Source organism: Humulus lupulus, chromosome 6, assembly GCF_963169125.1.
Source record: "Humulus lupulus chromosome 6, drHumLupu1.1, whole genome shotgun sequence".
In the NCBI taxonomy this organism is placed as follows: Eukaryota; Viridiplantae; Streptophyta; class Magnoliopsida; order Rosales; family Cannabaceae; genus Humulus; species Humulus lupulus.
In genome coordinates this window covers 19504515-19574117 of record NC_084798.1, presented here as the reverse complement: position 1 = coordinate 19574117, position 69603 = coordinate 19504515, and the positions used below count along the sequence as shown (strand labels likewise).

The following is a 69603-nucleotide window of genomic DNA, read 5'->3' as shown; positions in this document are numbered from 1 at the left end:
AATCTAAGATGCCACAAAAATAAAGAATCATACTCAATAATGTAGGCGGAATTAGCATTTTTATTGATAACATTGAAAGTTACATCATTGGTGCACAATTTAACCATTCCCTCACAAGAGTACCCTTTTCCCAAGAATACATTTGATTTGGTAAGTATAAGTTTATCGATCTCAAAAACGGCTTTAATGCCGGGCTTGCCAAGCAAATCACCACTTACCAAGTTTCTACTCATTTCAGGAACATAAAGTACATTCACTAACGTAACTTTCTTCCCAGAGGTGAAGTAGACTTCAATAGTACCTTTGCCAAGTACCTTGGATTTGCCCTCATTGCCCATTTGTATCTCATGGTTGCCCTTTGACTCTTCAAAGGTCTTGAACAATGATTAGTCATAGGTGACATGGACGGTAGTGTTGGAAAAAACTTATACATGATCTTTATTTATTTTCATGTATATCTAATATTAAACAAATTAATACGAGATAGCCTAAAACATGTTTCTAAAATTGAATTCAAAGAGAAACAAAAAAATAATACTTACAGTATATGCAGCGGAATTAAAGAGTCCTTCCTTCAGTTTCTCTAACTCTTGTATCCTCTCTGTCGCAGAGTATTATCAAGAAACTGAACCGATCTTCTATTTTCTTCTCGATCTTCCAATGTATCCTTAGAACCACCTAGACTAGTGTGGGAAATTCTCAACACATGAGATAGATATAGAGAGAAGAAGAGAAAATAACAAAGTGGCTTAGAAAAGGACTTGTGTTTAGAGAGAATATAAAACTATCAGAAAATCTGACTTGTGACTTATCTGCCGTCTCTAAAATCTTCTCTCTAAGCACTCCTTTTATAGACTCAATTAGGCCATTTAATTTAATTAAAAAATCAATAAAATAACAGCCATTTTGAAGCCCTAGTTCGAAATTATCATGGGCTATAGGCCCGTAAAATTTCTCATTTGATTATAAGCCCATTGGACTTAAAATCAAGGCTTGCATTATTTTCTATTGATTTAATTAATTAAATAATTATTTAAATCCTTTATCAAATTAATTATTTATAATTTGAACCTTGATTTAAATTTATTTATTAATTTAGATACCAATTTATCTTAATTAATAAATTTGCCATAATTTCTCTTTTCTTCTCAAAATTACACAACTCTGTGAAACTATCCAAAATTGACCTGGTCAACTTTGATAATTCTAATTGATGATTAAATCAATTAATTGAGGCTATCTAGATGATTTTATCCAAGGTACAATGGGGACCATGGGCCTATGAAATCAAGCTCCAATAAGTTATCATAAATTTAACAAATAAATTTACTAACTTATTAATTCCTCGTGACTCCACTATAGACTTGGAATTGCACTCTTGAATTCATAGAACGCTCTATAACAAATATAGATATGCTATTAATTATCCATTGTTACAACCATAATTGTCACTCAATCCTCTATAGACGGTCTACAATGAGATAGGACTAAAATACCGTTTTACCCCTCATTGTATTTTATCCTTAAAACACTTAGTTCCTTGTAAATGATATTTCAGTAAACTAATTTAATTACTGAAATGAGATCTCTATCATTTAACACCTTGAACCAAACTAAAAGGAAACCATCGTTTCACTTCTTCATCAGAAGCTATAGATGTTCATATCTATGATTAACACTCCCACTCAATTATACTACCGAGTTCCCAAGATGTAAGTATGGGCTAGTCCGTAGGGTAAGCTGGTAATGAACAAGTCAAAGAACTCAAATAATACAATCAGTTAGAATACTAACCACTCAGAATTGAGATTGAATTGACCTATGGTCAACTATATGATATGACTAGAATAGATAATAACGACATGTTTACTTATCTTATCAACTGTCAATATTGGTCATGTCCGATGTAACAAATACATCCGATCTTATCTACTTTTCTAATGTTCTGGAAAGAACATAACACTGTAATGTGTAAGTAGATCATATCGTAGATTGGCAAGTTAGTGTAAATCCGATGCACTGACTAATCTTAGGACTAACTTATTTTTGAACATATAATCATATTTATATTCCACTGTGATTACGTCACTATAAATAAGATTAGCTATATGCTCGGGATTTAATAGAAGTTTATATTAAACAAATAATCATGAAAATAAAACATGTGAGCAAAGTGATTGACCAAGTCAAAAAATGATTTCTATTCTTTTATTGATAATAAAATGAGATTACAAAGAATTTGGGTTTTAATTAGGGCATAAAACCCCAACAGGTAGCACATGTATCATACCACCACCCTTTCACCTTGCCTTGGACCGCATTCACCTCACTAAGGGTAACAACTATGTTTTCCTCTTGAGTTGTAGAGTCCAAGAACTTTACTTAGCTAATTATTTAGTAGTATTATAGTATGTATAGTGTTATCTTTGTAACTGTGGATTTTTGGTTCAGACCGGGAATTATTTGGACACTCATAGTAGTACTTATAGATTTTCTAAGTTTAACCTATAGTTTAGGAATATTAAGTATAACCTAAAGTTTGATTATATGACTGATATTAAGGATAATATTTGTTATACTATAAGGTTTAGATGAGGACCAATAGGATTTTAAGCACATGTTATGAATGGGTGATTAAGGATTAAGTATTTTGAGGATTTAATTTAATAAGGAGTAAAGTTTGAATGCAATAGGGTCAGTCAGCAGCTTTGAATACATTGAGGGCTTAGTCAAGGCTATTTACTCCATTCAAACTTAGCTAAAAATGTGTAATTTCGTGTTTAAGTATTCAGCGTGTGTCGATATATCGCAGCTATAGGGGGCGATATATCGCAGCACGTAGATACTGAAAACACGAAACGATGCACGGTCGCCTCGGGCATACTGGCCCAGGTGATATATCGCCTATAGGGGGCGATATATCGCCTCCTTCAGCATAATTCAAATGTTTTTGAATTCTTTTTCCTTTCAGCCATTCAACTTCTTCATAAGTCCAGCATCTTTTGAACGAGTCTTCAGCCTCTGCTGAACGATTATTCAAATTATTTTCACCTAAAAAGCTATTATTTTTATTCAAGTAAAATCAAGATCCTTTCATTCCTAAACTCTATAAATAGGACCTAGTACCCAGCCATTATTCACCTTTTGCTCTAAGTTCAGAGGCTGCAAGTGCTAAGTGAGTGTGAGAGTATAAACACCTGGGTTTTGGGGAAATCATAAGCTTAAACATCATAAGCTTATCAAACACTTTGGGAAGTAAGGTTCTATAGTATTTCAGTTGTGGTGTAGATTGGTCTTACAAGTCTTTGAGGTAAACCAAAACTCTAGTTCATTTGTTTTATGTTATTTTCTTTCTCATAGCCTTCTACTCAGTCTTCTAACCTCATTCTTATCTTGGTTAGGGAATCTAAGTTCTTGAGCACATAAGTTTTGGTAAGCATGTTTTTCAATGGTTTAGTCTTCCCATTCCTTTTCATCTCTTTTTCTTCATTAGACTCACTCTTTCTCATAATGGTTATTAGGAGTGTTCCAAAGTCCCAACGCTGTCCACATATCCCGGTAACTTTGGTAAGAAAAATAGGATAGAATCTATATGTTTTATGCTTATGTTATCTTATGTGCTATGTTATGAAATATGTTATAAATATGTTATGAATATGTATGTTTGTAGGCTTGGGCATATGACCCATAAGGCTAACAAGACCCCAAATAGATTATGGGCATATGACCTACTTAGCTAGTAGGACCCCATTAATCTCTTGGGCATATGACTTGTTTAGTCTATGGGACCCCAAGTAATAATGGCCATTATAATAAGTGTATGTAATAAGTGTTATGATATGTCTTTATGTTTATTATGAAATTTTATGTTTATGACTATGTGTTAGATTTTCCTTGCTGGGCATTAGGCTCATTCCTTTTTGTTTTATGTGCAGGAAAATAGCTTTAGAGGGGGTAAGATTCGTGGACGCTTAGAGAATGTATATCGATGGTGAATGGAGGCAAGGAGTCGAGAGTTTGATTTCTCGAGGATGTAGTCTTGTTTTATTTTTTTTATAGTTTTACATGTATTTTCCGCACTTTCTATGTAACTCTTTTTTTACATTAAGTATGTTTTGTTTTCAAGACAATGGGTACCCATATCCTACTTATTTTATGAAAGTAACTTTTGTTTCTACAAGTTTCTAATAAATTTATGGTATTTTCGCAAATGTAAGTCTTATTAAGGTTTGTATGTATAGTTTCATTAATGGTCCTAAAGTCTAGAGCAGTGGGTCATTACATGAGTTGCGTTCACCTTAGGTCCTTGTTGGTCTTTTCTATGCCTACACTCTCTAGCATAGTGCCCTTTTTTCCCACACACAAGGCAAGGGCCTTTCTCGCCCTTAAACTTGTTTGGGTTGGTTTTTGGACCCAAAGGTTTCTCATTACCCTTTTTCCCTTTATTTTTGGGATGTTTTGGTTGTGACACCGCATTTTCTTTGGAAGTCTCTCCATTAGACCCCTCCACAAGTTTATCTCTACATATCGATTCCTCTTCGATTCGAATATGCTTTTGGATCTCCTCCAAAGAATAATCCTCATTTTAATGAAGGATTCTTTTCCTATAGCTCTTCCAAGTTGGTGGTAATTTAGCCACTATAGCACCAACTTGAAAGGCCTCAGGAAGCTCAATCTTTAACACTTTCAATTTGTTAACAATTATTTGCAATTCATGAATTTGAGGAAGAATAGGTTTATCACCAAAAAAATTGTATTCGAAGTATTAAGATATCAAAAACTTTTTGGTACCTTCCTCTTTCGCCTTAAAATTTTTCTCAAGTGCATCCCATATCTCCTTGCCCGATTTGGTCTCGGTGTAGAGGTCATAGAGCCTATCGGATAGGGCATTGAGGATATGACCCCTACAAAGGAGATTATCCTCCTCCATCTTCCTTCTTTTCTACACCTCATCTGGAGTGTCTTTGTCGGATGGCTTGGCTAGAGGTTCCAAGGATGACTCAAGGATGTAGGCTATCTTGAGTGTTGTCAAAAGGAATTTCACCTTGTCTTGCCACCTAGTGAAATTGGATCCATCAAACCTATCCAACCTCACTAGGTCTAGGTTCATGATCCTGATGGTCTCACCTTCCATTGAAACAAACAAGGGATAAGCTTTTGAATGTTATGAAAAATAGTTTTGCCTCAATGGAAACCTTTGTCCAAAAGCTTATTTCTCCCTAACTCAAGCACTAAGGGATCTCTCACAAATTTTTGGAAATGCTTTATGGAATAATCAAGCCTCAAGGTGTTTCTAGCCAAGTGCTCTAATGGATAGAAATGTTGTGTCTTACAAGTGAGCTATAGGCTCCTATTTATAGAGTTTAGAGACACCCTTTGAATTTCAAATTCCACCAATCCCCATGGCTGTTACCAATGTTTAATTGGATTAATATGGAATTAAAAATGAGATTTGGGAGTTATTTGGGTTTTTTGAGCCGTTCAACAAAGATTGAAAAAATGGTCAGTTTTAGCCTGTGGCCGCGGCCACTAACTTCTGTCCCACAGGCCGCGACCACTAACATTCAGTGGCCGCAGCCACCGACCATTTTCAGCACTAAAAAATGTGTTGTTTTTCCAAACGGTTCCAAACCCTCCCAAATGATTTTGTAACTCCCAAAACACATTATTGGGGTTAAAATCATATCTCTAACAGCCATATCACATATGGCTTTATGAAATTCATCTCAATATTGTGTAACAACAGATTTACACAATAAAGGGTAATATTTGGAAGTTACAAATTTGTAACACCAAATATGTTACATTATTTGGATATATCTCATATATCTAAATAGTGTAACTCTCTATTATATGTTACAATATGTGGCACTCTTTGTCACATTTATTTAATCTAAAACATTATATTATAATATAATATAATATTACATTATTTTATAAAATAATATAACATTTATAGCACTGTAAGTGATTTGTGAATGTGGTGTGGTAAGATTGTTCCCGTGGGGAAAGCTCTTGATATGCTCATCATGTTTAATGGGTCAAGTTATTGACTGCAGATTCAATTAGCAGGTCTATAGCCAAGGCAGATAATGAGGCCTGGTGATGGTGGTTACATGGAGGCTGGGAGTTACTGCCAGGGTTTCAGTTCTTCATCTGCTCCTATGAATTTTCAGCAGATGTTCACAGATTTGCAATCATGATTGCAGAGGCATGAGGAAGAGATCAGGTGTTTGAAGCAACAACAGAATCTGTTGGGGAGCACCTCTTCCTTTGTTGTATCAGGAGTGGCACCAGCTTTGGCTAGGCCTAGGGTCGAGAATAGATGGGAATTTCTCTGTGGAAGATTACAGGAGTATTACCCTCCAGTCTTCGAGGGAGATCTAGATGCATTCAAAGCTGAGCAATGGATGGGCATGATCATTTCCATTCTTGATAGTATGGGACTAGTGGGTCACGACAGGGTGATCTGTGCTACATGTGTATTGCGGGACGATGCCCGGACGTGGTGGGAAGTAGTATCCCAGACACGAGACACAGCTGTGATGGACTGGAAAGAATTTAGGCGGCTGTTCAATGAGAAGTATTATTGTGATGTAGCCAAGACTGCTAAGATGAATGAGTTTCTGAATCTCGTTCAAGGAAAGGCATCAGTAGCCGAGTATGTTAACATATTTGATGGATTGGCCAAGTTTGCTTTTGACATGGTACCCATAGATGTAGCTCAGAAGGAAAGGTTTATTCAAGGGTTGAATCCCAGAATAGTTCAGGGCATTAGAGTTGCCCTAGTGCATGAAGTCTCTACCTATGCTCAGGTATTAGGGAAGGCTCTTGTTGTTGAGAGCGCAGGACATCAGATTGGGCAGAAAAGTGTCAAGGAGCACAGAGCTCAGATCGTGGTACCTCCACTTATTGGAGCAAGTAAGAAGGAAAGCCGGAAGACATATCCAGTATGCACTCGGTGTAAAGGGCATCATCTAGGAGAATGCCGAGCAAGGGCATGTTTCTCATGTAAAATGTTTGGACATCGTAAGAAGGATTTCCCAATGCGAAGGAAGGATGAGCAAAAGGGGATGGAAAGGTCGACCCCAGCTTGAGTGTTCATTTTGATGCAGTCAGAATTTGAGACTGAGACTAGTTCCTTAGGGGTGGCAGGTCAGTTTTCTAGTTCTGATTTTTGAGTTATGTTGATTGGTTTTGGTGCCATGCTGTTTCCTTGTTTGTTGCATATAGAGGGGCATAAAGATGATATGCAGATCACATGGTTAAGTTGTGATGGGGAAGTGATGCTGTATCGGTGATTTAAGAGATGAATTGGATTATGATAAAAAGGGCACATCAGTGATTTTGATAAAGCTGGTTATGACTGGCTTTTGTATGATCTGGGATATGGATTGGTTAAGTAAGTGTGGGGCAATTTTAAAAGACAAGGAAAGAATAGTAACTCTTGAACTTGAGAGCGGAAAGCCTAGTGGTAGTTGGCAATGTGCACGGAACTTTTAGCTAGTGTGGTGGATACCACTTAAATTGTGTCAGTAGGATCAGGATAGACTGGATTAGTCTGTGAGTTTCTGGATGTGCTTTCAGGAGATTAGTCGGGGTAGTGGTTGCATAGAAAGGACATAATGGTGATTGGATTGGTGCCAGGAATGAAAGCAGGTTTTAGGGCACTATTTTGAATGGCTCGGTGGAGTTGTAAGAATTAAAGGTTCAGCTAGTAAGTAAGATGGTATTCTCTAAAGTAGATCTTTGATCTGGTTATTACCAGCTAGAAATCAGGGAAGAGAATATGCAAAAGATTGTTTGTAGTAGATAAGGGCACTGGGAGTGCTGAGTATGTTTTGAGAATTTGTTTAATGCTAAGTGTTTATGGATCAGATGGACAGGGCATTCAAAGGTTTAATTGAATAGAATTTGTGATCGTCTTGGATGATGGTATTGTGGTGTTTTCTCTGCGGAGATTTTCCAAGGTCTAGGATTGCCTCGGTAGGTAAGAGTTTCCTTGGATGGGCAGGATATTATAGGTGCCTTGGGAAATAGTACTGAGACTTCTTGCAGATCAGAACCTGTTAGTAGGTGGTTATGACACCTCAGTAGCAAGAGAAGTGAATGCCTATGAAACATGTTGGTTAAAGGATCTGACCAGAACTAGAGTAGAGTTCTAGTGGGCCAGGTGGTCAGTTTTATGTTTGAGATTACTATCTCAGAGAGTATAAAAAATGAAAGACAGTTAAGTGAACCACAGATAGAAAAGATTGAGTGGAAAGACTTAGCTAGATTAGCTAAGGATCAAACAGCTTCATGCATGAGTTTATTATGGTATAAAGATCGGATTTGGGATCCGATGGACACTGGGATTACTTGGGAGATTCTGGATGAATCTTGTGCTACTTTTGTTTTCTCTTCATTCAGGCATCATGACAGTGTTCCAGAGTTTGAAAGTTTAATATTGATGGCCTGAGATGGAGAGGGACATAATGGAATAAGTGGTAAGTTTTTTTAACATGTTAGCAGGTTAAGTCAGAGTATCAGAATCAGCAGGGCCATTGTAGCCTTTGAGTATTTTATAATGGAAATAAGAAAGCATCGCGTTGGGTTTCGCGGTGGGATTGCCCAGGTTAGTGGGTCAGCGTGAGTTAGCATTGGGTCATTATGGACCAGTGTTTCAAGTGAGTTCATCTTTATCAGCAAGGGTGAATAATGCAGCTGATTAGTAATCAGATTTCTATGTGAAAAAGGTAGTGCTTCTTCATGGAATTCAAGGTCTATCTTATTAGATGGAGACTTTATTGAAACTTTCAGGTTTTGGAAGGGTTAAGAAAGGCGATAAGTATATCGATGAGATTTAGTACAATTTATTATTCTCAGACTGATGGTAAATCAGAGAGGGAAAGAAAGAGAGTTATCCAGTGTTGGAAAGGTACCTTATGAAATAAGGTATGATAGAGAATGTTTATCACCAATTCATTGGAATGAAAAGGATGAGATGTTATATTTGGATCCTGAGGTAGTTTAGGGGACTATTGAGATTATTAGAGGTTGAAGCTTGGATGCTCACTTCTCAAAGTAAATGGAAAGGTTTTACTGAATTGAAAAGCAAAAACATAGAGTTCCAGGTAGAAGGTTGCATCTTCCTTAAAAGTATCACTATGGAAAGGGATGAAGAGTTAAGGGCAAGTTGAGTCCTAGATTGTTATGATAGTTTAAGTCCTGGATAGGACTGGTTAGGTTGACTTTGGATCGACCTTATCTTTGGCACTATCAGCTGTACATAGTGTATTATGTATTTCCATGTTGAGGACATGGGTTAAAAGAAACTCATGAGTTGAGTTATGAAAATCTGGGGATTTGAGGCTAAGTTATCCTCTAAGGAATAGCCAATCCAGATATGAAACAGAAAGAATAAGGTTCTGAGGAGCAAAGTTGTACCTTGGGTTAAGGTATGTTGCAGAAACAGTGAGGTCGAGGAAACGACTTGGGAAACTGGAATTAGTTGAGCGGAATTTATATTTCGGACAGTTCAGGTAAATTTCGAGGACGAAATTTCTGTAAGGAGGGGGTAGTTGTAATTCCCCAAAATCCCTGATGCGATTTAATGGATGGATTAGTAGGCCGGGAGGGCCATAACTGTTTAACTATGCCATTAAATGATTATATGCATGTTTTTGTGAATTATATTATAATATGATATTAATGCATGCATGTGGGTTCACATTTGATTATTGGGGTGTTTTGGTAATTTGGCCCTTTGAGGACATATTTGTGTATTTCGGTGCATACTGTGAGTTATGGATGAGATCCCATTATTATGGAGATATATTCGAGCTATTCGGCATGAGACGGTCTTATATTGTGAATTAGCGGTTTTGTCATAACGGGGTCATTTATTGGAATATTAAGTAGTGGGAATATTTATTTGATGATAAATTGGGAGTTATTGAGATCAGGAGGAAATTCTAGGAGTTTTGACTATAATGTCCCCAGGGGTGTTTTTGGGACCCCGAGCACTAGGTTTTATTTGAGGTTACTTAAGGTTGAAGTAGCTTGTCAGATAGAACCGTACGTTAGAAAACGCTTTCTCTCTTTCCCGTTAGTTCATTTTACCGTTCGAGGTAAATTCAAAGAAATCTTGAGCTCTAGGAGTCGGAATCAAGCGAGGATCGAGGCATAGCGATCCTAGGAAAGATTAGAAGCTTCTTGACCGAAGGATTTAACGAGAAACAACCCAATCAAAGGTAATCTAAGTTTTAAATTTTGAGTTTTTAGAGTTTCTAAGCTTAGAATTGGGTTTTGTGAATCGTTGAGTTTTTGGTTCGTTTGAGCCTCGGGATTTGATGATTTTGGATCATTGGGAAGTTTGGGAACTTTGATTTTTGGATTTGGAAGTGTTTAGGTATGCTTTTGGAATTGTATACTACTCCAAAGAAAAATGGAAGCTATTATACTGATGTGATAGACTTAATCGTTGAGGAAATCATAAACATATTTGCCATGAAACATTCACCAAATTTCCTCCACGATTTTGAAACCAAACATTTTCTTTATCTTGAAAATGTTACTAACGCTTCTATTTTTGAGACGCAGGATAAAAGAAAATTCATCTTTGATACAAGATAGTACGCAAATATGCAGTTGGTAGACTTATCTGAGAGTGATGCTTTTGTCTACCAAAGACTAACCAGGTTTTATCTTTCTTTTTAGCGTGTTTTATTTTAATTTGTGTCTTTATTTTATGATGCGAATTTTACTTTTTGGGGTTTTGTCGTTTGTTATCATATTCCCTTTTTCTCGCACAATGAGCTTAACGTTAGACATTGAGGAAAATGTCTCATTTAAAGTTGGGGGTAGTATGCATATTCATGCATTGAAATATATTTTCATTACCATTTTGAAATTTTGAGTTAAATTTTTGTAAAATTTATGACAACAAAATCTTGGTGAGATAGTTTTTGCTATTTTTACTATTAGGAAGTAATTTTTTAGACTAATTTCATGCACAACCAAACATTGAAAAAAAATACACACATTCAATTGAGAAAAATCCTAAAGTTTAAAGCTTTTAATTTTTGTGAGATGTGAGAATGAGAAAACAACTTTGAAAACTTCTATTGATCATTTGAGTTGGTAAAATTAATTTTTGGGATTTAAAGCATGACATTTACTAGAGGGATAATTTTTGTTTTAAAGAGCATTTGTTGTATTTTATTTTATTCCTATGTTGTCTCTTGTAAAAAAAAATGATAAAAAAAAAAGAAGAAAAGAAAAAAAAATTATAAAAAAAAGGAAATAAAAAAAATATATAAAAAAATAATAAAATGAAAAAAAAAAAGACAACAAGAGCAACATTTTTCATCTTCATCTTTTGTAGTATTGTTGAAAAAAAAAATCAACATTTCTACATTTGTTTTCAATTTATGTCATAAAAAACAGAATAAGAAAAAGAAAAAAGTTTGTGTATTTTATTTTTGTTCTTTATTTTGGCTCTTAATATCATTTTGTAAAATTCCAAAGGTTCTTATGTCATTTAGATTCCAATCAATTGTTAGCCTATCTTTTGATCAATATTCATTAATATTGTTTGTCCTAAAATGATAAATTCTATTTTTGAGTGTTAATTGATTAATTTCCAACTCCAAGAGTGTCAACCATCTTCCATAAAAATATTTTCAATACCCTTGTGAGGATTTGGAGTTGAGAGTTTATTCTTTGGTGATTTTTCAATATTGTTTGTGTTAATTTTGGAAAGAACGATATGATTTGGTGCACACACACAAAACTCTTGAATTACAACTTTGATAGTTTTAAATAGCATTTTCTAAATTCTCACTAAACATTTTGTTAAATGATTTTGCATAATTTAGTTCACTAATTCATCTTGGTAATAATTTTTATCCGCTAGAATTGCTAGGGACTAGCAATAAGCTAGTTGGGGGTTGTGATTAGTTGCAAAAAATGCATATTTATTGATTTTAATGGCCAAAATAAATTAAGTTTAATTAATATTTTCATTGAATTAATATCATTCATTTTATAAATGAAAATATTTTATTATAATTTAATTTATTGTTATTTTGTATGAATTAAAGTTGCATTTTGGCAAAAAGAAAAGAAAGAAGAAATAAATAAATAAAATTTAAGAAATGAGGAAAAGTTGGCATTTTTGCAACATAAACTCCAAAAATTTAGCCCAAAAGACCCCAAGCCCAGTCCACCTTTTCTTACCTTCCACCTGCAGCACCAAGTGGCGTCCTCTCCCACGCGACACGCGTCCAGCAACACAACTCCAAGACCCAACCAGCCTCTCACGCCCAAAGCATCCAAGCCATCTACCTTCTCCTCCTGCATTGACCCAATCAACTCTGAAGGCCCATCACCAGCAAGCCCATCAGCAACCCAACGAAGACCCTTTCTCCATCCAGCTCGTTGACCCAGTCAACCAACCACTCTCCTTCAGCTCCAACCGCCTACGTGCCCCCACCCCCCCCCCCCCCCCCCCCCCCGCCCCTCCATTGGCTGGGCTTGGTCAATGGACCAGCTGCCACCAGCCACCCTTGGTCCAACTTTTTGTGCACTTTGGGCTTTGCAAGATTGTCATTTTGAGCTTTAAAGCTCATCTTTTTTTGGTGCTTTAGAAAAATGGCATATTGACTATACACCAAAATAACTAGGTTAATATTTATAATAAGTTTTGATTTTTCAAAATCATATTTTATTATTAATATTTCATATTTATTTTGTAAATCCCATTTTATTGTTTAATTTCTTTTTAGTCATTTTCTCCCTCTATAAATAGGGACTCTCATTTCACATTTTGTATGTAATTTTTAGGTAGCAAAACTCTACCAAATTTTAGTCTCATTTCTCATATTTTCTCTCTATAATTTCATGAGAATGTCTAGCATAATAGGCTAACCTTCTTAAGAAGGTTAGGATGATCCTATGTGCACTATGACTTTATTTGGTATTTTTAATTCACCATGTGCTTAAAGTTTATATATTTTAGTGATTTATTTTCTTTCATATCTATTTCTCCATCTTGTTATCTATATTTATGTTTACTAATAGTATATAGATTTTGTCAAGCACTTTCTATGTATTATCAAATTAGCGAAAATAATATAGATAATATATTTATCATTTTCTCCATCTCATTCATATATATTTACTTTTGCTAAAATCTATATAGAATTAGTCATTCTCTTTCTATGTATTTTATAAATGGTAAAAGTAATATTTGTGTTAGGTTTTATGTCCAATCTTTTATTGCATTATTGCCAATGGTATAATGTCATTTTTAGATTTCTCATAAGATTTATCTCATCTTTCCATGGTAAAGAATAATAATCACTTGAATACATTTTTGTGAAATATATTTGTGCTTCAATGTTAAATCTTCCAAATGAATATTTGGGATGTGAACTATCCATTTGTGTAATTTTTGTGAATCAAAGATCCAAATAAATAAGTATGCATATTGGTGATTCTTGATCCTTCCTACTTGTTACCTATTGTTACATCACATTTTAATCTATCTTTATTTCTAATATTTAAATCTCAAAAACAACAAAAAAAGACCACTATTTCTACTTTCCTCACATTATTTATCTCTAGCATTTATTTATTGATTAACTTATTGTCTTGCCTCCTTGTGGAATCGACCGCCCGATCTGTACTACGACTACCGCTAAGTGGAAGTCACGTTTGGGCGTTAAACACCCAAACTTTCCTCAAAACCAGAGGATAACGCCTTTTAGGCCTTCCTTATAGAACTCTCATCTGTCTGTATCCTCATATTAAACCAACACTGGTAATTGCACTTTCAAAGTATCCAAACAGCTCCTTCCCCAGCAAAGTCTGCTAACCTTCCATCTAGTCTCAGCTATTAAACCCCACAGCTTACTCACATACTAGCGAACACCTGCTGCGACTTTCAGAGGCAGATGGAGGATTCCAACCCCGACTATCATCTGCAGTCCCCTATAATACAATGCCAAGTCCACTTAACCATTCTAGACGTGAACAATTTGAATTCATCCGCCACTGTTGACTAAACTCCTCAGCCCTGAATTTCACACTCCGAACCAATCCAAAACTAGGTCCAAATAACCACAATAATCAAGCACACATAAAGCATAATAAACACTAATCTACAATGCTATGCATTTAGCTACCAAATTTTATTACAACCAAGTATACTCACACACTATCATGCTTCTTACAAGCCAATAAACAGGTACAACCTATAAATTCAATCCAGGCAGTTAACCACATACAATCAGTATGCAAATCATTATCAAAATAATCATCCACATGCAATAGCAATGCTAATCAGCACGCCTCAATCTTATCACACAATAGTCAAGGGCCAAGCCCTATCTGTTTCTCATGCTCCCTATAGTCATACAACATAATACATTCATATTTCAATCAAGAACTTAAGCACATAATCTCATATATTCAATTACAGAACCCTGAGTCGAGCTTGTCTTTAGCGGCGAGTGTACATGTCCAGCCTATCTTTAGGAACCCTTAAACCTAGGACGCTCTGATACAAAATTGTAACACCCTGGATAACCAAGACCGTTACACTGTGTGTTTAAAATAGTGCGAGACTTGTTAACCAAGTCATTTAAATAAAAATGTGAATCTAAAGACATACACAGGTTAGGTTTAGAAAATTTTGGTTATAAACGAATGATTTTCATTAAAATAAATGTTTGGTACATGGGATCCTAAATCAGGTTTTAAATAACGTAATTACAGAATTTCCAAGTCACTAAATAAACAAGCCACTCTAATGGAAAAATACATGTTTTAGGTTTTCGTCCCTGAACAATCCCTTGACCGTGGCAGCCGAGCAGCTGACAATGTACACCTCGCCCCCAGAGCTCTCCAACTCATGGTCAACGCATCTTACCCTTGCCTTTACCTGTACCACGTAGCACCCGTGAGCCAAGACCCAGCAAGAAAAATATAACAGCATAGCACAATCAATATCGATAACCAAATAGATCACAGAGCATAAATAAATGATTTACAAGACATTAATCAATTATCTAGCAAGCCATACCATTCACTTAATCAAGAACACCAGTTGACAAACCAACGATCCAACATCCAGATATTCAGCATATCAAATACATCAAGCTAACAATAGTACACATGTCATGCGATAACCAGGGTCGACGCCCTTAGGCCGCACCCTCTGTAATAATCCACTGCCTTTGGCTCACTGAGGCCAAGCCCGGTGTTATATCCACTGACTCAGGCTAGCTTAATCGAGCTCAGTGAATAATAAGTTGTCCTCAGCTACCAGTGGTTAAGTCGCGCCCTGTGCGCAAGTATTGATTCCGGCACTCTTAGGCCGTTTATCACATGTCCCTATGGAATAGTACCACCTCGTGACATTCATACAATTATAGGGAGCTCTTAGTCCCAACATATTCACATGGTCTATCACAATCACATAACAATGCATACAATATAGGGAACACTTAGTCCAATCCTATCCACATAAACGGGTGCAGTTTTCTTACTTGTGTCCCGAGCTTCTTGAGCACCAAAATCCCGAGCACAGTCCTCTAACTCGAGCCTCGCCGAAAACCTTGAGTAGAAATTCATCCCTGAGCCTCTTTCAAATTCAACTCCAAGCCCAAATCCTCTAATCCCCAGCTGAACCTTGCCAAGTCTTAGAACCTAGCTCAGTCTCCCAAATCCTAGCCTTGAATCCTGGCCTAAAATCCTTCAAAACCAACAACCATAGAGAGGGAGAGGGAGAGCATCGAATGGGAGAGAGAGAGAGAGAGAATTTGGTTCCTCTGCTTGTCTAAGTGTTCTAATATTTCCCCAGCCCTCAACTAAGTATATCCAAATGCCAAAAATAACTTAGTTGCCCCTTAAGTTAACCAAAGTCCTCATATGACACCAAGGGTAATCTGGTCTTTTAACACATCCTACTAAGTCCTCGAGTATACCTAAAAATCCCCGTTAATCCCGACATACCAAATTATTAATAAGCTACTAAACACATTATAATATTCCCAAAATACCCCTAAGCCCCTCCCGAGCCGGGTATTTGACCCCCTTGTGAATTTCAAGCAAACAGCTCCCTAGGACTGTCTCGGGTCGAATGCTGCAAATATAAATATATCAACATAATAATGTGGTCTCAACAGTTTATCACATTTATGCCCTAACGACCAAAATTATAATTATGCCCTTACAGACTAAACAGGGCCCGCATGCTTATCTAATACTCATAAACATGCATTCCACGTATCCATATAATCATAGGATCATGCATATCACATAATCATGCATTTTGACCATTAATTCACATAACTTCCAATTATGCCCTCCCGGCACACTAATCAAAGCCCTTAAGCCTTATTAGTAATTTTGGGTCATTACAGTTAGCGAGTTTAGCACTGTTTAAAATGCACACCGTAATAGTCTGTGGGTAGTAAGGTGTTACAAAAGTGATATGGGTGGTGAATATTTTTTAAATGAATTTAACTTGTTTTGTGAAGAACATGGAATAATTTATGAATGTGCAACCCCTTATACTCCACAACAAAATAGTATAGCAAAAATAAAAAAATAGAACTTTATTGAGATGATTAACACTATGCTGTTACATTCTAAATTGAATTTTAGCTTGTGGGGTGAAAGCCTTGCTATCCACTTGTCATATTTTGGATCATATTCCCATGAAGAAAAATAATATCTCTCCATATGAGTTATTTAAAGGAAAGAAACCAAACATTGGTTATCTTAAAGTGTGGGGGTGTCTTGTTTATTACAAGAGCACCAATCCTAAAAGAACCAAGTTGGGTCCAAGGCCTGAAATATGTGCATTTGTGGGTTATGCCCAAAATAACAAAGGTTATAGATTGTTAGACTTGAAGTCTAATGTAATAATTGAATCAAGAGAGGTTGAGTTCTTCGAGAACATGTCATGCGATGACGACAAGTTAGAACCAACTCAAATGAGAGAGCCTTAAGAGGAGACTCCTAAAATAGTTGGTAAGCAATCTCAATTGTCTAGAAGGAGCCAAAGGCTTAAAGACTTGGGATAAAGAGAGAAGTGTTCTCAAATAGAGACACTATACTTTGTTGAAGGTGATAATGAGGAAGTTACTTGGAAATATTCAATAGTATTTCAAATAGAAGATGATCCCAACACTTTCAAAGAAGAAATATCCTCAAGAGACTCCGCTTTTTGGAAGGAGGCAATTAATGATGAAATGGATTCAATTATGTCTAACCACACTTAAGAATTGGTTGACCTTCCAAAGGGATCAAAACCAATTGGGTGCAAATGGGTATTTAGAAAAAAATATCATACTGATGGCACCATACAAACCTTCAAGGCTAGGTTAGTAGCCAAAGGATTCAAACAAAGGGATGGAATAAATTACTTTGACACATATGCACCGGTAGCAATAACTACTTCTATAAGATTTTTGTTTGCCTTATCATCTATATATAACATTTATTTTCACCAAATAGATGTCAAAATGACATTCCTAAATGAGGATCTCGAGGAGGAGCTCTATATGGAACAACCATATGGTTTTATTCTTCAAGGAAATGAACATAAAGTTTGTAGACTTGTCAAATCATTATATGGTTTAAAACAAGCTCTGATTAGTGCCCAAAATACACATTTATTGATTTTAATAGTCAAAATAAATTAAGTTTTAATTAATGTTTTCATGGAATTAATTTGATTTAATTTATAAATGAAAATATTTAATTTTAATTTAATTTGTTTGTTTTGTAGGATTTAATTAGCATTTTTGGCACTTGGAAACAAAGAAAAAAAAAGAAAAAAATGTGGCATTTTTTAAAGAAGAAAGCCCAACCAATGGCCCAGGCCCGCTGCCTTCTCCTCCTTTCCAACCCGCCAAGTGTCATCCTCGCAGCCCGCCACGCGTCCTCCCCAACCCAGCAGCGACTCGCGCCCCTGCCCGCTCATGATCCGCACTTGTCCGCCTGGAGCCCCAGCCTCGACCCGCCTGCTACCTTTCCCTTGCCTTCAGCCCAGCCGTCCACGTGTCCCTCTCCTATAGGCTACGAATGGGTAAAAGCCTCAGCTGCCACCAGCCACTTTCCAGCCTACTTTGTGTGCTCTTTGGGCCTTGGACCCTTCCATTTTGAGCTTTAAAACTCACATTTTGTGTTGATTTATAAAAAGGGGCATGCTGACCATTCACTAAAATAGCTAGGTTAATATTAATAATAAGATTTGATTTTTCAAAATCATATTTTATTATTAATGTTTCAAATTTATTTTGTAAACCTCATTTGTAGTTTAATTTCTTTTTAGTCATTTCCTTTTTCTTCTATAAATAGGGACTTTTATTTCACATTTGGAATGTAATTTTTAGAGTAAAGAAACTATAGGAAAATTTCTACTCACTTTCTTCTTTGAATTTTGTGAGAATGATGAGCATAATGGCCTAATCTTCCTAGGAAGGTTATTGATGATTTCATATGCTAGTGATGTAATTTTGCTACTTTGATTTACTATGTTCTTAATATAATGCATTTGAGTTGTTTATGTTCTTTCAACCTCATCTTTATTTTGTTATCTTTATTTACTTGTGCTAATAATATATAGGATTAGTCATGCTCTTTCTATGTGTTTTTCATTAGTAAAAGTAATATTGATAAATAATTTTATGTCTAATATTCTATTGCGTTATTGTCTTTGGGTATTTTGTCATTTTTAGATTTTTCATAAGATTAACATTGTGCTCCTAAAGTAAAGAACTTTACAACTCAAATTGACTTTTGTTATAAAATAATATGGACTTTAATGTTAGATTTTCCAAGTAAATGTTGGGATGTGAACTATTTACTTGTGTAGTTTTGTAAATCAAACAACTAAGTAACTAAATAAGCATATGGTTGATTCTTGAAACCTTTCTACTTTTCAACTCTTGATTACATCTTATTTTTATTTCACTTGAATTGTCTTATTTTATTATTTCATCAAAAAGACAACAACAAAATCGCAAATCTATTTTCATTTCCATTTCTATTTATTTATGTGGGGGTTTGATGTTGAGTCAAACCCACTATCTTAAGAAAGTACTCAACAAATTTAGTCATCTCAAAATCAAAGAGACACATACACCATTTGATTCAAGCATGAAGTTGGAAAAGAATGAAGGATGTGCGGTGGCTCAATTGGGATATGCAAGTGCAATAGGAAGCCTAAGGTACACCGTTCATTGCATAAGAGTGGATATTGCATATGCGATTAGTAAACTTAGTAGGTTTACTAACAATCTAAGTATCAAGTATTGGAAAGCTATTGAGAGAGTTATTATTATCTTAAGGGTACCAAAGAGTATAGTCTTCACTATACAAATTTTCCAAAGATACTTGAAGGATATTCCGATGCTAATTGGATATCGGGAGTTGGAGATAATCTCTCCACCACCGGTTGGATGTTTACTCTTGGAGGAGGTGCAATCTTATGGGCTCCAAGAAGTAGTTGTAAGAAATACATATAACATGGTCTTTATTTATTTTCATATAATTTACATATTATCAAACAAACATGTAAATTTCTAGAACATGCTCCTATGAAATTGATACAAAACAGAGTAAAGTAAAGAAACTTATATTACGCAGCAAAACTGGAACAACTCCTTCCTTCAATCTCTCTAACCATTGATTCCTTTCTGTAGCAGAGTATTATCAAGAGATTGAACTATATCACCAACACAGCCTTCTTCACCAAGCCTTTGATCAACCTAGAACTTGTGTGTGTTGGTTCTCAACACATGAGATAGAGATCTAGAAGAGAAGAAGAAGAGAGTGAGTGGCCAAAAAAGGATTAGACTGTCTGGGTTTTCACTTACCCAATGAATCAACTGAGACTAACTTTTGAAAACACTAGATATCATGTTCCTTATATAGGCAACTTAATTGGCTTTATTTAAATTTAAATTTGAATTAATTAAAAATAATAAACAAAAAATAAAAGTCTTGGACTCCCACAAATAGACTTGGGCCAAATCTTTTTGTTTTGAAATTAAATCTCAATTGGGCATAAATTCAAACATTTTTCTTTAGTTATCTTTTAATTAATTAATTAATTAAATCTTTATTCAAATTAACTAATTATTAATTGAAACTTGTTTTAATATTTTTTTTATTTATATTGACACAAATTTATCAATATTAATAAATTTACCCAAAGATTCTCTTTTATTATCTAAATCTCATATCTCTGTAAAATTTTCCAAAATTGACCTAGTCAACTTTAAAAATCATAATTGATAATTAAATCAATTAATTGAGACATTCTAGATGATTTACTCAAATGTGATGCGGGGACCATGGATCCTTGAAATCAAGCTCCAATAAGTTACCGTGAATTTATTTATGAATAACTTTACTACATTATTAATTCATTGTGGCTCCACTATAGACTCAGAATTTATTAATTCATAGAACGTATTTTCCAAACCACAAATATGTTATTTATTGTTATAACCATTACAATCAGTCAATCCTCTATCAATGACTTACTAACGAGCTAGGTGCAAATTTCCATTTTTACCCATCATCAGTATTTTATCCTTAACTCCCACTAAGTTCCTTATAAATGATATTTCCGTGAACTTAATCATAGAAATGAGATCTCACTCATTTAACCTTTTGAACAATTAAGTAAATCATCTTTTCACTTCTCATACAAAAGTTATAGATTCCATATCTATGAATAATACTCCCACTCAATTACACTACTAAATCTCCAAGATATAAGTATCGGCTAGACCGTTGAGTAAGCTGGTAACGAACAAGTCAAAATATTTAAATAATATAATCAGCAGAATATTATCACTCAGAATTAAGAACGACTTGATTTATGGTCAACGTTGTGATATTGATTAGATTCAATAACAACGATACTTGTTCATCTATCAATAATCAATATCGGTCTTAGTCCGATGTATCCATATACATCCGATCTTATCTACTTGGTTAATGCATTGGACAAGACATCACAACCAGAATCTGTAAGTCAACCATATCGTAGATTGCCTAATCAGTGAAAATCCAATGAATTGATCTAATCTTAAGACTCGTTCTTTTGAACATTTAATTACAACTATAATTCACTGTGACTTAGTCACTATAATTGTAACTATCAATATGTTCGGGAATTTATAGCTATAGCAGTAACCGGCAAAAAGACTGAGTGACTTAGGAATCTCATGATGAATATTCCCTTAACCGCGGATATGATATCAATAATTTCAATACATTGCGATAGCCAATCCGCACTTGCTAGAACATATAATAGTGTGTATAATAATATGTTATTTTTATTAAATTATTATTGTACTTAATAATATGTTATTTTTATTATTGTACTTAATAATATGCTATTATTATTTTGATGATTGAAGATGTAATAAAATAATTTCATTTAGTTATTTCTTTTTTGACATCCATTTAGTTCAAGTTATACTTTAAAATATGTGTTTACATAACAATCAATACTAAGAAAAGAAAGAAAAAAAGTGATTTTTTTTTGTTAGCCTCGAATCCAAGTGTCTTAGCTTAGAAAAATATCATGTAATATTGCAAGTTAAACAGAAAAATAAATTAAGTTATCTTATTATTTCTACCATAATTATAACATGTATATCCATAAATATGAAATTGAAAATATAAAACAAATAGATTTAAGCCAAATCAAGTCTTGTGTATTATGCAATCTTCTTAAAATAATTACACATCTTTACCTGTTAGAGATAAATATATTGCCTCAATGGAAAATAGTAAGACTCTTACAACTCTGTTGACGCCGTTTTTCGTCAACTTAAAATGTAGAGCACGTAAACAGCAAAAACTATGGCAAGAATAACATAGTAAAACAATGAGAGTTTTTTACGTGGTTTAGCAGTTAACTCTGCCTAGTCCACGAGTCTTTGTTATTAAGACTTAGGAAATTTCTGGAAATTCTTCAGGGATGAATTCTCCAGAGATTTTCTCAAGATCACAAAATTTCGGGCCCTTTACAAAGGTACATGACCTCTCTATTTATAGAGGAGATCTTAGAATACAATCCCAAACATTTCGGGAAGTTATTTTGTTCATTAATAAATTTAATTACTTTAAAGTTTGTAACTCCTATATACAAGGAAATATCCCCTGAAGACCAGGGGGCGTATAACCGACTATTTAATATCCCTTTATTGTAGGGAAGTTACAACAATAAATATCTCTTGAATACATGGACTGCGTCTCCTCAGGTGACTCACTAAGACATTCGAGCTCAGCAATCAACATTATGTCAGTCTAGGTCTCTGAGTAAATTACGAGTTGTATTACATTCCTCAAGACCAGCTCGGAGTGGGTAAATACCACCGAGGCCGCCTCATTCCGGGCTCACACCCATGCCAAGCTCGGACCACTTGATCTGAGGCTACCCGACAATGGACATACTCCGATGTTCTATCTTTCGAGCTTATAAGGACTTCGAGGCTACCTATCTTCGAGGTTGCCACCTGCTTTGAAGATTTGGCGTCTAGATTATGAACATGTATTTTAGCTATCGTGAGCTCGCACCTGACGAATCCAGCTTTCGAGGTCACAACCTCAAGCCTCGAAATCTGGGTGTAACAAACTCTAAGCAAAAGAATATACAATAGACAAAGTGATTGATTAAATAAGTTATAAATCTATTGCAAAAAATACATGTAAATATAGAAAGATGTAGAAGAAGAGAGTAATAGAAAATACAACTCTGTAACAAAATGATACAAATAAACTAAATGATGAAGAACAAGAGATAAAAATAGAAATACAACTCTATAGCATAAAGAAACAAATACATATGTAAATAGAAAAATGGAGATGAAGATAAAAAGTAATAGAAGAAAAGAAGAACAAGAACAAAAACAAACATTCTCACTCACACAACCAAAGTGAAGAGTATTGGGGATCACCAACTTGAACAAGGTTTACAACCTTTGTCCAAAAGCTGATTTCCCCTTATCTTAAGCATTAAGAGATTCTCTCAAACGGAAATAACTCTCTGCATCTAGGTGATTTTCTAGCCAAGTGCTCTAGTGTATAGAAAATAGTGTGTCTAACAAGTGAACAATATGCTCTTATCTATAGAGTTTTGAGATACCCTTTGAATTTCAAATTCCACCAACCTCATGGCTGTTACCAATGTTTAATTGGTTGTTTATGGAATTAAAATGAAGATTTGAGAGTTACTTGGTTGTTGGAAACGTTCAAAATTGGATAAAACCAAAGTTGGAAAAACATGTCAGCACTCCAGACCGCGGACTGGGATATGCCTAGCCACGGCCTGGGACAATCACTGAGTGCTTTTCAGTCACCCAATTTTCCAAACTTTTCCAACACGTTCCAAATTCATTCCCACTTGATTTTGTAACTTCCATACACATTATGAGAGTTAAAATCACATCTCCAACAACCATATCTCTTATGACTTTGACAAATTCAAATCAAAATGTGTGACATCAAATCTACATATTATTGGGTAATATTTGGGAGTTACAAATTTGTAACGTTTACGTAACCCCAAATATGTTACATATTTAGATATGCACTTTATCCAAAAAAAAAATGTAACTCTCATATATATTATGTCACAATATGTGACTAGGGCTGGCAATTCGTGTAAACGTCTCAGATTCGTGTCGACACGATTATGACACGACAACACGATTAAGTAAACACGAACACGACATGATTATTAAACGTGTCAAAAATACGAACACAAACACGACACGATTATTAAATGGGTCAACACGACACGAACACGATAACACGATTATGACACGATTAATCATAACTATATGAAAAAAATCAAAAAACCTATGTAAATTATTCGTGTTATCGTGTCTGACACGATTATGACACGACACGATTAAGGTAAACACGAACACGACACGATTATTAAACGTGTCAAAAACTCAAACACGAACACGACACGATTATTAAACGTTTCATGTTCATGTTTACCTTAATTATGTCGTGACTCAAATTACCGCCCCTATACGTGACATACTTTATCACATTATTTAATCTAAATATTATATTATAAATAATATAATATTCTCCCAGTAGATTAAATAGTTGACTATTATAACACTTATTTAATCAAATATCTAAATTTTACTTCGCCGTACTACAACTATGTTAAGTTGGTGTTTCTTAAAAAACTTATGTAGATATTCTAATCATATAATTATACAAAGGAGATACATAATGCTGATTGATGATGGCAATATATTCACGCGCTTTTGTAATGAACAAGCGTGGAGATATAATGAAGTAATTAGTGTTGCTAAAGTTAGAAACTTCTTTTGTACTCCTAGTTTATGTTTGTAATTATGTGACTTGATAATTATAAAATATCTTTAATCAATTCCGACTTTAAAATAAATAAATTAAAAATAATGGAAGAGCTAGCTGAGAAATGGCATGAACCCCTACTTAGGTACCTTTACATTTATATATAAAAATAAGAAACAAGTGAAAGTTTCTCTCTTTCGCCATTATGTAGTCAAAATGTATCATTTGCTTTTAATTCAACCTTGAAATAAAAAAGAAAAAGTTGAAAGATAATTAATTATATATAAATATTTAATATTTGTATCCATTGAGCGTTATAATTATGGTGTAGAATGCAAGTCATAAAATCTAAGGTTTCTGTTATCTACACACTTATTATATATATATATCTCTTTTATATAATAAGTGTGTAGATAACAAAAATTCTTAGTTTTAACAGTTTTTTATTTGTTTAATGTTAACTTTAACGGAATATTCTTATATTTAACAGAATATTCTTATATTTAACGGTAGTTTATAAACACTTAAAGTTAAATAAAATAAAATGAATAATTAAAAAAATTAAAATAAGATATTTTTTAGATATTTTACAATAATAAATAACTAAACAAATTAAAATATGATATTTTTTAGATATTTTACGATAATTATTTAAGAATAATAAATAATTAAACAAATTAAAATATGATATTTTTGAGATATTTTACAATGATAATTATTTAAAAATAATATAATCATACATTTTATAACTTAAATAAAATTTAATTAAACTTAAACTCACTTATTAGAATAATATCATATTATACATATTATATAATCTACAATCAATTAGTAACAAATTGCTATTTTTTTTTTTAAAAAAAAACTAACAAAAAATTTTAATTTAAAATCAACATATAATATTTAATATTACACTAAACATATAATAGATAATCTCTTGATATCACTCTCAAATTCAAAAATTAGAAAAAACATAAACTTAAATAAAAATAAATAAATTATTTAATATTATAAATAAAACTAAGCAAACGTGCATATTGTACGTTGGTTGTATCTAGTATATATATATATATAAAAGAAGTTAAGTCATATTATATATGTGTGTTTGAATAGGATCCTGAGTTTTTTCGGTCATATGTCTCATCAATATATTAAGTGTGTAAATAATAGAAATTATTGATTTTAACGGTTTTTTATTTTTTTATGTTAACTTTAATTGAATATTCTTATATTTAACGGTAGTTTGTAAACACTTAAACTTAAATAAAACAAATAATTAAAATAAGATATTTTTGAGATATTTTACAATGATAATTATTTTAAAATAATAAATAATTAAACAAATAAAAATATGATATTTTTGAGATATTTTACAATGATAATTATTTGAAAATAATAAAATCATATGTTTTTAACTTAAATAAAATTTAATTAAATTTAAACTCACTTATTAGAATAATATTATATTAAACATATAATATAATCTATTGTGAATTAGCAACAAATTGTTTTTTAAAAAAACTAGCAAGAAACTTCAATATAAAATTTACTTATAATATTTAATATTACATTAAACATATAATATATAATCTCTTGTTGTCACTTCCAAATTCAAAAATTAGAACAAACATAAACTTAAACAAAAATAAATAAATTATTTAATTAAAATAAGAAATTTATTTGAAATTTATGTGACATTAATATAAATTTAATAAGAATAATTAATAAATTTTATAAATAAAACTAAACAAACGTGTAATAAATATTGTTTGTATCTACTGTATAAATATAGGACAATTCTCCTATAGGGGCTTCACTTTAAGCCCTACCGATAGGGCTCTCACTGTTTCTCGACCCCTGAACAATTTTCAGCGTGGTTTTATTTATGACCAGTATACTGTAGCTATTTAGAGCATCCTGCAAATTTTCAGAAAATTCCGAATAGTTTACAGTATCGAAAACTAGGTTCAAACATGTTGCTTTTCACCCGCATAAAAAAAATTAGTCACGCGTGCAATTACATGTTTGAACCTAGTTTTCGATACTGTAAACTATTTGGAATTTTCTGAAAATTTGGAGGATGTCCTAAATAGCTACAATATACACAGTCATAAAAAAAAAATCGCACCGAAAACTGTTCACGGGTCGAGAACACTGAGAGCCCCACCGGTAGGGCTTAAAGTGAAGCCCCTATAGGAGAATTCCCCTATAAATATATGGGTGTTATTTTCTTCTTTAATTTCTTTTTAATGTTATTTTATGAATCAGTGGGTGTTCTAAATTCAATTATGAACTAATTTTATTTTCCAGGGTTTTAGTGTAGTCTCTTGATACTTTATTATTAGTTAATGCAATTTCTATGATTTCTTCTTCTTCATTGTGATTTATTCAATTTGTGCTTAATGAATGTGAGTAATTTGACGTCATTATTTGTCATTATTTGCATTGCCTATGAATTTGATTCAAAATCTAAGAGGAGAGAGTTAAATATGCTATAGTTGAATAGACATAGATTTGGATATAGGACGAGAGTACCTATATGATTTGTGTAGCTTTTAGGATTTCTATTCTTAATGCTTGCCTTATGTTAGAATTTATCACAGAGATGTAGAAGATTCACATATGGGTTGAGACATTTATATATCCTAATAAGAATATAGATTGTATTAGTAAATCCGCTATCACAATAAGAGAAATAATAGTGAAATTGTATTGATGAAGTAATAAAGTAGATAGATGATGAAATTAAATACCCTAGGTTTTCATCAATTGATTTAATTTTGCTTTTATTTGTTTATGTTATTTATTAATTGTTAGTTTTGTCAATTCTTGTTTCTGTTCTTGATATTCTTGACTCTAAGTTTAATTAGCCAAATAGAATTAGGAAATTAATTATTGGTAGTTAATAAATAATCTCTGTGGGACGATACTGTACTTATCTCTATTATTACTTGTCTATGATTGTGTATACTTGCACATTGAAAATTATCGCAACATTTATGATCATGAACTAATTTTCTTTTCTAGGGCTTTAATGGAGTCTCTTGAACTTCATTATTAATTTGATACAGTATCTATGATTTCTTCTTCTATATTGTGATCTATTTAGTTTATGTTTAATGCTTGTGAGTGTTTGATCACCATTTGCATGATTCATATGTTTTTAATTCAAAATCTAAGGAGTGATAATTGATCATGCTATAATTGTTTAGACGCAAATTTTGATATTGTACGAGAGTACCTGTATGGTTTGTGTTGCTTTAGGATTTTGTTCTGAGTGCCTACTGTATGTTGAAACTTATCACAGAGATTTAGAAAGTTTTCATATAAGTTGAGATTTATATATCTCAGTAAGAATATAAATTGCTTTTGTAAACCTCCTATCACAAGAAGAAGAAGAAAAAGAAGAATGAAAATTGTATTGATAATGTAATGACCCAACTATTTCTAAGACCTTGGACCATTAGAACTACTAGACATAGCTACTATTTTGGGAAAGATAAATAAGAAATAATATAACTTTATGAAATCTCAAAATATTGTATCAAATACATAATAATAGAAAATATGGCATGGGTATCCATTGTTTAAAAGAAAAGCATAAACTTTAATTCAATTGTTAAAAAAAAAAACTAAATGCGGAAAATACATAGAAACATAATTTAAAAAAAAAAACTAAAAACAACGTCATCCTCGATCGACATGCAGTCCACTTAGTCCGTTCATCCTCAACACACAAGCCAAGCTACCAAGAATCTTTCCGCCTCCGTATCTAGTTTCCTGCATCACACTAAATTAAAATAAAGGAATGAGCCTAATGTCCAGCAAGGAAAATCTACTAAAAACATACATCGCAAACATAAGCATAAGACTATATCATATACTATAAAAACATAAGACTGTCTAAAACATATACCATATAAGCATACACTATAAAACATATATCATATAGGACTACAATATTAATGGCCATTAGCTCATTAACATGGCATGCGATAAACCATCTAGGTCCCCTGTCTAATATTTGAGGTAGGTTAAATCACATGGTAGTATATGATAACCCATCTAGGTCCCCTGTCTAATATCTAAGGTAGGGTAGACCATAACTTTAAACCATGAAAATGATAAACACTAGGGCTTGTTATCTAAGCAACTATGAACCCTAGGTAACATAAAAAAAACATAACATAACATATTATAATATATTATACATAAACATAACATATAAGTATAACATATCATACAAACATACAAGATCTATCCTATTTTCCTTATCAACACCGGGATATTTGAGAACAAAGATGGGATTTGGAACACTCCTAAAACCAACAATACAAATGGTGAGTATTTCTAAAGAATGAATGTGAAACTAAACCATCAAGAAGAAACTTACCAAGAAAGAACTTAAGTTTCAAGAACCTAATCAAGAACCAATAACGAAAGTTAGGATCTGAATAAAATAAACTAAGAAAACTAAAGAGTTTTAAATAATTGGACTTAAAGAATAGGAATACCTTAGTTGACCTTATGGATTGGTCTAACTTCAATACTGAAATACACTAATCCTCACTTCCCAAGTATTTTATAAAGCTTAAGAATGGCAAAGCTTTTTCCCAACCCAAGTGTTTATCACTCTTATGGTCTCACTAGCACCTTGGAGTCTCTGATCATAGCTTGAAGAATGAGAGGAAGGGCTGGGTACTAGGTCCTATTTATAGAGTTCTAGGAATAAATATCTTCTTTTTGGCTTTGAATAAAAATAATGAATTTAATTGTAAATATTTGAATATTCTTCAGTCAAAGGCTTAGGACTCAGTCAAATCGTTCAGAGATAGGTCTAAGGAGTCAAAGTTTGTTTTAAAAATTAAAAAAAAAATAGAATCCTAAATTCTAACTTCCTAAATCTCGTGACTCTAAACTTACCTGTAGTAAAATCAAAATAACTGAAGTTGTAGGACTCCGATTTAGAATATCTTTATATAGTTAGAAAGCTAATTCAATTATCTACAACTTTCTAGAAATACTATTTTTTGAAATTCATAATATAACTAGGTCAAAAATAGGTCGGAAGTTACAGTACCCTAAAGTTACGGAAAATCTATTTAATTATCTATATAACAACCTAATCCACAATTATCTTAACTAACCATAAAATAACAAACTCTAATTCCCTAATAATCATGCTTATGACAAGTATCATATTCTTATTGGCTTCATCTAAACCTTAGGTTATAATAAATAATACACCTAGGACCAGCAATATTAATCAAACCTTATGTTATAATTAATATTCTTAAACTATAGGTTAAACTTATAAAATTCATAACTATTGCTATGAGTTTCCAACTAAGTCCCAACATGAACTAAAATCCACGGAATCTAACATACTACAAACTAATACTAACTACTACTACTACTACTACTACTACTATCTAGCTAGTTAAGTAAATATTCTGGAACTCTACAGATAACATAATAAAGTAGATAGACGATGAAATTAATTACCATAGATTACATCCATTGAATTAATTTGTATTATTTATTTTCTTGTTTTGTTTAAATGTTATTTTAATATGTTTTATTTTCATTATTTTGTTTCTTTAAATTCAAGTTTTCATTAGCCAAATAGAAATAGAAATTAATTTTTGGTAATTAATAAACAATCATCGTGGGAACGATACTCTATTTATCATTTTATTACTTGTTTACGATTATGTGCACTTGCGTAGTACATAATTTCCACAATAGGGCTCTTCAATGAAAGCTAATTACATTGTTTGTTTTTTTTTTTCAAATTACATGCTAAATACATAATTTACATGAAGGAAAGTTGGAGAAATGTGTTAAGTAGGCAGAATACACTAGGTTTCCCTTGTCTAGCTTGTAAGTTGAGTTACTCACATCCCGAAGTAGCCATGTCTGGGGCTAATCGAGGGTTTGTGGTTGTACGGAGTACGACCATATGTCTTGGAAAGTGGCAGACGATGTCACGCGACACACTCTCACTTCCCAAGTGTGATTCCCAAGTGTTATTCCGTTATTGGTTGTATGGAGGGACAACCACTCTTCCCATGCAACCACCACATTGTCAGTGATAGGTAAGCACATGTGCTTTTGGGTTAAGTCGTGGTTCCCATACCATTTTTTGTCTTCTTCTACAAGTCACATTGGGCTCCGAGTAGTTACCATCCTTATATAATTTGGAGTTTAGTCACTTGGGTAATTATCTTGAACGTAAGCCCTCATGACTCGAGAAGCTATCCAGATTCCCTTATGACTAGATCCCGAGTAGCATCACCCACATGCTCGGGGAGATGGACAATTTTATGATGGGCTACTCATTAAGGATCAAACTATTCATCTAAAATGCGACACATATACCCAAATGTTTCCATGCCTCTGAGAACACCCTCACATGAGAGATTTTGGAAAAATATGAGTAACAAATAAAAATAAAGAAATGAGAAATATATTAGTTAAAAACGTTTAAAGAAGGGAAATTTGATGTTTTACGCATCATAGTATACCTTAAGTAAAAATTATGCCAAAATCATTAAATATTACAAAAATATGCCACTTTGTGAAAATTTATATCTCACACACACACACTCTTTCTCTACCACAATGGCACTACCACCACCACCGCCATTAACACCTTCCTATCCATTGACATAGCCACCTCCCACTACCATTGAAGCACCAAACCTTTTTTTTTAATGATTCAAAATCAAATAAAAACTCAAACCCCCAATAATATTAAATTAAAACACTAATTTAAAGGTTTTGAACACATCTATACATGATTTATTTGTTTTGCTTGCATTTTTTTTTCCATATGTAAAACTCTAAAAATTTGTAGAATTTTGAATAAAACAATACTCCTACGATACTTTAGCAATGATTTTTGTAATGCTCCAACGATACTTAATGATATTTAGCGATGGCGTCATTAAAATTAATTTTTGATGCTTTAACAATAATGTAATGAAAATTTTTGACCAAAAATGATGGTAAATCGAACTTATTATTATTGGAAGTGCTCTTGTAACATTTGTTTATTTATTTGTTTTTAGCAATAGAAATAAGGATGAGGTCAATAAGATATATTTATTCAAAAGTAAAAAGTGATTTTTCATGACATTCAAACTTCCCTAGGGTTGGCCGAAATCGCACCAACTACCAACTAATCTTGTTTTCACTCGATATGGTTTGTTAATTTTATGGTACAAATTTATTTATCCAATTACAAGTGCCAAGTTTTACAAGTGAACAATTTTTTATTACTTTTGTTTTATCTAATTTATTTATAAAACATGATACATAAAAACAATAAACTAATTCAGTATCTTACATAAATTAAATCTTTATATGACCCTTGAAAATAAATCTTGTATATTTGTTGACAACTAATTAATACCAATATTTATAAGACAAATAATAAAAAATAAGAATTTCAACAAAATAACATCATTCACTACTCATTAATTTTGAAAAAGAAAAAAAAATCTTTATACATAATTTTTTATTGCCACTCCGTTGAGGGGAAAAAAATTCTTAGCTTAAAATTACGGCCTGCGTAAAAATTTTAGTATAAATTTTAAGTATCTTAACATGTTTTTTTCTTCATAAAATATTATTAGATTATAATAGGACAAAAAGCTTTTCCCCAGCCCACTAGACTTTTGCTCCCATGATTTGTTTGCTTGTCAAAAATACCTTATGAGTTATATCATCTGTGGATTTTTGCTACTTCCGTTTAAAATATCAACGTATGCAGAAGTGATAGTTAAAAAAATATTTATTTATTAATTAATTGATTTTTAAATTTAAAAAATTAATAAAAACTGATTTTTAAATTTATTAAATTATATAAAATCCAATAAATAAAAAATCAATAAACATAAATAGGTTTTAATCCAAATATAATTTTAAAAAAATTAAAATTAATTCTAAACTAAATTATATTTTGAACTAAACTAAATTAAAATTTTTAATTTTTTGCTTGATTATTTTCTAAATGTGTTTGATTTTCTATGTTTGAAATATAAATTTGATTGAGTTTTTAATTTAATTTAGTTTAGAAATGTTGATTTTAGTTTTTTTCAAAATTATATTTGGATTAAAAAAATTGTTTATTAATTTTTTTATTGGATTTTATATAATTTCATAAATCTAAAAAATAATTTTTTATTTTTAAAATAATTTTTTATTTTTTTTAATTTAAAATCAATTAATTAATAAAAAATTATTTTTAAATATTTTTTTAATTGCCGCATCAACAAACCGTTCTATTTTGGACAAAATGAGTAAAAGTCTACAAGTGTTATATTTCACGAGTATTTTGGCCAAACAAAAATTCGGAAAGTAAAAGTCTATAAGTGCTATAATTCGAAAGAAAAAATAACATTTTGTCCATTATAAATTACTTTGTAATCTATCTTATGTATTTTTCTATAATGTTAATGTGTAAGTAGCTAATTCAATTACTAGATTGTAATATTTTTCTTCATAAAATATCATGAGATTATTAAAAAAAATGAAAGCAGCTAATTAACACAGTAATTTTATTTTCTTTTTATTATTTTTTTATGTTATTTTTCTTCAAATATTTACACCTACAAAAATATGGCTAAAATAAATATTGTCCGTATTTTTTTTCTACCCTCATCAAATATTGTCACTTAATATAAATCTGATCTGTCATACCCTACCACCAAGTAATAAACTATTTTCCCACTTAAAAAAAAAATATTAACCATCCCTACAATGCCAAATACAAGTAATTTTTTTACACAGTAATATAACAAAATTATGCATTTTTTGTTGAGTTAGATTTATTAATATCCATTGGAAAAAGTATATATATATATTAATTTTTCTATAGGGCTTCACTTTAAGCTTTATTGGTGGGGTTCTCAATGTTTCTCGACCCATGATCAATTTTTAGCCCGATTTTTTTTATGACCGTGTATATTGTAGCTATTTAGAGCATTGACGCGAATTTCAAAAACATTCTGAACAGTTTACAGTACCAAAAATTATGTTCAAATATGTTGCTGCACGCGTGACTAATTTATTTTATACGCGTGGAAAACAATATGTTTACATCTAGTTTTCGGTACTATAAACTATTCAGAATTTTCTAAAAATTTGCAGGATACCCTAAGTAGCTATAATATACACGGTCATAAGAAAAATCGCGCAAAAAACTATTCACGGATTGAGAAGCACTGAAAGTTCTACCGATAGAACTTAAATACATATATTCCTTTTAAGGTAAGTGTCTAAATTTGATTTTCTCTTTTTATCCAAAAAAAAAATTAAATAAATAATAATTTTCTCTGTCAAACTCTTTCCTTTTTTATTATTTATTTTCCTCTCTTTTAAAAAGGAACACAAAGCATGTAAATCTGAGTAATTTGAAATCTTCTTCACGTACCTTCTTGGGGCCAGACCAGACCCCTCTCTCCTCATTCTCTCTCTCTCTCTCTCTCTATAAATATAGCTATACATATATATATCGCCGTCTTGGTTGTGTTGTAAGAATCGTACAACTGTGAGAAGTTTTCGATTTTGGCTCCTCTGGCTCGTCAATGGAGGCAATCAGAAAGCAAGCCACTAGACTTCGCGAACAGGTCGCCAGGCAACAACAGGTGCTCTCTCTATTTTCAAACCCTAATTCATTTCCCTCCAGATCCCATTTTCTCATTAACGAGTATTGAAATTTCAAATATTTTCATCAGATGATGTTTGATCCGACTAGAGGCATCTGTTTTTTTTTTTTTTACCCAAATGTGATTTCTTTTTTGAAAAGTAATAATGTGGGTGCAAGGATTTGAAGACGATTTTAAGTGGGTTGTGGGTTTTGAATGGTGCAAGGAGACTCGACTGGTAATGGTGGTTTGTGTAGGTTTTTGAATTTTGTAAGGCTGATTCAATATGTTGGCATTCGATATATACCATTTTAGGGAGGTGGGATCACCTGTGTGAATGTATGTATGCAATATCTTATTGAATTGAATGGAAAGAAGAGATTTTTGGATAATGAAGCTATGTTTGTGTATTGGATTTTGTCTCAATTTGTTTGTACAATTGGAGTCACATAATTTTGCTCTGTTTTCTGATCAAATTAAATGCTGCTACAGGCCGTCCTTAAGCAGTTTGGTGCTGGAGGATATGGGGGCTCTGATAATTTAATTACAGATGAGGCAGAACTTAATCAACATCAGAAGCTTGAGAAGCTCTACATATCTACACGTGCTGGCAAGGTTTCTAAGTTTTTCTGTCTTTTTCTCTGTCTCACTTCTATATTGTTTAGTTTCATTTACCAATTAATAGTTTGTCATTTGAGTAACAGCATTATCAACGGGATATTGTTCGTGGCGTGGAAGGATATATTGTTACCGGGTCCAAACAAGTTGAAATTGGTGAGATGGTGTGGTGACTCATTGCTCTTTTTTATTTCAGTTTTGCCTCAGATAGGATATAACCTTTCTATTCTGTTTTTTATACTCTTGTTTAACAGGAACAAAGTTGTCTGAAGACAGCAGGAAATATGGTGGTGAAAACACTTGTACCAGCGGTGCCACATTATCGAGAGCTGCTTTAAACTATGGACGAGCTCGTGCTCAAATGGAAAAGGAACGGGGAAATTTGATTAAAGCTCTTGGCACACAGGTGATAGTTTTTCTTAACCTATACTATATATATGTTACCCAGGGTTAACTGATCTAGTGGAAGGAGGTAGCTCTATGCTTAAATTACTATCTTTTGTTTATGTTTAATGTTGAATCTTTTGTTTAGTTGGGGGAATGGTGTAAGGAGTCACATGTTGTTTTGTTCAATGCTATTGGGCCTGTCAATATTGTGCATAATCTGGTCTTATATGCTTCATATTAGGTGGCTGAGCCATTACGAGCGATGGTAATGGGAGCTCCATTGGAGGATGCTCGGCATCTTGCTCAACGGTATGATAGACTGCGTCAAGAAGCTGAAGCTCAGGTATTTTAGGACAAAGCTATCCTTTTGGTTTAGTATAATATTCAGTATTTTTCTTTCCGTAACCTAATTTTGTTTTAATTCTGAACTTATTGGTCTCAGTTCTTACGGAAGTGTTTTCAGTGTAATTTTCTTCTGCTGCAATTTTAGTGTTTAATGTTTGAAATTTTGATGTCACAAAAGTCTATATATTAAGCATCAACTTTAACCCTGTAATCTACATTATCGGACCATTTTGGATTTATTAATTTGTAACAGAGCAAGTTAAGTAGTCAATTTGAAATCATTAGGTCATTTATCTCTTACCATCTTGTAATTAACCATTTTCTTAAACCTAGACAGGCTATTGAAGTTTCGAAACGCCAAACCAGAGCAAGGGAAACACCAGGTAATCCTGAGAGTATTATGAAATTGGAAGCAGCAGAAGCAAAGCTGGAAGACCTTAAGTCAAACATGGCAATATTGGGCAAGGAAGCTGCTTCAGCAATGGCTGCTGTAGAATTTCAACAGCAGAGATTGACACTCCAGCGACTCATTACCATGGTAATAGAATTTTCCTACCAAGCTTACCTTTTGTTAAAATACTTACTTTTCTATAACATGTTTGTTTGGTGATTATATCCTAAGCTTTTTCTGTGTAAATTTGTCATGGTTTAAGGTTGAAGCAGAGCGTTCTTACCATCAAAGGATCCTTCAAATACTTGATCAGCTTGAAGGCGAGGTATGTAATTTTATTCTCTTACCATTTGGTCGTTGCTTCTATGGATAATGAGCTTAAAATGTAGTCCCAATGGTTTTTTAGTATCATTTTATGGATTTGTGCAATGTTTTATTGCTTTTCAACAGATGCTATCTGAACGACAACGGATTGAAGCAGCTCCTACCCCTGCTGTGGATAACACCATGCCCCCACCTCCACCTTATGAAGAAGTTAATGGCATATATGCATCAGATACACCTAATGGACAAACAAACAGCATGGATTACTTTTTAGGCGAGGTCAGGAATTATTATTATAAATTTGACAATGCTTGCTCTGTTCAAAAAGCTGTTTAATATGTTATGAATTTGTTGTCTCCAGGTTCTGCATTCATATCAAGCTGAATCTGATGTGGAGCTTAATTTGTCAATCGGTGACTACGTTGTTGTTCGAAAGGTTTGCTGCTTGATAGATTTTTGAACATTGCTTTAAATGCTTTTCTGCATTTTAGATCTCTAAGCATCAACAATACAACTTTAATCATCTGCAACGATTCAGTCTGTCTTGCCCAACTTGATTCTGGATGGTGAATCACTATTTGTTCTACATAAATTGAAATGTTTAGAAGAGTGATTCATACATATGGCTTGTGCACTTGACAGGTGACAAACAATGGTTGGGCTGAAGGAGAATGCAAAGGGAGGGCGGGTTGGTTCCCGTTTGGATATGTCGAGAGAAGGGACCGTGTTCTTGCAAGCAAGGTGGCCGAAGTTTTTTAAGTTTTCTACAAGTAGGCTTGGCTTCTGTCAAAAAGATTTTTGTATGTGTCTGTTATTGTTTCTCTCCATGGACTCAAAGGTGGAGTATGTTCTAACATATTACATATAGAAGAAAGCTCATCCCACCTTTTCATGTGATATAGATTCTGAATTTGTGTTTCTATTTATTGATATATGATTGTCGATTGTTTATATCCAGGTTTCTTCGTTTCATTTCAAGGTTGTAATTTCATTTTTTGGGGGGTTATAGATTTTCTTTTCAATGATTCTGCTTGCTTTTTTTTTTCTTTCTAAATAACAATAGTTGTGACTACTTAGACTGGAATTTTTAGTTTCTCTTATGATTTAATAATTTTTATTTCAATATCATTTTTGTTTTTGTTTTCTTTGACGGTTATTTAGTTCAATTGCTTATAAGGAATTGTACCCTTTATGGTTATGTTGTGATTAAAAATAAGCTATCTCATGATAAATCTTGTTAGAGGTAATTTTGTGCAATGATAAATCATAGTGTAAATGTAGTAAATACTAAATTTAAAAAAAAAATCATCTAATATAATTGTCCAATTTGGCCCAAAATATTGTTTGCAGCTAATTTTTATATTTAATAAATATAGTGTGTTTACTTGAACATGATTTATTAATAAATGAATTAACAATTCATGTAATCAAATGTAAAATTTTGGTATTATTATCTTAAAAAATATATATTAACATAAGTGCAACTATTAATAAATATTTGATATTATTTCTATAAACATCCTAATACTTTTTACATTTTTAAGTAAAGTTAAGTGACTTGTTACTAATGATTGTAATTTGAGTAGCTCCTTGTCTTGTTCTAAATTTTTGTTTTTACAGTAATTTTATTTAATTAGGTTTCAACAAATTCAAATCACATTCAGTACACAACAATTTTAATAGAGATTATCTCAAAATCGATATTGTCAATATTTAACAGATTTGTAGGAAATGGATGAGATAGTTACCATGTTTTATATTTTAACAGATTATCTGGAAAGAAAAAATCAGTTACCATGTTTTGCCGAATTGAGCATAAATCTCAGTGGGTACAGTCTGACTACGTTGGGGATCAATAATACGTGAGGCAAATTTATATTTTTTGAATTGTATGGGAATTTTTGTATTTCTCATGTTTTATACCTGAGTCTCGACGAGAATTGCATATGGTGAAAACAAACTCTAATTTACATTTGCACCCTATTTTATCTTATTCCACAATATTGTCCATATTTTCTACCTTGAACACGTGGCATTGTCAAGTGGGGCCAGGGGCCCGGAGGCCCAGACCTGTCTTAGATTCAACGACTAGCGAATAATTATATAGTAAGGAGCCCGGACCTAAGACATAGGCCCGAACCAACTTCGTGGACTCGCCAAATCTCGGCCCTCCGGAGTTTAGATCATTGTGGTAGACGGTCAATTCCAAGGGACGGATCTCACCATATGGGATACGGATGAAGCAGTCCAGGTTCATCCACTCGATCCTACTCGCTACTAGGATCTTTCCTTCGATCTGTCATCGTTAGCTGATGTCCATCTTGGTAAAAGAACTTGGACCTTGGTAAATGACCTTGAGCCTGAGTAAACGAACCTAAACCTCGATAAATGAACCCGGACTATACGTCCAGGTAGAACAAGACAAGTACTTCATGCAGCTGATGTGTCCCCAAGAAAGCCGGCAGTTGTTCTCCCTAACTAACCTGCAGAAAGGGATATGCACAGAACGTACGATGTTCCTAGGGAATGGTACTGCCACTACTTTGACAGATCATGTCCCCAGAATTCCCCTGGTAGCCCACGCAGATCAGTCAGTATCAACTTACAAAGGGCAGCTATAAGGCTCTACTACACTTAAGTCGGCCCAATGGGCCTAGATTAACAACCTCTAATCATTTTACACTCTTGTATTATAGCTTCGTTAGAGAACACTTATTATTATATCCTTATTGGGCCTGAATTAGTCCAGCCCAAGCTACATGAGCACCTATAAATAGGGTCATTTGTGCATTGTAGCAAGGATCCGATTTTCTCATGCACGCATAAACGCTGCTAAACTTGCAGAAAACCTCCATTGTTAAACTCTCTAAAGCTCAATACTATTGACTCGTGGACTAAGGCTCATTAACGACCAAACCACGTAAAAACTATGATCTTGTTCATTTCTTTGCCTTTCTTTCTAGCTCTTATTTCTTGATATATTTGTAGTTTCTGAAAAACTCAGTAAAGATTTTGGTGCTTTCATTGAGAGCAAGAAGAAAGCTTGAACTAGTCTTTGTCATCTACGAATATGGTGAATACTAGACACACTGTGTTTGATCCCGCTCAACAGCTGCAGCAACAGGCCAATGGAGAACCATTGCAAAACCAGCAGCTTCCTCAAGACCAGCCAAAGGATGTACCTTATCACGGGCCCCTGCCTGACGACTCCCAGAACTTCGGAGAAGGGGGTGAGTACGACGAAGAATACTACGAGGAAGACGGAGAGGGGTAGGAAGACCATGAGGCCAAGAATCCCATCAATCCCGGCGAAAATGATGTGGAACCTAAACAAGAGGACCTGGAAGTGGTTCCTCTGAGATAACAGGTCCTCGATCAAGAAGCAAGAATTGAGGAACAACAAGAGACCGCCCGCTAGATGCAAAAGTCCCTCCTGGCTCTTCAAGCATTTATTGTTGCTCAAGGATTTATAGTTAATCCCCCAACTGTTCCTCCCTTAAGAACTTAGTCGCCTGTCCCACCTACAGGGATTGGTGCTCCCAACAACGCTACAACCCCTGCTCCTCCTCCGGGATGATCCACTCATCCCGGAGCCGGTCACTTAAATCCAGCTCAAGAAAAAGGAAAATCCAAAGCGGCCAATCCCATAGAAAAATCAAACCCCCAAAAGAAGACTCTTCCCACTCCAAAAACTGGGGTTAACCTAGGGCAATTCCCTAGGAAAGAATGGGTGAATCCTGTCCCAGGACAGAATCACCTGAACAATCCGCAGGGGAAACGCCCGCAGGGCACTAAGCCCCGGCGTGTTCCAAGACATGACGACCAGGGAAGAAGTTTTTATCCCAGTGCATTCGTGAACAAGGATCATGGAGGGCGTAAAAGCGGAGAGGAGCCGAAAGTTGTTAGTTCGGGAGATGACACATCCCGCGTCAATTTTCGAAACGACCTCAATGCTCGAAAGGAGCAGGCCCATAAAGAAAAGATTCGCCCTTGAGGATGCAACTTGAGGAATAACCTCAATGACAGGAGGAATGAGAGAGTTCCCATTGATGATGGAATGGCCAGGCAGTTCATGGAGCAACTGGCCGATCTCAAAAAGATCACCGACCGCCTGGTCTGAAAGCAAGAAGGCGGAGGTTCTAATTCAAAAGAGGAAGAAAAGGAACCGTGTGCAAAACACATCCTCCACATCGTGTTGCCCAAGGGGTTCAAGATGTCGGATCTACCTACCTATACTGGAAACACTGACCCTAAAGACCATCTACCCCGCTACAATTGCTTGATAACTTAGCCCATGTTTGTGGCAACAACAAATGCCTATTCTTTTCGATCTTTTTGGTTGGACCCTTCGAAGAGTGGTGGAAAAGGCTCAAGATAGGATCGATCCAATCTTGGTCTGGATTGCAGTCAGCTTTCCGTAAACAATTCGTAGCCGCCCAAAAACTGGACATGGAGATCAGTGCGCTGGCCAACATTAAGCAAAATCCCATTGAAACCATTAGAGCTTACATCCAATGCTTCACAGAGGAAGCTTCAAAGAATAAGGTGGATGACAGACAACGCTTAGTAGCCCTCCAGTCCGGAATCAGAGCTGGATCCCCTCTCTGGGATGACATGCAGCGTAATAAGGCGGCCACGCAAAAGACATGGCAGAAGCATTCACCATGATCCAAAAGTACGAGATGAAGCTAAATCCCAAGAAGTGCACTTTTGGCGTGGCATCCGGGAAGTTTCTAGGCTTCATTGTAAGCTCGAGAGGGATAGGAGCCAACCCGGATAAGATTAGAGCTTTGATCGACATGCCATCACCACAGAAACACAAAGATGTTCAAAGTCTGACGGGAAGAATAACGGCTTTGAGCCGCTTTGTGTCAAAGTCCACGGACAAGTGCATTCCATTTTTAAACACATTTCGCGAAAACTAGAAGTTCGAATGGATAGTCGAGTGTAAAGAGGCTTTCCAAAAACTGAAAGAGCATTTGGCTCAAGCACCAATCTTGTCAAAGTCGGTGGATGAGGAACCGTTGTACCTATATTTGGTCGTGTCAGAACATACCATAAACGCCGCCTTAGTGCGAGAAGAAGGAAAGGTCAAACTCCCGATCTATTACGTAAGCAAAAGGTTGCTGGGCGCGGAGTCTAAATACCCTTTGATCGAGAAACTGACATTTTGCTTACTAACTGCTTCCAAGAAGTTAATACCTTACTTTCAGGCTCATGCCATCAAGGTACCAACGAACCATCCCCTACGACAAGTATTACAAAAACCAGAATCATCGAGAAGGCTGTTGAAGTGGGTCATGGAGCTGAGCCTATTTGATATTACCTATGTCCCCAAAATCTCCATCAAGGGACATGCCCTGGCCGACTTCATCGTAGAATGTACCGGGATTGCTAAGGACGAAAATCCAATCGACCCTGTAGTGCCTTTTTGGAAGATCTTTGTTGACAGAGCCTCCAATGAGAATGGGACCAGGGCCAGGATCATCCTAATATCCCCCCAAGGTCACCAATTGTGAAGCACCAGTTTGAAGTGTCAAACAATGAAGCTGAGCATGAGGTCATGCTAGCCAGATTACACTTAGCTCGGGAAGTGGGGGAAAAAAACATCTAAGTCCCCAACGATTCCCAGTTGAAGGTAAGACAGATTTTGGGGGAATGTGAAACGAAGGGGGAGAAGATGGTCGCCTATGTGGCGCGAACCCGTGAGTTACTCCAATTGTTCAAAATATATGGCATCCGCTAGATCCTCAAGGAATAGAATGTGTTCGTAGACACATTGGCAAAGTTGGCCACGGATGTTGAAGTAGAACTCTCTGGGGTAGTCCCAATCGACCATCTTCCCGCACCCAGTATTCAAGCTCATGCAATCATAAATTCCATCGATTACACAATGTTCTGGATGGGTCCTCTCATCCAATATCAAACCACTGGAGAATTTCCCACAGACAGGGCCGCCGCCATGAAGCTTCAGTACCAGGCTCCCAGATACGTCATGATGGATAGCAAGCTCTGTCCCAGGGGGTTATCCACGCCATATCTTCGATGTATATCAGGGACCGAGATGAGCGTGATTATGCACGAAGTGCACGAAGGCTTTTGTAGAGATCACTGAGTCTGACTCAGCTTGTCCAAGAGAATCCTAAGGCAAGGATATTTCTGGCTAACAATGAAGAAGAACTGTGTAGATTACGTTTGCAAGTGCGAGCAATGCCAAAGGTACGCAAAAATCCCGCGAGCTCCTCCCATAGAGATAACCTTGATGACCAGTCCCTGGCCTTTTATAGTTTGGGATATTGATTTGGTAGGATCCCTCCCGACCGGGAATGGCAGAGTGAAATTGTAATGCCTCAAATTTCCTAATAAGGTTTAGGACCTTGATTAGGAGGCCGGGAGGGCCATAATTGATTTATTATAATATTTAACGATTATATGCATGTTTACGTGGATTATATTATTACATTATGGTGAATGCATGCATATGGGCTCATATGTTAATTATGAGGGTAATTTGGTAATTTGGCCACTATGGGCGTAATTGTATATTTTGGGTGCATGATTGTGATTAATTTATATAGCCACACTATAAGGTGGATTGGTTCGAGCTTTCGACATGAGACGATCATGAGATGTAAGTGTTCGGTCTAGTCATAACGGGTTTAAGCTCGGGGCTCGGGGTGAGTCTCGGGGTGATATTTATGGTCATGGCGTTACCGGGGATTTTAGGGTAACGGGATATGAATTGTTGGTGTTTGAGGATATTGAAATTAGCGGGAATTGGGAAGCGTTAATTATGATTAACGGATTAAGCTAAAAGTTCCAACTTTACCCCTAGAGTAGCTTGGAAGACTTTAGATGACACAAGGGCAAATTGGTCATTTTGGGGGTGGATATGTATGAGATTTAAGTGGCTGTAGAAGGTGGTGGAATAAACAGAGCAAAACAGGGGTTTGCTTCCTCTTCTCCCGTACATCATCTCCTTCACCTTTCCTTTGAGGGTTTTTGAGTTCTTGGTGGAGTTTCAAGCTAGGGAAACTTAAGGGCTGGATTGGAGACTTGATTTGGCTTGTGAGGGAGGTCCGAAACCGGTTCCAAGGTGAGCTTTAGCCACTGGTTCTTATGCATGCTCTGTTTTGATCATTAGTTTCAGCCTTAGAGTTTTGATGTGGGGAGTGTGAATCAAAGGGGGTTTTGGTGTTGGTTTGATTGGGGTTTGATGTGAGTGAGCTAAGGGAGTTATGTGGGGGTTTAATTACATGTTTGAGTGAGGTTTTATGAAGGTTTGAAGGGCTGGTTTGAGAGGAAATCGCACAGGGAAAATTCTGGTGCGTGTGGCCGACTTGGCTGGTTTGGGCTGGGCGCCGCGGCGCAGCAGGGGAGCGCCGCGGCCCTTGGTGTCTGTCAGGAGGGAGCCCTTCTGTTTGAAGGGCGCGCCGCGGCGCAGCAGGGGAGGGCCGCGACCCTTAAGGCCATTTTGACCAAAAACATGTTTTTAAGCTTGGGGATTCAAGCCATAGGCCTCGGGGTTGTACCTAGTACCCGGTTAAGTGGGGATTGATCTCCCGGAGGCTAGATATTGATTTGGGAACTTATGTTGATCATTTTTATTGATGGTACCTTATACTTGGTTATGACTAGGTGACCGCTAAAGGACTAAAAGTTGATCGTTCTCAAGGGTCGTTCTTTTAATCGTTCTAGCTCGACTTTGAGGTAAGAAAACTGCACCCTGTGTATATGAGACATGCATGGTTGTTATCGAAGCATGTTGGTTGATTATTATGTATGACATGCATGGTTATTCTTGATGCATGTTAGTTGATTATTAAACGTGACATGCATGGCTGTTATTGGAGCATGTTGGATTGCCGGATATACTGCATATGATGCATGAGAAACATGTGATTAGGACATGCTTTGTATACTGGGTATGATATTGTTCAGAGCTTGAGCCTCTGTGGTTGTGCATGGTCCTAATTGTACTGGTATCTGTTTAGTAAGCATGATAAATACCTTGTTTATGGATATTGAACATGTGGTATACGATTGGTGGCATGACTTGCTTGTGTATGGCACTGACTAGTCAGGGACCGACTCTAAAGTCGAGAATTACGCATTGAATGGCTCTATGGCATTAATGCTAGACCGACCCTAGGGTCGAAGAACTTATAAGCGCTTGCCTGGTCTACGACCAGATGACTATAGCCAAGGTATATGACCCCGATGACTGTTTGTCACATGGCTAAGGGACGTTGTCCATAGTTTCGACTCTAGAGTCGCGAGGAAGGTTATGTTGATGACTAATCACCTTGCACCTGTCCTAAACAAGCTTAAGTCGAGAATCACGCATTGAATGGCTCTATGGCATTAATGCTAGACCGACCCTAGGGTCGAAGAACTTATAAGCGCTTGCCTGGTCTACGACCAGATGACTATAGCCAAGGTATATGACCCCGGTGACTGTTTGTCACATGGCTAAGGGACGTTGTCCATAGTTTCGACTCTAGAGTCGTGAGGAAGGTTATGTTGGTGACTAATCACCTTGCACCTGTCCTAAACAAGCTTAAGTCGAGAATCACGCATTGAATGGCTCTATGGCATAAATGCTAGACCGACCCTAAGGTCGAAGAACTTATAAGCGCTTGCCTGGTCTATGACCAGATGTTTATGGCCAAGGTATATGACCCCGGTGACTGTTTGTCACATGGCCAAGGGACGCTGTCCATAGCACGAATCTAGAGTCGGGAGGAAGGTTATGTTGGTGACCATTCACCTTGCACCTGTCCTAATCAAACTTATGAAAGGATCACTTATCAGTTGAGCCCTGTGACCCTATCGTCACATGGCTAGAAGGAGCGATGCTCATTATTGTGACTTTTGGCTATTGTCACCTATTTTCTTGGACTGATAGTCCTGAATGGTTATTATGATCGTTGTTGCTATTATATCATGCTTTATTGTGTTTTCTTGCTGGGCTTCGGCTCACGGGTGCTACGTGGTGCAGGTAAAGGCAAGAGGAAGCTGGACCATCCTTGAGTTGAAGAGCTTAGGTGGTGATGTGTACATATGCGGCTGCTCGTCCTCCACGGCCGAGGTTTAAAGTGGAACTAGGGTTGAACCCTGTTTTGCCGCTTAGTACGGCCTGTTGTAAATATTTTCTGTAATAAACTCTGAAATTATATTTTCGGGATCCCAATGTATTTGTTAAACGTTCTAGTGAAACGTTACATCTTAACCAAAATGTTTAAACCCTAAACCGCTAATCATACTTAGTTACACGATTTGGCCAAATGACTCGATTAGCGAGTTTTGCACTGTTTACAAGGCACACCGTAACGGTCCCAGGAGTTGGGGCGTTACAGAAATATGCCATTGTAGCCATCGACTATTACACCAAGTGGGTCAAGGCAGAACCAGTGAGCACCATTACCTCCCAAAAGGCCCTGGACTTCGTCATCAAAAATATTGTGTGTCGATACGACCCCCTCATAAAATCATGTTCGACAACGGGAAACAATTTGATAGCATCCACTTCACCGAATTCTTTGAAAGACATGGAATCTTCAAAAGCTTCTCCGCAGTTGCAAGGCCTCAAGAAAATGGGCAAACAGAGGTCGTGAACAAGATTTTGAAGGGGACTTTAAAGAAAAAGCTACAAGCTTGCAAGAGCAAGTGCCCGGAAGAGTTGCCACACGTCTTGTAATGCTCCGAAATCCCTAATGCGGTTTAATGGCTGGATTAGTAGGCTGGGAGGGCCATAACTGTTCAATTATGCCATTTATAAATATATGCATGTTTATGTAAATTATATTATAATATGATGTTATACGCATGCATGTGGGTCCACATTTCATTATTATGATATTTTGGTAATTTGGCCCGTTGAGGGCATATTTGTGTATTTGGGTGCATATTGTGATTTGTGAATGAGATCCCATTATCATGGAGATATATTCGAGTTATTCGGCATGAGACGGTCTAATATTTCAAATTAGTGGTTTTGTCATAACGGGGGTCTTTTATTGGGATATTGAGTAATGAGAATGTTATTTGATGATAAATTAGGAGTTATTGAGATCAGGAGGAAATTCTGGAAGTTTTGACTATAATGTCCCCGGGGGTGTTTTCGGGACCCCGAGCACTAGGTTTTATTTGAGGTTACTTAAGCTTGAAGTAGCTTGTCAGATAGAACCGTACGTTAGAAACCTCTCGTTCTCTTCCCATTAGTTTGTTTTACCGTTCAAAGCATTTTCGAAGAAATCTCGAGTTCTAGGAGTCGGAATCAAGCGAGGATTAAGGCATATCGATTCTAGGAAAGATTAGAAGCTTCTTGACCGAAGGATTTGACGAGAAACAACCCGATCAAAGGTAATCTAAGTTTTAAGTTTTGAGTCTTTAGTGTTTCTAAGCTTCGAATTAGCTTTTGTGAATCGTTGAGTTTTTGGTTCGTTTGAGCCTCAGGAATTGATGGTTTTGGATCATTGGGAAGCTTGGGAACTTTGATTTGATGATTTGGAAGTGTTTAGGTATGTTTTTGGAGGGTTTGGGAGGAAGGAAAATGAGTTTGGGGATGGTTCTGGTTTGGGGGCTGCGGCCCTTGCTTCTGGAGTGGCTGGGGGCCGTGGCCCAAGGTGTTAGGGCCGCAGCCCTTGGGCAGGTTTGAGCCCGTTTGAGTGTTTTGGCCCTGAGAACTTGGTTTTAGGCCTCAAGATCGTTCCTACTACCCATATTAGTGGGGATTGGTGTCCCGGAGGCTAGATCTTGGTTTGGGAACCTTTGATGTTCATTTTATTGTTGGTGTCCCATATTTGGTTATGACTAGGTGACCACTAAAGGACTAAAAGTCAGATCGTTCTCAAGGGTCGTTTTTTTATTCATTCTCGCTCGAATCAGAGGTAAGAAAACTGCACCCCATATGTGACATGCATGGTTATTCATGAGGCATGTTGAATGTTTAAATGTGGACATGGATTGATTATTGAATGCTTAGAAAATCTTGCTCAGTTGTGCATGGTACTGACTAATTAGTCAGATTTGGCAAAGGTGTCAGTATCAACTGTGAAGCTGGGACTTATTAGTCAAGTTCGGCAGTGGTACTGGGCACTGGTCACACAGTGCTGACTTATAAATTAGGACGGCCTTAGCGTGTTCAACGCAAGCCAATAAAGATTAGATCTAATCGACATCTGCATTAAATGACTCAGAAGAGCATTAATGCCGGACCGACCTCAAGTTCAATGAAAACTAAAAGCGCTTGTGTGACTTACCCATCAGTCACTCATCTGTTAAGTTAGAGACTTACCCATCAGTCTCTCATCTGTTTAAGCTAGTGACTTACCCAACAGTCACTCATCTGTTTAAGCTAGTGACTTACCCAGCAGTCACTCATCTGTTTAAGTTAGTGACTTGTTTGTCAGTCACTCATTATGGTTGACCAGAACCTCAAGTGATATTCACTCATCTGTTTCGAGCTACAAGCTCTGTGTGATTATAATAATAATCATTTGATAATGTTTATATGCAATACTGTGTTTTCTTGCTGGGCTTTGGCTCATGGGTGCTATGTGGTGCAGGTAAAGGGAAAGAAAAGCTCACCCAACCTTGAGTGGAGAGCTTAGGTGGTGCCGTGTACATATGCGGCCGCTTGACCACCACGGCCAAGGAGTTCTCAGAGGAACTAGGGGGTTTACCCTATTTTTGCCGCTTAGGTCGACGGGTTTGTAAATTTGAAACAGTAATGGCCATTCTGGGTTGTAAATAACTTGTAAATATTTTTATGGGCCCATGAACATTTTTATGTATTTAATAAAATATATCCTTTCCTTTTTATTGGTTTTCCACCTTAGCCTGTTAATAACACTTAGATGCACGTTTTTAACCAAAGGACTCGGGTAGCAAGTCAAATTTCCACCGTTCACCGTAACTGTTCTGGGGTAACCAGGGCATTACACGTCTTATGGGCATACTGGACCACAAAAAGAACTTTGACCGGACATACTTCCTACTCGATGGTCTACGGCTACGAAGTAGTCATCCCAGAAGAAATTGCGGTCCCGTCCCACAGAAGAGATATCTACGATCCCGTCTAGAATCACGCCTTGCTCCCAGAATATTTGGATCTCATCAAAGAGATCCGGGAAGAATCACAAGTGATTTGAAGATGTAACAGGGAAAGATAAGAGCCGAAGGTTCGAGACTGGTGATTTGGTCTTGAGAAGAGTCTTCCCTGCATCTCAAGATCCAGGAGTGGGGGTTCCAGGACCTAGCTGGGAAGGATCATATGAGATCCAAAATGAAGTATGTCTGGGAATATATCCCCTAGGCGATTAGACAGAATAGAGGTCCCAAGGGCTTGGAATGCTGAACACCTCCGTCGATACTACCAGTAGTTGGGAGGAGTCAGTTGTATCATCTTTTTTAATGTTTTAATTTTCAAGTAATGTACGCCCCAGGGGCATTTTCTAGTTAATGAAAATGGTGTGAACAAAACATCATGTGTGAAGAAAAGAAAAAGTCCATGTCTGTCTTTAATTTTTACACCAACAAGTGACCTAAGACTACACTCTTTGGTCACATGGGGGGTAGGACCATCTATACAGTCTAGGATTAAAAACAAAAGAGGATGCAAAGCTCAGAGCTTAGTCCTAATCCGGATTCGTATAGATTAGGGGTTCAAGACCCAACTCCCAAAAAATTGGTCCAGACTTAACATGGTCCGAGATGATTTAATCATTATTTATTGTTCCCCTATAACGGTCCAGAACTGTAGGAACTCGAATCTTAGGTTTGAAATGATTAAATTTAGTCTTTTAAACGGTCCAGGCCGTTGAAACCTGAACCTCGGGTTTAGGATAAGTTAATTAACTAATTTCTACCTAAGAACTCTTTAATGGTCCAGGCCGTTAAAACTAAGTCATATCTGAGAAGTCTATAACAGTCCTGACCGTTGGAACCTGAACCATAAATTTGGGATAAATCGGTTAAATTATATTTGGTAAGTCCAAAACGGTCCAGGTTGTTGAAACTTGAACCTTGGTCTTAGGACAAGTTAATCAACTTCCACAATTTTTCCCCCAATGGTCCTAGCCATTGGAACCAGGATTCCACATCTAAAAAATCCATGCATAGTGGTAAAAGACTTAGTGAATTTTTAAAAAGAAATATATGAGCATAAAGCGGGAAATAAAGATGTGCAAGGATAAAAACCAATAGAATAAGATAGTAAGATAAACAATTATCTTAAGCGCATCTGTGCCCATAAAAAACATGTTCACAAAAAAAAAAAGAGAGAGGAAGCCTCAAATAAAATTATAAAGGCTCGGGCCTGGGCTTTGTTCTAATCCGGGACGTCTGGAGCAATTTCATCTTGTTGATCCCCAACAAGGAGCTCCACGTCTTCTTTCTCCTTGGCCTCAAACTCGGACCTTTTTGCAGTTGGATCCGGATAGATGAGGAGATTCATATTCTTGTCCTGGAGCCAGGCCATGTAAATGGCTTCATCATAAGTGGCCGCCAACAACTCTTCGGCCTGCTCCTTCTCCTTGCGAGCCTCCTCACTCCATTTAAAATCCAGCTGGGCCTGGACCTCCAAAGCCTGGATTTGGCCACGAGAGATTCCACCTTCTCCCGCTCTTGACGAAGTTGGGCCTCAGCCGCCTCCAAGAGTGCCTTGGTCGAAGCCTCCGAGCCACGGGCACGAGATAGTTCCGCCCCCAGGTTGTCCACCACCTTCTTGTGGTCAGCATCCTTCTTGGATAAAGCTTCCTAATGCTAAGCCTGAACCCGGGCAGTCTCCTTGGTGAGAGCCTCTTTGGCAGTTTCTCTTTGGTTGACGGTCCCCTCCAGCTCCTGAGTCGTCTCTAGCTTCATGGCCATCTCAGCCACCAGGTCTGCATTTCTATGAGCCAGCAATGCATCCTGGAACAAAGCAAAGTTATAAACAACACAAAAAGATAACGGTAATAAAGAAACGAGACGAACAAGTGGCTTACCGCCGTGGCCTGATGATGGATGGCCTGAGAGATGAAGATGGCATCATCGCTAGCCAGTGTGGCGTAGCGTTTGAGCCGAAGGGAGGACATGGATGTCCCCACTTGGGCCAGTAGGTCCGCATCAAACGGGGCCATGTCCTGTGTAACGTCCCAAATTACCTAATAAGGCTCAGGGCCTTGATTAGAGGGTCAGGATGGAAAATTATGTATGTATGTGATATATATGTGTGTTATTATATGATTATGTGAGTTATATTATAATATGACTTGATATGCATGTTTAGGTGTATTAAATATGCATGTGGACCCATTTCTTATCAGAAGGGCGATTTTCATAATTTGGCATATGTGTTAGACCATATTATTATGTGGATATATCTGGGTTACTCGGCACGAGGCGATCCTATGGAGCAAGTTAGCGAGAAAGTCACAACGGGACCAATACTTGACTCGGAGTGAGTCAAGGGGTATTTTGGATATTTAGTACATTACCAGGATATTGGGTAATGGGAATAAATATTTGAGGATATATTTGGAGTTAGTGAGATTAGGAGGGAATTCTAAGGATTTTGACCATTTTACCCTTAGGGACGTTTTTGGTACCCCCGAGCCTTGGGATTTGGTACGGATATGGGGTGAGTTTTCGGAGGAATTAGATTAGATAAAAATGGGTTCTCGGGGTCGTGTTGTGGCCCTGTTCTTAGGGCGCTGCGGCCCTCATGAACTCAGGAATTTGGGCAGTTTCCTGAAGCAGGGTCGCGCCGCGGCGCCTGCTGGGCTGCGCCACGGCCCATGTCCAGAGAATTTAGGGGCTGGGCTCTCTGTTTTTGAGAGTCGCGACTCTAATTGTGGAGCGTCGCGACCCTAATCGGGGGCGCCGCGGCGCAAATAGAGGATTTTGGCCAAGGAAGGTTTTGAGTGCGGGAACTCAAACCTAAGGGCTTGGGATCTATTCTACTACCCAGTATAGTAGAATTCGACGTCCCGGAGGCTTGGACTCGGTCCGGAAGCCTATATTTGCTCGTTATTGACATGATTCTATACTTGGTTGTGACAAGGTTATCACTAGGGGCTCAGGATCAGAATCACGCTTGAGGGTCGTTCTTATTTTACATTACACTCGAACATGAGGTAAGAAAACTGCACCCAATACGTGATGTACATGATTAGGGCTTGGCTCGGTTGTTAAATATGGATTGGATTAGGGCTTAGGCCCCTATAAATATGCATGCTAAATGATCTGTATCTGTATATTTTTTATGTAATGAATGCTCGTTTGCATTATCTGATTGAAAAGAGTTGACTTATGAGTCAAGAACGGTAATAGCGCATTGAGCGCTGGTCAAAAGCATTGACTTATAAGTCAAGGGCGGTGATAACTCTAAGATTTAGAGTTATTTTTATGTCTTTAAACTTAATTTTCAAACCAAATCAAAGAGTAATGAATTGTAATTAGTTGAAATGGTGTCGAATTAGTGTAAATTTATGTTAGGAGTAGTTGTGTTTGTGTTTTCATATTTTTAGTGATTTATGTAGTTTATGTTTTGTTATTCAGGTTAGGAAACAGGAGCTGAAGGAACTGTGAATCAAAGGGAAATGTTGCTGAAAAGGGGAGGATGCTAACTCAATAATGCTGTAGCAATCAGTCTTAGCAATTAAACAGAAGCTAGAGAAAAAGGACTTCGTGAAAAAAAAAAAGAAATACTCCAGCTGGATTAAATGAAGAGAAAAGAGGCGGCCAGGTGGCAAGTGTACTGAGTACTGAGTCAGCTGAGTATGTGGGCCAAAGTACATGTAGGCAAATGATCTGGATTGTCCAATTAGGGTAAAGGAAAGTACCCTAGAATTAAAGGAGGGGTCGTATTTTTTGGAGTAGAACCATTTTTAGAAATTCAGAGGAGTTTTGGCTAAGTACAGAGAAGGTTTCAGGGAGAAGATTTGAGAAGAGTACGACCAAAAGAGAAGGAAGAAGGCTGATGCCATAAGGAGGATTTGAGCTCACAACTCATTCTTCCTACACCATTTTTCTTTCTCTTTGTATTAATTTCATCTAATTTCTGCAAACTCCATGGATTACTTCTGTATTATTTTCATGTTTAAGTTTGCAACTATGAACTAATTTCCTAAGGATTTGGGTGATTATGATCCCTCAAGTATGAACTCAATATATAAATGCAATGGCTAAGTGATTATATCTTTGTTCAATTGAATGTGCTTTACTGTTATTGAATGTTAATTATTGGCCATTTTTAGCATTTACTAAGCTAGATCTAACTTGGAAAAGGGAAGTCTAGCTGATTTCATTCAATTGATGCAAGAGATTCATCTAGTTTTAGGTGATTTTGAGTAGTAGAATAGGAATGTTTTGCTACCTTGCATAACTTAAGAATTGATGCTTAAATGAATGTTTATAGTCTGATTTCATGCAGGAATGTATAGAAGGGGAGTATAGACATTAGATTGCACGTTTTGGGAAAAACTTGCTGGGTTTTACGAAATTTGTTAACACTGTCATAATTGCTAACCCATTGCTGTAACAACTGGAACGAACCAAGGGGAATTAATCACCCGAATCCATTTTTCTTATATCTGAAAACCACCCAGTATTTTGTTATTTTAATCTCTGATTTTTGGTTTAATTCTTTTGTTTGTCTACAATTATTTTCAGAGTTAATTACCCACTCTTTCCTTTGTTTTGGTTACTATTTTATAAGTTGTTTTTGGTTGATTTTACATTAATTTAGTTAAAAAGTCCCTGTGGATACGAACTTTGACGCTTTGTCACTGTATTACTTGTTGCCGATTGTGTATACTTGCACATATTTTAATCATTAGAAAATTCACAACAAGCGGAAATAGCGCGCTGAGCGCTGGTCGATATGGTTAGGCCTGATCAAGAGTGCATCATACGCTTGTTCGACCCAATGGTCGTGGAAAATTAAGCGCTAAGTACACTGGGCCAGCGCCAAGGCTGGTTATACAAAGAATAGGGCAATGGGCCCCAGGGTGACTTATTAGTCCCATATCCTAGGGCGCTAAGCCCCGGTATGATTTATAAATCATGTAATTTGGGAAACGGGCCCTAGTATGATTTATTAATCATGTAATTTGGGCAACGACCCTAGTGTGATTCATCAATCATGTATTTTGGGCAACAGGCCCTGGTATGATTCATTAATCACTTAATTAGGGAAACTGACCCCCATAGGACGATGTAGTCATTTATATGAATGGTATCCATGCATGAATAGGACTATTATATCATGTTGGCGCTTAGGTCGGCTAGTTGTAATTTTTGCTGCTTAGGTTGATTGGCTATAATTTTTGAGTTAAACCCTAATTTTGCCGCTTAGAGCGACTGGCTGTAATTAACCTTTTAAAACTGTAAACAACTTTATAAACATTAATTATATGATCCCATGTACAACTTAACGTTTTAACAAAATAACTATTCTGTTTGACCAAAAATTTTAACCATAAATCGCTAATCACATTTAGTTGCACGTTTATATTTAACAACTCTAACAGAAGTACTTAAATAAGCAATGTTTTTAGCAACTTTAGGTATTATTGCCATAAATAAAAAATATTAAATATTTATCTTTAATACATATTGAACATTGAGTATTTTTACCATAAAAAAAAAATTAAGTATTTAGTTGTAACAAGTGTGAAACATTAGATATTTATGTCGCAAATGCCCTATTATATATATTTAAAAAAATCATAAAAAATATTTTGATTTAATTTTTCATTTAATATGTTTATGGCAACAACAAAATGCTCAATCCACATTGGAGAGATTAGCTATCTCAAAGTGCGTACCCTCTCTTAACAATGCGTATATTTACTATATATAAATATAAATGAAGATGCATTGTAATGAGTTGCATGACCTACAAATACAATACTATTTGGCTGTTAATGATCAAAAGCTAAATGGGATTCATGCAACTCTACAATAATTTTCTTATAATAATATTACACATTCTCAACCCAATATTTCAAAATGTCTACACGTAAAATAGCAACACTTATTTTTTTTTTAGTTCTTTTTCATATTTTTTAACTGTGACAAACTGGCCACTTAGGCCTGAAGTAAATAAAATAATTAAAGCCAAAACCCTGCGACAAAAAAATAAATAATCCATGGTGAATAAATTTGTAAAATTTATTGATTAATTTTAAGTGACATTTCTTTTGGGGAAAAACTTACACTAGTTAATTGATCGGTCGGCATTAACATAAGCAAGGATGATAGCTAATAGAATGACGAACATGATAATCTGCATTGAGATTTAAGATTAATAAGTCATTGTTTTTTAAAAAAATAATTAATATCCATTTAGAGAGTGGAATAGAAACTCACCACAGCTGAGTAATTTGACTGACTCTTAAGTATATAAGATTTCCTGTAAAGAATAGTAAAAACTTCAAAGGCAGGCTCTCAAAATTTAAAGAAGAAAAAAAGTGTCCAATATTCATAAAAATGTATGACAAATTAATTATGAAAAGTACCTATTGGTAAGGGCCCCAGAGTCCTTGCATGTCTTCTGTATAGATTCTAGCCTGCTCAATGTCTTTTGTGCATTGGGGTCATTGATGTCAACCTGTGGTAGTCAATGATAATAATTGATTTTAATATTGAAAAATGAACCTTAAAAAAAAGAAAAAGAAAAAAAGAGGTTTTCATATGAATCAAAACCACCATTACAAACAAGGTTCACAATTATAATCCAAACCCCAAGAATTTTTTTAGGTTATATTTGGTAATAAGGAATGAGAGGTATATTTCCAAGGGAGATAAATGATAGTGTTCCTCACTAGTTGTCTTTGATATGAAAAGAATGAGAGAAGACCAAAAATCCTCTCTATTGTTTGGTTAGAGGGGAAAATGGTAGTAAATAAGATTTTATAATTGTTGAATGAGAATGATACTGCTACTTGAGAGGACAATCACAATTCTCACCTAAAATCTCTTCAATGTTGAATTAAAATGATTGCAAACTAGTTCAAATTGAGGATTTGAAATCCTTTGTCTAATCCTTCCTACTAAACAATCACAATTCTCTCATCCCAAACACAATCACATAGTTGGGAGCAGAAACAATGAACAGAAGATTATGCTTTTTCAAGGTCAAGTTTAACATTTTTGTTAGCCCTACAACCCTTTTTTTCAAGAGATTTGCATGATAAAAAAAAACCTTTTTGTTCATTTTTAATCCAAATCCCCAAGAAATTTTATCCTCTTTATTTTATACCCATTTTTCATTAGTAGAAGTTGTAAGTTATCAATTATTAGAACTAAACTCTCTTCAGGCCTTGGGGTAGACTTCTAAATCTTCATTAGGGTGCAGCCATTATCATGTTTTCTACAGTTACAAGAATCATACCTTGGACTTTAGAATACAAGAGAAATCATAGAAAGCGCCATAGACATCAGCCATCGTTTTCGTTCTATCAATTACTTTAGCGGTCAGACCTAGAAAACACAACCAAAGTGAAATCAGCATCAGTGACTAATGATCCTTGACAAGCAAATACAAGCAAGACCAAACAATATTAATACCAGTAGACATGCAACCCAAACAATTGAAAGCCAAAAGATATATAAAACATACATACATTAAGTGCAATTTATTAATTGTTTGAAAAAAGAGTATTAAGGGCTTTTTTTTTTAAAGGTTAGTAACAGAATAAAACATGAAAGTGTTACCATGCCTTTAGTAGTTAATTTTATTAGAATGCCATTCTCTTGGGCAACACATGTTTAAAGGCCATGACATTACAGAAACACAACAGACAACATGGATGGGCTCAGACATTCATTATGAAAATTCTAGTAAAAAAGTACTGCTCCTAAATTAACATATATAAAATATACATACATTAAGTGCAAAGAAAGCACAGAAAGCCTAGGCCTTAAGTTGTTATGTCAAAGTATGATATCTTTTTCCTTTCACCAAAACATGCACAAACTGTATTCACATGAAAACCATTTCACCTATTTTTGCTTCCTTTCCCTTCAAATTTGTCTCATCCAACTCACTCTCTATAAAAAGAAATTGATGTGCACAAACTGAAATCTTACCACGCCTCATCTTCACTACACCTCTGAAGACCTCAATGTTGTTGTAGCACAATGCTAAGGTGCCAATTGACATGACCTAGCATATGTAACAAAGGTAAAGATAAATTTTAAATTTCTGAAAAACAAAATATCTTGATTTATGAAAAGTACATGATTTATATTTGCAGCACACCATAAAATAAGGCATGAATCCGGAAGATGAAATCAAAGGAAAAAAATCAAGTTGGTAACAAACCACTTAAACACTGTTAGTCACCCACATTCAAATTCTAAAGATACGTTTCAAAGAGTCCAACCGTAAGCATTCATTTTCCTACATTATATCCATTATTCATTGTACAATACAATTTTGTTTTAAAATTCAAGTCTTGGGTTTTTTTTTTTTTTGGGTGTATACCATTTACCCCGTGTTTATCTTAAATGCCCACTTATACCTGTGATTTCAATAATACCACATTACACCTTTGTGTTTTACCAATTACTACGGCCAGTTTGGTAGAATTATAGTTTATTTAACAATCAACTTTAGTTGTGTTGTGGGACAAAGCGGTTTAAGCATGAATTTTTTGAGTGTTTGGTAACTTATAATTGTGAGTTGCAAAAATAATGTTTTATTATTTGATAAACTCTATATAATTAAAGTGATTTGTAGACATAAAATTACCAATATAAAGAACCTATTAAAATATCTAATAAAAATATAAGATGATTTTTTTTTTTTTACAGTTTAATTTTTATTTTTTTATAAATATTATATCAATGTATTTTAAATATTTTTATTTTAATTAATCTATTTAATAAAAAATAAATATATAGAACAACTTTAGATTCTAACTTTAGCTTTTGCATAAATTATCTAAAATTTGTTTTAGCTTTTTTAGAAGCTTTACTAAACTGATGATAAATTCCATACTTAGCTGTATTTTGTTTGTTTACCAAACAGCCTTATTGCGAGCTATTTAAAAAAATATATTTTAGCTTTTTTTTAGAAGCTTTACCAAACTAGTCCTAAACCTCCTAGCTTGTTTTTAGTCAAATTAATTTAAATTAGAATAATATCCTCTTTTTTTTCTTTTTTGTATTTCTAATATTGTATAAAAATCTTTAAAAATTTATTACTCCACTCTTTGAAGTTAAATTTTATTTTAAAACCATTTTTAAAAAAAAGTTATAATAAAATAAAAAATAAAATAGAATTTTAAATATTTCAACAATTGTTTTTTCAAAAAATAATTAAATAAAAACACTTCAATAATAAAATTTTATTTTAAAAAGTAAAATAATATTTTGTTATATTTAAATAAACTCTTTTAAAGAGTATAAAATATTTTATAAAATAAAAATAATTTCAAGTAAATAAAGTAGAGCATTATTGTCTTATTAAGATTAATTTTGACCAAAAATTTGTTCAAATGGGTATTTTGTACTATTTGGTAAAATACTAATTTGGTATTATTGAAACTACATAAATGTAAATGGGTATTTAAGCAAAACACGAGGTAAAATGGTACATACCCCTTCTTTTTTTAAATCCTTGGACATTTTGTGTCACCTACATTATTTTAATCTATACTAAACCATTCAAGAAATTTATTCAAGCTTAATAACTGTGTATTTTCATTGGATCAGCTCCAAATTAATTGTTCTATGCAACATGTTAAGCTATAAATGGTTGTGAATAAGACAAGACTAAATGGAGATCTTATTTAAGAGCAACCTCTACCTGAGGGATGGCGCAAAACCGAAATATAGAGGGATCTCGTAAAGCAGCCATGTACGTCAAGCAATCTTCCGCATGTATTAGAGAATTAGTGACCATGTCATTTAAGCATTGGACTGCTTTCACTGAATTTTCCTCATATTTCAAGTCCTGAAGAAGAGATTGTAATAGAATCCAGTTCAGACAGCAACCAAAGAAAAAAACTGGGGTGATGCACAAATTGATTATGAATATACATGGTGGTTAAATCTTAACTTTTAACATCGACCATCCGAAGGCTAAATAACGGTCAAAGAAATAAAATATGAACAGAATGAAGATTGTATATAAAAGAGATGCACCTCAAGTTTGTCAACATATTTACTCCAAATCTGGCGTGGCCAAAACATGCGTGACTTTGGTATCTCATTGATATCCTCCAGATAGTCTCGAATAATATTTATTTTCTGTTATAATCAGATCCAGTTTAGTTGCATTAGGATTAGGATCAGATTCCCTAAAATAGTTGAAACTGAGAACCAAAGTGTAATTTTTTTCCTTTCATATATTGATATACCTGAAGAAATAAGCCCATTGAATTCGAAAGATCTACATCAGCTGGATCTTCCAAATTAGCAGCATGGAAAAGTTTGGACAGCCCTATACCAACAAGTCCTGCTACATAGTGGCAATATTTATCATAGTCATCAGCTGTTTCTACCTGCAAGATGAGATGAAAAGCATGGGATTCAAATCACATTAAACATATTTTATAACCCTACAAAATAAAGCATAACAAGTGGTAAAAATGATATTGAAGTTCTATCTACTGTTTATCACTTCAAACGAATAATTTTACTTCAGATGTGATGCAAACATATATCTCAAATACCAAGTTGACTGGATGTCATTAAATTTGCACATATAAATCCAGAATGTCATGCTTTGCAAGGCTTCAACCAGAATGTCATCCAGAATGTCATGTTTACAGCATCTATTTTTCTATTTTTTTTTACTTATTCAATATTGTTTATGATTAAAAAACAAGGAATCGAGGAGTTAAAATAAAATTAAATAATGCCACAAGTATGACCTCGGATCGCATGTGACATGTGAGTTCTCATCCTTCAATTAATGAATGTTATTAATCTATTTATAATATCTGGTGGTGCTCTTAATAAAATGAGATAAATATAAGACGTGGGATTTGTAACATTATTCTAACAAATACTTCCAAGTTTTTTTTTTTTTGAAAAAGAGACAAAGGTCAGAGAGTGACCTCTTCTCAAAAACATTGAGAACCCTCACTTATGGCGGAGGAATACCGTGATGACAATAAAAAACAACTCAAACGAACAAAAATAAACAAACATTGACAAACCAACACCCAAGGACTCACACTGAACAAACTCTAATGCGCCCATAAACTACTCCACTCCCTACAAAGATCAAGTTCTGGGTGGCAACTTGGGTGTATAGAACGACAATACTTCCAAGTTTTTTAACAAGTCATACTAGAAAAAAGATCGTTGTGTAGTCATCAATGTTAGCTACAATAATAACAATTCTTTAATGTTGTTTCCATGATTTAATAAAACTTTTAAAACCTGTTTTGGTTTGGAGGCGAGGAAAGAGAGCAAGTCCGTGATAGATGAAGAAGATTGGAAAGAAAGAGCAAATCTTCAGCCAAATCCATGGCAAATAAAAAGGAATCCCAAAACAGGAAAAAAAATCTCAATTTCAATATTCAAGTCTATCCAATCCATAATACAATTGCTTTCTGAGGCATATAGCCTTAAAAAAGAAAACAAAACTTTTTTTAATAAAATAACAAACTACTATTTGTGACTATTCTAGATAATATTTCTCCTACATCAGTATCAAAACCAAATGAGGCTTTGGTTTCAAAATGGGTAACTTTTTTTTTTTGGCTGTTTTAACATGTATGTTGGGCATTTTAAAATATTTTGGTAAGGATTTTAATATACTTTTGTGGGCTACTGGGCATAAAATTGGACTAGAAGACTTAAAACATCAAAATAAAGTAAAACTTGGAAGTGAAAACATAGCTGCTTAACTTTATTCTGTCTGGTTTTATCCTAGTCCAAGGCTATTAAATTTTATGTTTTTCATTCTATTTGGTTTTTTTAACTGTATACTTCGTATTAAGTGACTATTTATGAACTAAGGTTGTGCTTAGTTCTTATGAATCTATAAATATTAACTTCTTATTTTTCATAATTTTATGATTTTTTGTGAATTTCATAAGAAACTTGGGCTCAATCCAATTTAAAACCTATGTTTTGATTCGATTGAGGAAATCGCATCGAATCCCAACATAGATATTCAAACCTTGGTTGTTTCCCAAGAGTTTGACGTTTTGGAGGCATGTGAAACATGGGAAATCAGAATAAATGCACCCCTAACAGTTAATTACCAACCTCCTTGCAGATAAAATCTGCCATTCCTTCACCCATTCTCTTGGTAATATCTTCAATTACCTCCTTATAACTGCAAAATAGAAGTACTCAACGGATCAACATTTAATTAAATGCACAATTGCCATAAATATCTCAAGCATTTTATTTGTATTATCTCCAGAGAAACCAACTAAAGGCTGAGGAAGGTGGCATGAAACAGAAATTAACAGACGCACAGATCATAATAAGTACCTTTTTTTTCTTTCTCAAGAAGATAGTTAAATATATTTAAACCAAACAGATAACAATGTGATAGTATGGACATGTGTTCTCTTACTACACATTAGAAGATGAAAAATGCAGCTCATGTCAACCTTCAATCAAGAAAATGCTCAAGAAGAAGATGCTGAATAAAGAGTAGATCTGGGTTTCTACAAGTATTATTTGCTTGTTTAAAATGATAAAAAAAATGTAAAGCCGGAGAAAAAATCAATTTTACTAGACAGACTTTAGATAAGCTATCCTACAAAGTTTATAACAAGAACAGTTTCCAAGAATAAAGATGAAAGAAAAACAAATGTGTACAGAAGGCAGCAAGCCTTCAGAAAAACTACAACTCACCATTTATCTGAACAGAACACTTTCCAATTCAATATACTATAATTCAAATAAGCAAAAATAAAAAAACAAGAACTAACCCTTCCCCTAGCTCCAGAAATGCAGTTGAAACGTGATGAAACTGGTCCATAAGAACTTTGTACTCCTTTGTACCACCTGAAGGCAATATGACATAAAAATAAGTAAAGCAGATGAAGAATTTTGACAATGAAGTAACATTACTCAAAAAAAAAAGTACCACAGCCATGGCCCACGTGTAAAAATTATTAAGAAGACTAGTAATAAAGACTATTCATTACTATTGTTACTGTGAATATTATTATTATTAAAAGATAAGCTACTGAATCATGTATCAAATATAAAAGGTGGTACAGTACATCTTGCTATGAGCTCATATGAGATAGGAGAAGGACATGAGAAGAAGGTGAGAGCAAAAGAGAGATATTTCGTCATTAAACTCAAACACATTGATAAAAGCCAAAAACAATTATATATTTGATTATTATGGAATTCTGACCACTTTTTAACTTTTACCTGTGGATTGGTATGCCAATATTGGTTGCTAAGAATCGCTTAGGGGCCGTCTAATATGAGATGATGCTTGCATGTGATTGTGAATGGGAAAGTGTGAAGATTTTCTTATTAGGTAGCAGAGTTGTATTTTTTTATTCCCATAAAAGCAATATCCTTGGCGCTCACTTACACTCCATGAGTTAAAATAAAACCTATCTAAACAAGTGAGTTTAACTATAAAGTTATGGTCTCGCGCATAATTATTAACATACATGTCATTTCCAAGTACAATTAAACACAAGATTTTATATTTCAATGAATCATACACAATAATCCTATGTCACAACCAAACATAGTCAAACAAGGTTCTGCACAATCATATTCCCCTCCTTAACAAACTCATAAATCAGATTATTTTGAACTTCTCGTATCAAACATCGCTTAAAAATAAATACATATGGCCATATAGAACTAAACACACAAATCAGAAGCATACAAGAATATATTATGATTTAAAAAATATCTAGAGAAGAACCATTGAATATAGAATTCTCATGTTTATTGATAAGAAGGGTAGTGAGTTCTCAAAACACTCACAAGCAAAATGCCACTCAGGATTATATATGTGACCATGAAATGCTTCCAATATTGGCACTTTAACATCATTTGGTATACTTGTATCATCCTCTGTAAAATCAATCAGGAAAACAAAAAGGTTTATGTTACTGGAAATCAATAAGCAATCATGCTACAAGAATGAAAGATGGGGAAGCAAACAAAAATACAAAAGTATGCAGCTAACAAGAAATAGTCACAAGCTAATATAAATTACTTTACAGAAATTTTCTGGCTTTATTAGCTTTATGTTAAATCAAATCGGGCAAAAGTTGTGAGTATAAGAACATAAATGTATGTAGGGTAATAAATACCAATACCAATAATAGGTCCAGCAAAATTTTGTAAAAGCTACCACAATAACCAAAAGCCATAATTTTTCTTTTAACACTTGAACACAATGTTTATTGAGAAGTTATAAAAATACCACACTAAGCTTATAAACTGAACAAAGAAAAAGGGCTAATGAGTAATTAAATCAAAATTTTGAAATGCAATAAATCAGATTGAATCTATTACATTTACATGTAATATCATGTGAAACTTTACAGAAAGCTTTAGAGAAAAGGTAAAAGGAACAAACCAACAGTGTCAAGGGCTCGGAGAACCAAATAAAATATACATACCTGCAAAGACACAGAAACCAACATTTCAGATTCACAAATCAGCTGAGCAAATAAAAATCAAAGCAACAAACAAAACAAAGTGAATAATGAACCTCTGCAGCAATATGCAACAATCTTAGTAATAACAACAAGATAAGTAATAATTAGTTAGTCTATGCAAAACACAAACAGCTAATAGTTTTTCTTGATGCAAATAAATCACACATAACATATGTAGCACCGGTTCTGCAATAAGTGGCCTGCACATAAATGATATTCTGCTCATCTTACAAAGGGTTAGAGAAATGAACTTGAGAGCATCTGTGATGTTCAAATTTCCTTTATATAAACATTTGAGATTCATATCTTCTCAACCACATTGATTTCCCGTCAATTTACTATTTTTTAACTAGGCTCCCACCTAAGCCTACAATATTTGGAGACCAAGAAACTATGGCAATTGCTATGTAGGTAGCCAAGAGGGACTTGAACCTCTGACTGTGGGGGAGCAAACCACATTCATTCCTGATCATTTGAGCTACTCCTCTTGGGCCTGTCAATGTTCTCTTTTACCCATATAAAAATGGGGTAATAAGTATAGTTTTGCTATTGTTAAATAGTGAGAGAATCAAAACCCATATAAAGTGTCCATAATTCGAAAGTAACAATCAGTCAGAAGGTCCTTGCATAAATAGACATGAAAATCTAAACCTCTTTCTTTTTTCTTTTTATAGGCTAGTAAATACAGTTTCCACTTGCCAATTCAAAGAGAAAAGTTCAAGAAAACCAGAGCTTCCTGTATCATGTAAACCCAGATGATGCATAAAATTGCCTCTTCTATATGGCAGAGCTGGAAAAGAAATTAAAAGCTTAAGAAAAAATTCAAGAAAACGTAACTTAAATACTTGTAAAACCTGAAGTAAAAGCTTTAAGTAAACACAAGTTTAAAAGTTGCAACCCTGTTCTGGTATTATGTTTTTGTAACCAATGTTTACAAACAGATTACTAGTTTTCACAGCTATTAGTCAGGATGCAACTAAAGTTGCTGAGTTTGGTTCTCTATAACTACATCTTACATGTAAATAGTGAACCTGTCAGTCGTTTCAGTCAATCAACTTTGAAAGATTAAAAGCCTAAATATCCCAACTGCCCCTTTTTCCTTCCACTAAAAAGTCAAAAAGCCAAGGCCTCAATTAATGTTTGTCTATTCTACGTTCTCGAGTTCTAACCAAGCAATATGGCAGGCTTCAGCATCTATCAATTATTAGAAGACAAATATCCGAACCTTTCGAGAAAAAAACATAAGAACAAAAAAAGTTGACCTCACAATCTGCACAGTAAATCAGGCATTCAAAGCAGAATTCTCAAACCCATTACGGAATCATCAATACTAGACCACAGAACCAAAAAAAAAATCATAGATTTTAACACGCCATACTAGACTTTGAAAGTTCTCATGTTCTGACCACCCATCTTCAAATCATAAACAAATCCCATTAAAATTCGAATGCCATGACTTCTTAGAAACGATATCTAAACCACCAGTGCCATTTGGCCTGAAAAACTTCATAATATGGCTGATACCCAGATACACTAACACCATAATCAATAAAAATCTTCAAAACCCACAATCATAATAACCCAATACATACATGCATACATACATATATATATACACACACACGTATATAAGAGAAGAAGGTATGACTTACGGCATCACGGAGCTCAGGACCGAGCTGTTGAATGACGAGAGCGAAACTGCGAGAGACCTTATGGAGCATGGAGTAGCAGAAGCCCCAATGAGGCACCGGAGGGATCTGCTTCTCGGCATGCCTGGCGGCCATTTTGAGCTTCAAAAGCGGGTAAAAGTCATCTGGGTGTTTCAGAAGCGCTGCCAAACTCCCCATTTTTTGCTTATTTCTGACTCTGTTAGATCTGAATCCCAAAAACTCAAATCTCACAAAATCACAGTCCAGGAAATGAGAGTGGCACTTGAAAGTTTTTTTCGCAGATGGGAATTTTTTTTCTCTTTACTTTTTCAGGCAGAGAACCATCTTGAGATATGGTCCAATGTGGCGTTCGTGATTTTATGTATAATATTAATCAATATATAAATATTTATATATATTGGTATGAGATGAATTTGTTGAAGATGGAATAGTCACAAAACAAATGAAAGAATCCAGATAGAGAAAGGCCTTAAAAACTAGAGTTGAGCTGTGAATATACAGTGTATATGTAAATATATAAAAAAAATATCTGGTAATGCAAAGCCAACGATCTTCTCTTTCTCTAAATTACACTAACACCCTTATACTATTACATTATTACATAAACATTTTGACTATTTAATTTAAAATATTATAATGTTAAATATATTTACGACATAAATATCTAATATTCAAGCTCAAGTACAAATAATTAACATATCATGTCTGCCCACAAATATAGAACACAAACTCGCAATGAGAAGAAGGCAAATAGTACAGAATCGACTACAAATGTATACGATAACAAAGCCCACAAAAGAAAATTACGGAAATAAGTGGTGTTTTGCTCTTAACTAAAAATTATTTTTTTGTTTTAAAATCTAAATTGTTTTTTGAAAATAAATTGAGGGGTTAAGGGTTGTTTTCAGAAAATAATTATTAAAAACAAATTTATAAAAAATATAAAATTTTGAAAACAATAAAAAATTATTATTTTATGTTGTTCTCAATTTTTTTTTCTCACGTCACTTTTTCAATTATTATTATCTAACATCATTTATTGTCACATTATTTTCTCTCTCTTCACTTTCTATCTTCTTATATTATCTCTCATCACTTTTTCTCTATTTACTTTTTTTCTCTTCACTTTCTCTCTTGCTATTTTTTTTTCTCACTTTCTATCTCTTTATTTTCTCTTGCATCACTTATTATGTCATCATTTTCTCTTTAATCGCTTACTATATCATCACTTTCTCTCTTATCACTTAATATATCTTCATTTTCTCTATCGTCATTTCCTCTCTCTCATCACTTTTCTCTACTCACTTCTCTCTTTTCGCTTTCTTTCTCATCACTTTTTTTTTTTTTTTTGGATCAATTTCTCTCTTCTCAATTTCTATTTCTTCAAAATTTCTTTCCTTACTTTCTCACTCATTTTTTCTTTGAAATTATTTTATCTTATTATTTATTACAAATTTTTAAAATATTTTCTCTTTGCAATTATATTTGTTAATTTTTATTTAAGATTTAAAAAAAATAAAACTAGAAAATGGTTTTTAGAAAACATTAACCAAACATCTCTTGTTTTTTGAAAACTATAAAAACTGTTTTCTGTTCTCATTTCTAAGAATACAACTTTAAAGACAAAAAAACATAAAACAATAACAAGTAAGCCCTAAGCTACTTGGAGTTTAGAATCCATACTTGAGCTCTCCCCCATCTCATCTAAAGTTTAGAATCCATACAAGAAATATTCTATTTTAGCACTTTTTTTTGTCGGATTTGATTAATACTAATTAATAAAACAATTCAAAATTTAACATTAAATGTATAATTTTGAAGTGATTTATAAAATACAATATATTAAAATGGTACTAAATTGGCTCCAATGCAAAAAATAATGTATTAAGTTGGTTCCATTTATGGGGAGCGACTACAACGCATTCATTTTTTTGACAATACCAGTGTAGCCAATTTGTGTTATCTACACCTCGATAATTTTTTTTCCAATTTTTTTTTGTATGACAGTGTATATTGTATTCATTTAAGACCTCATGCAAATTTTCAAGAAATTCTGAATAATTTACAGTGTCGAAAACAATGTTCAAACAGTTGATTTTTACACGCGTATACAAAAAAATAAGCATGTGTGCAACAAGTTGTTTGAATCCTGTTTTTCAGTACCATAATTTATTTAGAATTTCTTGAAAATTTGTAAAATATTCTAGATAGCTACAATATACACCGTCATATAAATTTTTTTTGGATTATATCTATTCAGATACCAAAAATAAAAAAATAATGCACTAATATTATCAAAAAAAATTGATGCATTGTAGCCGCTCCCAATTGATGGGATTTGATCGTGAGTGGTAAATTCAATGTTTTGTTTTATGTTACAAAGAGGATCTTGGAGCTTCTGTGATGGAGGCTTTCATTTGGCTAGAAGAAAGGACAAAAAGAAGTATGGGAAGGAGAGGGAAGAATTTATTAATTACACATTTTGTTTTAATTTAATTTTATTATTATATTAAAAAATACTTTCAATAAGTTTTTTAAAATAAATTTCACATGGAACTATTTCATTCCTTAAAATAGTGGCAATGTCTATACTAGTTAGCCAAAACATGGCAACGGCTTTACTATTTTATTACTGTTTGATACCTTAAACAAAATATTAGATATGAAAATACAACAATACAAATAAACAAGTATTTATGCTATAAATATGTCTTAAAATTGTATATTTTTGTTTGGTTTGATTTTCATTTTCAATAAAAACTTTTTCTTATATTATAATATTATTTTTTAGTATATTTTTTAAAGTAGACTAATTCTTATTAGGATGATTAGATGATTTTTGTTATTTAATATTTTAAGGTGTCTACCAATACATAATAATACATAGTACAATACAACAAAATATATTATATTTTAAGTTTGAATATGTGATAATAGATTTTAATTAAATTACATCATATAGTGTGTAGATATAGTTACCGTAACAATATTCTACGAGGACTAATGATCATAATGTACTCTATTGCAAATAAAGTGGGAATAACGTTAAGTTTTCCTTCCAAACACAAGGACATGAAACTTCCTATCCGTAATCATAGATATATATATATATTATTTTAATATGTTATTTACATAATCATATGCAATACTATTATTTTGAAAAACATTATAATTTACTTATTCAATCTTAAATAAAAGTTAACAAAATGTATTGAAATCTCTATAAATTCAAGAAACAAAATAAAATCTAAACTCAAAACACAAATATTTTTTTTTTCTTTTCTAAATGATCATTATCAAAGTTTACAACTCCCATAGGAATTCTTTGCTCCTACCAAGAATTAGGCAAAAGTAGAGACAAATACATAAACAAAATGAGGGTGGAGAATGGATTCTCCCTCTCTTTAATCTTATGTGTCTAGTAATCACGCCACAAACTAAATTAAAAATATATATATATCATTAACTAGTTAAGTAATTTTTAAAACACACTATTATACAGCAAACAGTATTTCTAAAAGCTCAAGGCCATATTGGAAAAAAATAAAAATTGTAAAAAAGATTAAAAAATATTAATTTGCTGTTTTAATTATTGAAAGTAGTTATTTATTGACTAAATATGTTCTTAGTGTAGAAATAATAAATTTTGTACAAAAAAAAATGATTCCACCAAATACGACTAATAAATAATGTATTAATTTAATCTATACTTAATAATGAAACTAGAATAGGCGGTTAAATGTAGATCAAGTACACATGGATTTTAATTGAAGAAGTCATCTTAGAATTTGTCCATATTGTCTATAGAGGTTGAATATAAATAAATAAAAGGATATATTAATTAAGTCAATCCAAACATGCCCTTACTAACACTCAAGAGTAAAATTTTCATACTCCAAAGTCCACGCTTTCCCAGTCCACACATGACAGGTCACTTCCGTCAAACAATTCATCCCAACTTATAATAAATAAATACATAAAATTTAATAAAGTGGTTAGGCGCTAACACAATTTCCACACGTGAAACAAGAAAATGAAATAACACATTTTTTTTAATTCATCAAATTACATAAACACCCTTTTATTTGACTTATTCGTTCATGAACTACTTTGATTATTAAAGGGAAATTTGATAAATCATGCTTACATTAGCTTAATAATTAAAATTTGAACCAAAGTTAACCACCCTATGATACAAATGTTTATCTTTCATTTAATACCAAAAATACCTCTCTCATAACAAAATCTCATACATTTCCTCTCTAAAATCTTGCAAAAAAGATACACATGGGTAAGTAATTTTCTTTGATTCTTGTTGTTGTTGGTTGTTTTTATGATTTAGATTGCTGTTTAGATGTTGGATCTGTAGTTTGTTGGTATTTTTTGCTGTTTTTTGGGTGAAAATCGTGGTCTGTGAAAATCTGCATTTTTTTGGGTTCCTTGAATTTTTTTCTAAATGCCGGATAGTGTCCGATATAGGCCCGATGCAGGGACGATAGTTGTTGGGTTTCAAGGTTAGTGATGAGGTCCGATGGCCACCCGATGCTTGCCCGATATGTTTTGGTTACCCGATGGTCATTAAGGTTCGATGGCTACCCGATGGTTGCCCGATATTTATTTCATTCTACAAACCCTTTAAGTACGATAATAGATCGATACGAGTCCGATGCATGCCCGATAGTTGTTATTAAGTTAATGCAGACCTATTAGTACGATTGTACACGATGGTACCCGATAAGTGCCCGATGCTTGCCCAATAGTACGATGGTACACGATTTTACCCGATGGTACACGATAGTGATAAAAAAACTTAATAAAAACCGTACCTTTCGGCTTTTCCCCTGCCCATTTCCCGTTCCCTCCCAAATCCCAACTCTTCACTCCCACAAAACCATCGAGCAACATAAGTACTCACACCCGACGCTTCTCTCTCCCTCACCCACCATCACCCGACGCTGCTCTCTCCCTCACCCGACGGTCGGAAAAACCCCCACCGGAGACGTAATTGAGCATATTGAACATAAGCTTCTACAACTACCATTTGATAATGTAACTGACAATAATATGAAACTTTTTAGGCAAAGGTGGTGTGTAGACTTATTCTACCAAAACTTATGTTGAACGGTCTTAATTTTTTTGAATTGTATAATTTTTTTGATTGCTCTTTTTGTAATTACTACATTTTAATGTGCTTAATCTTTGCATCGTACTATCATCGATCACTATCGTACTCTATCGTACCC

At 34.5% G+C, this 69603-nt stretch overlaps 2 protein-coding genes across 5 annotated transcripts; one reads left to right on the top strand and one right to left on the bottom strand.

Moving 5' to 3' along the window:
* Positions 1 to 33754: 33754 nt before the first annotated feature.
* LOC133781818 (SH3 domain-containing protein 2) lies at positions 33755 to 37213 on the top strand. Its single transcript, XM_062220902.1, has 10 exons — positions 33755 to 34016; positions 34509 to 34631; positions 34721 to 34790; positions 34889 to 35040; positions 35263 to 35364; positions 35704 to 35904; positions 36020 to 36082; positions 36208 to 36360; positions 36443 to 36517; positions 36724 to 37213. The coding sequence occupies exons 1-10, from the start codon at positions 33957 to 33959 to the stop codon at positions 36838 to 36840; spliced, it is 1116 nt and encodes a 371-aa protein (XP_062076886.1). The 5' UTR covers positions 33755 to 33956; the 3' UTR covers positions 36841 to 37213.
* Positions 37214 to 49267: 12054 nt separating this feature from the next.
* On the bottom strand, positions 49268 to 64846 carry LOC133781817 (squalene synthase 1-like). Of its 4 annotated transcripts, XR_009870287.1 has the most exons (15): positions 64343 to 64846; positions 62609 to 62651; positions 62008 to 62097; positions 60978 to 61053; positions 60301 to 60370; positions 58437 to 58580; positions 58222 to 58326; positions 57884 to 58030; positions 56161 to 56236; positions 55463 to 55551; positions 54588 to 54679; positions 54439 to 54481; positions 54286 to 54355; positions 50070 to 50245; positions 49268 to 49995 (listed from the first exon to the last, which is right to left on the bottom strand). XR_009870287.1 is itself a non-coding variant. In XM_062220900.1 (14 exons), the coding sequence occupies exons 1-13, from the start codon at positions 64535 to 64537 to the stop codon at positions 54287 to 54289; spliced, it is 1239 nt and encodes a 412-aa protein (XP_062076884.1). In that variant the 5' UTR covers positions 64538 to 64846; the 3' UTR covers positions 49268 to 50245; position 54286. The 4 variants fall into 4 exon arrangements, 3 of the variants coding, with proteins under 3 accessions (XP_062076884.1, XP_062076883.1, XP_062076882.1); XM_062220900.1 differs by having other exon boundaries at positions 49268 to 50245; XM_062220899.1 differs by lacking the exons at positions 49268 to 49995; positions 50070 to 50245 and adding an exon at positions 54022 to 54194 and having other exon boundaries at positions 64343 to 64845.
* Positions 64847 to 69603: the final 4757 nt, after the last annotated feature.

Coding starts and splice junctions, on each gene's coding strand:
- LOC133781818 (XM_062220902.1), top strand. CDS start 33,957: ATGGAGGCAATCAGAAAGCAAGCCACTAGACTTCGCGAACAGGTCGCC. Junction 35,041..35,262: donor TTAAAGCTCTTGGCACACAG/GTGATAGTTTTT, acceptor GCTTCATATTAG/GTGGCTGAGCCATTACGAGC. Junction 36,518..36,723: donor ACTACGTTGTTGTTCGAAAG/GTTTGCTGCTTG, acceptor TGCACTTGACAG/GTGACAAACAATGGTTGGGC.
- LOC133781817 (XM_062220900.1), bottom strand. CDS start 64,537: ATGGGGAGTTTGGCAGCGCTTCTGAAACACCCAGATGACTTTTACCCG. Junction 61,054..62,007: donor TCCTGAGTGGCATTTTGCTT/GTGAGTGTTTTG, acceptor TATTGCCTTCAG/GTGGTACAAAGGAGTACAAA. Junction 58,031..58,221: donor AATATGTTGACAAACTTGAG/GTGCATCTCTTT, acceptor TCTCTTCTTCAG/GACTTGAAATATGAGGAAAA.